Source organism: Macrobrachium rosenbergii, chromosome 12 (assembly GCF_040412425.1).
Source record: "Macrobrachium rosenbergii isolate ZJJX-2024 chromosome 12, ASM4041242v1, whole genome shotgun sequence".
Taxonomy (NCBI): Eukaryota; Metazoa; Arthropoda; class Malacostraca; order Decapoda; family Palaemonidae; genus Macrobrachium; species Macrobrachium rosenbergii.
The window spans coordinates 51,045,266-51,117,354 of NC_089752.1; the positions used below are offsets into that span (position 1 = coordinate 51,045,266).

The window sequence follows — 72,089 nt, forward strand, 5'->3', positions numbered from 1 at the left end:
AAAACCGCACTTCCGACATTTCAGTCGCTTCCTCTTAGGTGATCCACGGTGAATCCTTCTCGGTTAGTACTCCTGCTTCTACCACGCTGCTTGAATCTGGCTGCATTAATGGCACTTTCTGTACTGAGACGCTTTTGTCTTCTCTCTGCTAACTCGTTACGCAAAGAGAAATAGTGCCGCAAGGCTAAGAGTGGTTTTTACTTAAAAGCCTTGTCTCGCTTCCTCGTTCCACACCAGATACAATGAGGGTAGTGATCCACCATCAGAAGTCATATCTGCAAGGTTGGAAGGCCCTCTGCTCGCCACGAAGATCAACCTAAAAGTCATCAAAAGACTCACCAGCATCTTGCTTTTTCTGACTAATTTGTATTCTGTCCACTGTAACATTCCGCTGGTCCTTGAGATGCTTTTAATTTGCTCATTACCTCATTCAGCGACAAAGCCGCGTCTAAAGGAATTTCAACCGCATGACGAACCGCACAGGAAATCAGGCTTTGCAAAACGACCAAAAGGTGGCTATTTGATCCTCCCCTAGGTTTTCACCAGCTTTGCAACTTGAGCCAGTTCTTCTTCCAACTGGCTTCCCACCTTTTTAAATGATTTTAAGGTAACACCATCCTCAAGCAACTGAGGCCGAGAAATTTTCGTGAGAATATTTCGAATGGGGTCCCAGGAGTATCTTTCTGCCCCACTAGGGGTAGTAGATCCAAATCGGTTAAGAAGAGCAGTAAGTTCACGATCACGACGTTCCTGTTCACGATCCCGACGTTCCTGTTCACGATCCCGGACGCTGCTCGCCAAAAATCGATCCTCCTGAAGCCTCATCTGCTTGCTGCAGCATTTGCACCATGATCATCATTGAATCACTTGAACCTGTATTTGCGCCCTCGTGTTTCATGCTTCCGTCATCCGTTTCAGTCCTTTAGCATTTCTAATAGCACCTTGAGGAGGCTGTTCAGTCCACTGTACTGTCCTTAGCTGAAAGGCACATCCAAAACACGGAGATAATTCACAATCTCACACGCAGTAAGCTGCTGAATGTCCTTCGTTAAAAGGAGTGCTTCTTCACTGAGTTCCAATGCAGCCATTGCAAAAGTCTTCCTTCCACGGTATTTCTGCCACGTAGACCTCGAGACTCACTGCGCCATGTAATATATTATCCCAGGTTCAAATAAACGTTGGGGTATATTTTAAGCGTAGTTTATTCCCCAGACAAGGATCCATGGTGATATCAACAATTCAGTTACAGAAACTAGACTCGCTGTTATACAGAAGGCATCAGAAAACGTTTAACAGTACAAAACCATAAATACAATAAAACCTTAACAGCAGTTCTCCATAATAACATAAACAACCATTACTTACATTGAACGGACATACATAATTATACAACAAACGACTAAGTATACAACACCTCCCCTGCTCCCTTTCCTCTTCCATCCATCCCCCTTCCACCTTCCCTCCTCCCCTCTCCATTCACCTTTCCCTACCTTCACTCTTCCCTTCCTCCTACTCACCCTTCCCCCTTCCTCTTCCCCTCACCTCCCCATCCTCCCCTCCCTTCACCCATAAACAGCTTGGAAAGCCAGTAGACTTTGCTGACTGTTATTAGTAGGGTTAATTAATTTAGCTGTGGGTATGGGTATGGTACTGATATGGGTAGTCCTTTGTTGGCCGACTCGGTTGAGCTTCAGACTGTCACTGATGTACCGGAGTTCACCCCGCCGCCGGTTGATGAAGAGTTAGAGAATTTATTTCGGTGATAGAAATTCATTTCTTCGCTATAATGTGGTCGGATACACAATAAGTTGTAGGTTCCGTTGTTGGCTAACCAATTGGTTCTAGCCACGCAAAATAAGTCTAATCCTTCGCCAGCTCAGGAGAGCTGTTAATCAGCTCAGTGGCCTGGTAAAACCAAGGTATACTAACTTTTAACTGATAAGTGGGTATGGGTATGGTATGAGCAGGTATGGGAATGGTATGGCATGGTATGGTATGGATAGGGAATGGTATGGTATGGATATGGTACAGATATGGGTAAGCGGTAAGGGTATGGTATGGTATGGATATAGTATGGGAATGGTATGGTATGGTATGGATATGGGTATGGGAATGGTATGGTATGATATGTGTATGAGCATGGTAGCACAGTGGGATGGGTATGGGTATGGGCATTGGTATGGGTATGGTACAGTGTGTATGGATAGGGAAATGGTATGATATGATTATGGGTATGGAATGGATTTTGGTATGGGTATGGTATAGATATGGGTTTGCATGGCTATGGGTATGAGTATGGTATTGGTATGGGTATGGGTATAGGTACAGTATAGATATGGGTATGGATATGGAATGGATATGGGTATAGGTGTATAAGTATGGTACACAGATATGGGTGTTGGTACAGTATGGATATGGGTATATTACAGATATGGGTATGGGCATGGAACAGATATGGGTATAGGTATGGTATGGTATGGACATGGGTATGGTATGGGCATGGATATGGGTATGATATAGATGTGGGTATGGTATGGATATGGGTATGGACCTTTTGTTAAAATGCAGTAAATAAAAAAGTGATGTAATGGGTTATGGATGGTCTAGTATATCACTAAACTCTGAAATGTCTGTTTGTTTGTTAGTTAGTTTGTTTGTCTGCACACCGGAAAGTAATAGGGGCTGGTGCTGCCTGTACACTTTTGCTGACTATTATTAGTACAGTTAATTTACCTGTGGGTATGGTATGGATAGGGTATGGGCATTGGTATGGGTATGGTATGGCATATTGTATGGGCATGGGTACTATTATGGGTATGGTATGGGTATGGGTACAGGTATAAGTATGGGTATGGTACAGATATGGTATGGGTATGTGTATGGTATGGATATGGGTATAAGTATTGGTACAGATATGGGTATGGGTATAGGTATGGAATTGGGTATGGTTATAGCTATGGTACAGGTATGGATATTGGTACGGGTTTGGGTATGGGTCTTTCATTGAAGATGTAGTAACCAAAAAGTGGTCCAACGGGTCACAGGTCTAGTCTTAATTAAAAATTATCACACGTTGAATCTGTCTCACGCTGGTTTTGGTTTATGATCGTTGACCTACTCTAGTTTTCACACACACACACATACATATATATATATATATATATATATATATATATATATATATATATATATATATATATATATATATACATATATATTATGTTACAAGTCGCTGCACAGCCAACCCTTAATTTGCCCTTAGTTATCGAGAGTAGAATCGTTGCTGCACAGCCGATCCCAGCTGACCCAGATATCAAAACAATTAAAGTTATCAACAGTTCAATCTGTCCCTTTCCTTTTTTACCTGAAACATTTCGGGAGGGCACAGTCGAAAAGTATGAGGATGAGACTGAGTGCCACTCCTCAAGCAGCTTAAAACTCTAAAGGCAGATTGCTTGCCTGAATTGTCTTTCTGCAGGATACCTGGGAAGATACAGGTGGCCGGGACACCCGGAAAATGACACATCTCTGCACAAGGTCAACAGACTTCAACAGATCTCTGCACACGGTCCATACTTGGCAGAGGTCTAAAAGGGACAGGACAGGAGAAATCTTTTGCAGTTAGCCAGAGCAACTGATGGGGTGAGAGGTGCTGAGAGACCCTTCCCCGCTGTCCACACCGACCCAGTGAAGACTTTTCAGTCACATAGTCGCCATTAGAAGTGTTTATTGAGTGCCAGCATTCACCTGGTACCATCAGTGCAGCCTGAGTCATTGTATGTGTATGTTATATTTTCATTTTACTGGTGTGTAGTGTTTATTTCTATTGCAGAGGGCCTTGCTGTGGACTCATCTTGGATTGTGCCCTGCCGTCATTCAAGACTTCAGTAGAAAGATATTCAGGAGTTGGAAAGCCTCCTAATTCATTTAACCATTTTCCTTTTGATTCCTTTGTAAATATAATTACTAATTTAACCAAAGTGTTTTAAGTAACATTCCTCATGAAGTAGATCCCTAAGCTCATTGAATCATCCTCGTTTTTCTTTTCTTTTTATGATTTCTTAGCGTGAAAGTCAGATCTCCAAGGCCAACTTGAAGAGAGATCCGTTGCTGGCCTGTAAACCATTCTATTTAATCTAGAAATCCAGGAAATACATAAAATTGACGACTTTCCCATAGATTTCGTTTAGCAGTTGCATTTTCCCTCTATGTTGCTTTGTTGCATTTGCAACTCGCCAAGTCAGCGATTAGCAAAGCTGTTAAAAGTAGACAAACCCGAATCTGGAAGAGCACAGACCAAGGGAGTTCCACGTATAATGTGTTTATCTTAGCAAATTTTTTTTATTTACAATCGTGACTATTCTTATGGAATTAGGAATAGGATGCATGTACCTACCGAGAGAAGAGAACCAACGATTAGATCTGTTACAGTTAATGCATGCCTTTTTCAGGATAGGTAGGAAAATAACCAGTGCCAACCAATTTTGTTTCGAGGAACAGTGCGAAAGAAATTCTTCTGTGTTAAAATTCTTTGCCATTTTCGTTTCGATGAATAGTGTAAAGAAATTCCTCTCATGCTAAATTTTACTCACAGTTCGAATAGCTTAATTATTTAGGCGTGGACTTAACTCCCCCGTGGGATAAGATCAGCTTGCATTGCTGAAAGACTCTCAGTTTAGCTAAACTCGAATTAGGTGTTAGGAAAGCGAAATTTGATTCCACTCTAGGGAAAACTACGAGGTCATTTTTACTATTATCTGCTCATCCCGAAACTTCCTCCCAGTCAGGAGACCAGATGGTGTTTGTAAACAGAAGGGTTCATTCAACCAGGTCTAAAATAACCCACAGCGGTGTGAGTCAGACAACCTTCACCCACCCGCCCCTCCCTCCCCACGCACCTACATTCATCGCCTCCGAGTAGTGTCCTTATAAAGATTGTTTACTGGACCACTCTCATAAAAAATTTTTGGGGGGGTTTTTCCGTTAGTAACTTCCAAGTCCCACGGACAAATCCTATTTTCAAGTCTTACGAGACCAATTCAGTTTCTCAGTCCTACGGACGGATCCCAATTCCAAGTCTTACAAGACTCACTAAATTCCACGCTTCGACCAGGCGAGAATTTCAAGTCCGACTGGCAAACCAAATTCCAAGTCTTACGAGACTCCACTAAATTCTAAATCATTACGAGGAGAATTCCCAAGTCCTATGGGCAAACCCCACCAAGTGTTACGAGACTCCACTAAATTCCACGTCATACAAGGCGGAATTTCAAGTCCTACGAGCAAATCCAACCCCAAGTCTTACAAGACTCCACCAAATTCCATGTCTTACAAGGCGAGAATTCCAAGTCCCTGGGCAAATCCAATTCCAAGGCTTTACGAGACCCATCCAAAATTGACGCCCCACGAGACGCCCCCGTCCCACGATGCCCATCCAAATTGACGTCCCACGACGTCCACGCCCTATGTGACGCCCATCTAAACCACATCCTACGAGATGCCCATCTCCCGGTTCCCAATCCCATTTAATTTTTTCTAACTTTTAGAAGGACCTGCCAACAAAGTTTGACAAAATGGCTACTGTCAAAGCCCAGTGCAATGAGGACTTTAAGTTATTCATGCAGGCAGGAAAAGATATGGGAATGTCGGGCAAGAGTTACAGGACTGGGTCCAGGGACAACTAGATGCTGCAACGAGAGAAAGAGAGGCAGAAAGAATCGCCCAGGGAGAAGAGAGGCAAGAGAGAGTGAAAAGAGAGGAGATAGAAAGAGCAAGAGAGAGAGAGAGAGAGAGAGAGAGAGAGAGAGAGAGAGAATCGCCTGTGAGAAGAGAGAGGAGATGGAGCGGCAAGAGAGTGAGAAGGAGAGGCAGGAGAAGGCGAAAGAGAGGGAGCGAGAAATCTTGCAGTGCCCATGACCTCCAGATGTTAGAATGGCAGAACACCACCGCCCCTCCTGCGGGGAATGAGCGCCTCAGCCAAGCTCTCACTCTGTTTATGCCAAAATGGACAGAGGCAGAACCTGAAGTATGGCTTGAGAGGGCTGAAAGAGTCCTGAGTGCTGCACCTCCCCCCCGTGGAACTCTCCCTTGTTCCTCACTAAATTCTGGAGGAAAGGCACCGTTGGCTACCATGCCCTTTTCGGTAGAGGATGGGGGAAACCAGCCATACGCTGCGGTTACCAGGTGTATGATTACCCCGAAAGTGGTGGAAGAGGCGTAGAGAGAGCAGACAAACAGAAGCAGGCGCACCATCTCGAGAGGGCGTTAACAAATGGCTCGAGTCTTAAGTGGGCCACTTATACCACGAGGTACTGAGGAATTTAAATTTGACCATTTATGCTACGTCCTCCTGCCCTACACGCATGGTAGAAAAAGCCCAAAGCTTAATGAGTGTTGCCGAATAGCAGACATGTGGGAGACTCATCACCCTCAGGGGGGATCCATGTGGTCAAGATATATCCCCTGCCCTTCCTCGGAGGATCAGCTCCCTCAAGGTTGGACCCACTGGCAAGCCCCTATCTTGCCATTATTGCAAAAAAAGACGGGCATTCAATGACCAGTGCCGCAGCTGGCCCAATGCTCCTCTCATCCGCCCCAAGACATCACAGCTGCCTCTACTACTGCCCCGATCACCACCTGGAGCAGATCGCCACCCTGGCAGTGATTTCTGCCATGAGACACAGCCGCACTGCGAAAATGGGGACATTATTCCTCCACCTACAAGCATTGCCTCGTTACAACCAGCCGAAGACAGTAGGCACCGTGATCTACTCCTAAACAGCCCCACCGGGTGGATTGGGTCCAGTCCTCCCCGGAATCTAGAAACATGATAGACACTGGGTTGGAAGTTAGCCTAATAGTGTGTAGAGAAGTCCCCCCCGTGGAGCCGTCATTCGGGAAGATGAACGGATGATGATCCTCTGGGTGAATGGGGATAGGAAGGACCTTCCAACAGTCTGCTTAAGGGTCACCGCAGGCGATGACTCTTGAGAGAGGGAACACATTTTCGGTGTAGCCAAGATGCTCACCACCGGGAAGCCCCTGCTTCTGGGACAAGATCTTATCCAATGGAGGGATCCCTCCATTGCGCTCCTCTGCCTAAAGCCCTCCGACGACAGGAGGATCTGCTTCCCCCGGGACTGTCTCTAGGATCGATCCCGTGGCTCCAGGAACCAACCCTGCCCCTAAGGAAGCCGAAAATTCTCTGGTCCCTGCCACTCCTCATTACCAGAGCCGCAGCTGCCCTGCCCTCGCTCACAAGGGAGAGGTTAATCGGTAGAAGCAAAAGGCGGACACCTCAATCAGCCGCCTCCGCAGTGAGGCCGCCACCAGCAAGGATGCCCTCACTGATTTGATGAAAGATGCTCCTGCTGGAAGACAATCTGCTGTACACCAAAAGTAACCTGGGGGCTGAGCGAGCCATCCCAGGTGCGCCATAAACTCGTGGTAGTCCCCTGGACTCTGCAGAAGGATGTGCTGTTTGGCACATGACAGCATCAGCGGCACTTCAGTGTCGCCGCACCGCCAGCCGGCCAAAAGTCAGTTCCACTGGTCCGCATCCGAAAAGCGAAAGCAATTCGTTGCCCTCCTGCCCTACATGCCAAGTGGCAGGAAACCCAAACGAGGTAGTCCCCAGGCCACCTCAGAATATCCCCTCCGCTGGTGTCCCTTCAAGGACGTTGTCATTGACTATTTCACCCGCAGGGGCGGATGAAAAGTAACCTGGGAACGCCCATTGCCTTACCATCATTGACTACTTCACGTGATACCTGGAGGCAATTCTGGTCAGGAGCGAAAGCTCGAAAAGCTGGTAAGGGCCCTGGTAAAATTCTTTTGTAGATTCGGGTTCCCTGCCACTATACAAACCGATCTGGGTCGACACTTCATGTCGAAAGAATTCCGTGACGGCATGGCCAGCCACAGAATCAAGCATTTTCACTCAACGCCCTATCACCCCGAGTCAGGGAATCATCGAGTAATTCCACCAATCACTCTCCACGGCGCGCAAAAAATTGGAGCACGAGGGAAGTGGCTCGTGGGAGGACAACCTTCTGTACACCCTTTTTGCCACCCGCCACGCTCCCTCTGAAACCACCGGGTATAGCCCCTTCGAGCTATTGTATGCCCATTCCACCTGGGCGCCGAGATTATATGACACATGGCTGACCTCACTCAGCGCGGATTGGGCGGAAGAATTGCCAACCATCCAGAAAAACCTTTGGGTAGCTTGAGAGAGGCAGCCCAGGCCAGAGGCAGCCACCCAAGAAGGGGTAAAGATAAAATTTGACAAGACAGCCCGCTCCTGCTCTTTCAAGACGGGAGATCAGGTCCTTGTACTGACAGGCGCCACAAGGCCCTCAAAACCCACTTCCTGGCCCCCTACAAAATCTTGGGAAAGTTGTGGGGACCTGAACTATTTAGTGGATTGGTGGGAAACAGAGGGCCAAGTGGCTCCATATAAATCTCCTGAAACCGTACGAGACCCATGGCGAGGAGACACCCGAAGATGATACATCCACCCCTGAGGCAGTAGTTGGCACTGCTGCCCTGGCCTATACGCCCACCACTAACTTTGAAATCCTCGAGAATCTGAAATCATCACCTCAGGTCTTGCTGTCTCCCCACAGGAAGATATCCGCTGGTTATTAGACCAAAACTCCGCAAGTCATCGAGACACCCTTGGGTGTATGGATGTAATACAGCATTCCATAAATATCAAGGAGGGCGGAAACCCATAGCCCAGGGGATACCTCACCTGGTCAACCCGGATAAGGCCTGTAGGATCTAGAACAGGTCCAGTTTCAGCTCAACTCGACCTTATAGAACAAAAGCCACAGCCCTGGGCCTCCTCAGTACTAGTACCTAAGGAGTGGACGTGGAGATCGACTTTTGTGTTTCATTTCAGGAAGTTGAATGAAGCTTGACGGAGTCAGAACCTTACCTTTCCCCGGATTGAGGTTTGTTTAGACAGCCTAGGGAGTGGCCCCTATCTAACCAAGATTGATTTGGAGAAGGGCTATTGGGAAGTCCAGCTGTCAGAGGAGTCGCCTCGGACAGCGTTCATAACTCCCAGCGGAATCTACCAATGCAAGGTTATGTCATTCCGGTTAAAAAATGCTCCCAGCTGTTTCCAACGTTTGATGAACAAGGTACTGGCGGGCATAAAGAACTGCGTGGTATACTTGGACGACATTGTCACCAATGCCAGCACCTGGGAAGAGCACTTAACAATCCTAGAACAAATTTTAACTGTCCTGGGAAACGCCAATTTGATGATAAATTTAAAAAAGTGCCAATTCGGAGTCGGGGAAGTTACTTACTTGGGCCATCAGGTTTGAAATGGACAGTTAGCACCAAAGGAGGCAAACATAGAAGCCATCAGGAATACAGCCTATCCGCTTGAACAAATGGGATGCCCAACATTTCCTCGGATGGTACACACTTCGCAGGTTCATCCCAAACTTCACGGATGCTGCTGCCCCCATCACAAACCTCTTCTGGGGAAAACAGCCCTTCAGGTGCATGGAAGAATGCAAAAGGGCATGATGACTTAAAGCCGTATGAATGACAAAACCGGTCCTACATACCACTACGAACGGCCTTTTGCTCAGCCATGATGCCAGCGACATCGATCGGAGCAGTGACGCCCAAGAGAAAAAGAGGAAGTTAGGCACCAGTGGCATATTATGCTAAGAATTGAAGCCAGCTGAAACTCGTTATAGCACAATCGAGTAGGGAACTGCTAGGAATGGTGTTGGCGATGAAACATTTCGAGTCGTACCATGCTGACCACACTTTCCCGCTGACGGTGTATACAGATCATAACCCCCTACGGTACTTGACTACATTTAGGAACCAGAATAAATGCTTAATGTGGTGGTGCCTCGCTCTCCAGGACTATAACTGGAGAATTGAGCACATCAAAGAAACGGATAACAAAATAGCTAGTCTTATCCAGACAGCATAGCGAGTAACACCCTGGGGCCTTACTAGCGCCCAAAAACTCCATCTGAGGGCAAGAAAACCTAAAGCGGTTCTGAACCAATACTTTTATTCCAGGGTGGCGTGGCCCACCCGCCTGATGGTGGTGGTACGTTCCCCTGACTTCTTGTAACTCAAGGAACTTCATTCCACCCCGCCTTCTCTTGTCATTGTATTAATGTTAGAAGCCCTTGATACCCTTGCCTGAATTTAAGATATCAGGTGGAAACATGTCACATCCCCTGATCATCCTTTAGGCACTCAGTGCCACCAAGGCAGTGCCATGTTAGACACCACCCATCAGTACTCGAAAGGAAATAACACGAGAGATGTATCGTAATGATAAGAAGGCTCTTATAGGCAAACTAACTGCATGCTGCTACTTATTTAGAAGTAAGGAACTTATATGTAATTAATTCTTAAATTTTGTCACCTGCCTCAAAATTATCTTGTCCTCATAGTCCTAAAAGTAACGTATACCATAAATTGGAAGAAAATTAATGTGCCACGTTAAAGTAATTAATATTAATGTGTGTGGGAAATAAAATAAAGTAAAACTTCTTTCCATTTTGTGTTGTGGATAAAAGTAAAGTAAAAGCTTTTCCATTTTGTGTTGGGAGAAGAGTAACGTAAAGCATCTGTGCCAACTTCTTGAATATCAACATGTGCACCCGAATGAAGGTGCGTATGTTTCTTCAGTGGGGAGCTATTATAAGTTACAAGAAGTCGCTACACAGCCGACCCTTAATTTGCCCTTAGTTATCGAGAGTAGAATCGTTGCTGCATAGCCAATCCCAGTTGACCTAGATATCAAAACAATTAAAGTTATCAACAGTTCGATCTGTCCCTTTTCTTTACCTGAAACAGACATTTCGAGGGCATGGTCGAAAAGTATAATGATGAGAGGCTGAGTGCCACTCCCTTAAGCAGCTTAGCCCAACTAAGCTGCTTAAAACAACCTTTCTAAAGGCAGATTAAGCTGCCTGAATTGTCTTTCTGCAGGATACCTGGGAAGATACAAGCAGATGGCCGGGACACCTGGAAAATGACACTTCTCTGCACAAGGTCACCAGACTTGACAGATTTCTGCACACAGTCCATACTCGGCAGAGGTCTTAAAAAGGACAGGACAGAGAAATTTTTGCAGTTAGCCAGAGCAGGTGACAGCCAGAGGTGCTGAGAGGCCCTTCCCCGTACATTTCCTGACGCCAGGCTCGTTACCATCTCTACAGTCATCCCCGAGTGGATCCTCAAGGGATAGTGTGTGTGCATACATGTGATTGTCCTCGTCATTCTTTTTGCCAGAGACCCACTTCCTAAGGTAAAGTACAGTGAAGACTTTTCAGTCACGATAGTTTCATTAGAAGTGTTTAATTGAGTGCCAGTATTCTACCTTATCCTAGTGCCATTTTATCCAGTGCCCTTTGCCAATGTTCTGTGTTCCAGTGTAAAAAGTGTTTATTCATTCTCGAGTCCAGATGGCACCATCAGTCGCAGCCTCAAGTCATTGTCATGTATGTTATATTTTCCCCTTTTACTGGCGTGTAATGTTTACTCTCTATTGCAGAGGGCCTTTGCTGTGGACTCATCTTGACTGTGCCTTGCCATCATTCAAGACTTCAGTAGAAAGATCTTCAGGAGTTGCAAGCCTCATAATAATTCATTTAACCATTTTCCTTTTGATTCCTTTTGTAAATATAATTGCTTAATTCTAACAAAGTGTTTTACGTAATCTTGGTTCCTGTGAAGTAGATCCTAAGCTCACTGAATCATCCTCATTTCAATTTTCTTTTTATGTTTAATTAATCTAAAGTCAGATCTCCAAGACCAACTTGAAGAAAAATCCACTGCTGGCCTGTAAACCATTCTATGAATCTAGAAATCCAGGGAAATACATAAGAAAAAAAATATATGTATGTTATACAAGGTCAAATAAGGTCATAACCTCTTACCACATCTGTTGTAAGGTCAATGACGTAACTAACTTACATCCCGAAAGGAATCACGGTAGCACTGGCCAGCGTGAGACTGAGCTAAGCACAATTCTTTATCTCTCACAGTCCCTCTCGCTCAACCCCTCCCTCTCTCTATACATATCCAAATCACTAACTGAACCAAGGAAGAACAGCAAAAACATGTCTACAAAAATATACCTGTTTATTCCATAGTCAACATAGCAAATGGCTTTGGAAGGTGGTAAAAATAACCTCTCGGGGATATTCATATCCTAGAATCAATGGCAAAATAAGTCCAATTAATACATAACATGGTGCTATCAAACTGGAGCTAATTGTTGTCTCTACATCCTAAGAGTCAAAATAAATTGAAATAGGACTGAAGTCATGATAAGTCATGATTCCTTCAATTATTTGACTCCTCATTCCAATACATCTGAGTGAAACAAAGAGAAACAAAACTGATAAAAACAGACACAGAGAAAAATAAATAAGAATATCTCCCACTGACTAACAGGAAAAATACCTAAATACCATGGCAAAATAAAAATTCAAGAAAAATCACTTAACAATAAACTGGACATGGAAAATAACAATCAATGTGGGAAAAGATACTGAAAGTCATGCAAAACTGCAAAGAAGACATGTTAAAATGAAGCTATTAAAAACATCTTTTTTGAAAACAAAGGCTAAGCTCATCTCAGACAGGTAATACACAAAGTCTTCAGCAAATTGCGGGAATCAAGACCGACTTAGTCTAGCCTGCTCAAATGGAAAATTTACACATCCTATGACATGTCATTGAGTGAAGTTCGAGAACGAACGCTCTTTCCGAACTCTGACAACTTCCGAATCGGAACATTACCTGAGGAGCAGAACATCACCCAAGGAGCACTGAGTGCTCAGATCTGTATCCACTAGTTCTGTCAGAACGATGACGGACCAACTGTCAGCACTGACTCGATGATCCAGTCACCATTTCGGCATTTATTGCCACCTCTACCCACAATATCTGGAACAATTGGGTTTAAAAAAACAGCAAATATATATTATTATTATTCCTAATGACTTTTCTGCTCTGAAATTCCAGAACTTGTGCTCATCTCTGCACGAGAGGCAACGTAAAGTTCTTCCCCTGACTCATGCACCAGCTCAATCATCAACACATGAAGCTGGCAGTTCCTCATTGCTGAGTGTTTATTTTGAAATCTTCTTGATCATCAGTCACGGTTTGACCCCACATTTCACACAGCATGTGACTAAACTGCTGTGCCTCCAATAAAATGGATGAAAGTAGGGATGGTTGAACAAAGAAGTCGTCTTCAGGCAGTGGGGAAAGTGGAGGAAATGTGGTTATGTCCCTGCTAGGAGAAGGCACAGGAGGTAACACCGTGCTCCACATGAAAGTGACGCATGAAGATATGAATGCTTGAGTTGTACACCATCCTGCCGAGTACTTGGAAATTTCGGCGTGACGAGCCAACAAGCTGTATCAAAGAGGAGGGATCCTTTCAGCCAGAAGGTATCCGATGTATTATGACATCGGATGGAGATCCGGCAGCTTGCACAAAAAACTGCCCGTGAGAGTCTTCGTAGAGGTCACGTGGTATTCCAACAGGAATGTTGTAAAGTCACAGTTTGGAGGTGTCTGATTATGAACAAGTGACAGTTCACATTTTAACAAGTCGACGTTCTTAAGAACAAAAATCCTACTGTCACAAACGTATCTGTTGTGAACAAAAGTAAAAGATATGATATATTTTTTTAAAACAGATTCCAGAGCCCCAGTGGCAAAATATCCCCAGGAATACGCCCCTTAGAAGCAGCTATAACTACTTGAACCCGAGTTTTAATTACCGTTAATAAAGACTGCTTCTTTCTCAACATTAAGTAAGGTAGTTTGACAAGAGGTAAAAAATAATCGAAACATCTAAGTCAACCAGTAACCCATTCAAAGATGTCCTCAAGTTCTCAAAACCCCCTCGTAATTTATCATTACTGCTCGTAATGCCATCAAAGTTTTACCCTGTATAGCTAATTCCGCCGCCACCTGTTCAACCCTCGCTAAGCTTTCAGCTGACACACTAGCTAACGTCCATATAAGTACTAAAACCCGCCATTACCCAAAAACCCAAAGATATTATATAACTATAAAACCATTACAACGACTCTAACACCCCAAGAAGACCAGAAAACCAAAAACACACCTGCGAAATGTAATCTCACAAAGCCATAAAACCATACACAAACCATAACGCCCCTTATGAAAGAAATTAACCATAGCACCCTTGCTTTGGCATAGACAGCCACCCTTAAGGCTACGAGCAAACAGAACAGCATCCAAAAGAAAACAGAGAAAAGATACCTATAAATAACCAGACCCTGAAACGAAACAAAAAGATACGACTACAACCCTAATCACAGAACCCACCAACGGATCAATACAACAATATCATAACACCTCTGATATGCCCACAGAACTCTATGGTCTCCCTGCACCTCATTTAATATAGATGACCTCAGCATCGGCCAAAATGCAAACAGTTACGCCGAACCGCCGCACTTGCGCAGAAAGAAAGAAAAACAGCAAAACAGACTAAAATTAGACAACCAAAATCCATAAAACTCTACAGACAAGCGTCCTCCAATGTTCAAAACCCCCAAATTACGAACCTGGAACACCAGCAAATAAAAATAAAAAGAGAATAAAAGTACATAAGCAAAAGGAGAGAGAAAAAAAGAAATTAACCCATAAATTCCCCTTTAAGCTGTCCTCTTGATCTTAGATACATGTGTCAACCTGGACAATCCCGTTTTTTCAACTCGAACAACAAACCTATTTCCTTTCTTTATTTCCACAACCCGAAATGGACCCTCAAACTTAGGCCCAATTTATAATTCAACTGATTCCTGAAATTTATTTTCACAAACACCCTATCGCCACAGCAACTTTAACATTATCTGACTTAGAATTGCTTCTGTCAGCCATTTCCTGCATCTTCAACTCAAGACTCCTAGCAAGGCGCGCATATCTCTCTTTAGCGGAAGAGACCAATGATCTAACCGTATCATTACAACGAGACGGAATAGATAACAAATCGAAAGCACCTTGAGCTGGATAACCCAACATCGCCGCAGCAGGAGACATCGCAATAGTATCGCTAACCATAGTATTAATGCTATGCAATATACCGATACCAATTCACATCATTACCCCCTACAGTGATTCTGAGAGCCTCAAGTACTTTCCTATTGGCCCGTTCATATAACCCACTGGCTTCTGGTCTATACGGAATAATAGTTACTTTCTGAATTCCCACAACCTCCGCAAGACAATATAACGTCTTGTTCACAAATTCTCTCTCATTATCTGTAATAAGTACCTCAGGAACCCTATAATGATAAATATACCCATCGAAAAACGCAACCGCTACCTCCTTCGCTTTCTTATGCTTCAAAGGGAAAATCTTTACAAACCTAGTTAATTCATCCACAGTAACCAACAAATGTCTATGGCCATAATTAGACTCACAGAAATTGGACAGAACGTCCATATGGATGCACTGGAAAGGTCTACTAGGGATAGGAAACGAACCTAACTTACACGAAGTAACCCTCGCTGGCTTGCATGCACTGCAAACTGAACATCCCCTCACAAAATTCTCCACTGATGCGAGCAAGTTCTTCCAAAAAATTTTCCCCGATACATTTTGATACGTCTTCTCAATATCCAAATGTGGACTACCAAACCTACAATGAACAATATCCAAAACTGTATGTACTAGGCTATTTGGGACAACTATCTGTGTTGTATCTCCTTTATCCTCACTACTCAGCTTATACTTTATTTTCCTAACTAACAAATTACCCTCTAACTCTAGGTCCCCAAAAGGCAACCTATAACCCTTTCTAACCAATTCCCCTCTAAGAAACGCCTTTGCGTCTACCAAAATTTCATCCTCATCCTGTTTAGCCTCCACTAAACTAATATCACAGTGTATGCAATCATCAGATACATAAACACGAGAACCATCCGAATCATAAAAACTCCAACTAGGGCATCAGCTACAACATTATGTCTACCTTCTATATAACTAAGCTTGGCGTCAAAATCCCTAATTGTCAAAAACACCTGGCTCTCTTAGGAGAAAGATCCGGCTTATCAAAAAGATCCAACAAGGGCTTAATGATCTGTAAGAACCTCAACTTTGTTACCCAACAATAACATCCTACCGTTGTGCACATACACACCTCATTACTCCCCCATGTATAAAATTTCCTACTGTAGAATGCGATAGGATGCAATTTACACTCAAATTTCTGCATAAGGCAAGTTCCTATGCCATCGTGACTGGCATTGTCACCAACGTGAAAGGTCGCTCGAAATCTGGAAACCTCAGCACCAGGGGACTCATTAAAGCCTCTTTAATTTTCTGAAATGCCAACTGTTGCCCCTCACCCCACACAACAAACTGCACGTCATCCCTCAACACGTCTGTCAAAGGAGACGACAGGGTGGAAAAACATTTCACAGACCTACGGAAAAATCCCGCCATGCCCAAGAAAGAACGAATCTGCTTCTTATTTTTAGAAGTAGGAAAGTCTACGATCGCCCTAACATTGTCCCCACTTACCCTGAAACCTTCCTTAGAAATAACAAGACCCAAATATGCTATCTGCTTCTTCAAGAAATCACACTTGGCTAATTTAATTTTCAAACCCGCAAACCTAAGCCTCCTAAGAACCTCCCTAAATACCTCTAAATGTTCCTCTACAGTATCATTGGCAATCAACATACCATCCATATAAACGTAAATGGACTTCCCTAACAATCCATGCAAAACTATATTTATTAATCTCGTAAAAGTCATAGGACTACCCAACAACCCCAACGGCATCCACGTAAACTTACAATGCCTCTTCAGCAAAGAAAAAGCAGCATACATGCGCCTCTCCTCACTAAGAGGAACTTGCAAAAACCCCTGCATCAGATCAAATGAAGAATAAATATTTTTACCCTTGATTTCCACAAACGAATCTGACAAACACGCCACCGGATAGTCGTCTGGGATTGACTTATCATTCAACTTACGAAAATACGAAAATTCACACACCCACACATACTGAGCCATCCTTCTTAGGCACTGCTAACAATGGAAAATTAAAGGGTGAGGAACTGGGCCTAATTAGACCTTCCTCTTCCCACTTATTGACCTCTTACTCTACCTGTTTCCTAATCTTAAAAGGAATCCTATGAGAGGGACAAAAATAGGCTTAGTCTTATCCTCCAAATGAACCTTGTATTCTAACACATCATTTAACCCCAACTTATCCGCTTCGAGAGCAACAATATCTGCACACTCTGCCAGAACATCTTCCACCCCCTCTATATGCTCATTATAATCAGCATTAGCTAAATGATCTCTAAAAACCTTAGCTAAATGATCTCTAAAAACCTGTCTCCTAACCTGTAATTCTGCCTCTGGAAATTCATTGTTGTGTCTACAATAGCAACCGAATTATTTTCATCAACCCAGTCTTCAAAATCTACCATATGTATCCTTTTGATATCTCTAAACTGGATCGTTACAGTTTAGTAATTCTCAAGAACCTCTGTATTGGACATTAATTATAGAAACCTATCCATATATATATATATATATATATATATATATATATATATATATATATATATATATATATATATATATAATACGGTTTCTATAAGATAATGTGTTAAAGGTTACTTGGGTAGAATTACTAAACTGTAATGATTAATATATATATATATATAGATATATGGTATATATATATATATATATATATATATATACTATATATATATATAATTATAGTTTGAAGTGATCAAGCACCTGGTTATTACACGAATAATGTACCAAAAGTTACCTCACATAGACCAGATACTTGAAACCTGCAACAAAGAGTTACTCAATCTCTAAAGGTATAATGATCCCATAAACTTACTTATCACTTGAGAAAATCAATGTAACTTTACCAAGTTATGGATGAGGCATCAATTATAAAGTTATATCCAGATTAATGGAATATGGGTTTTCCTCAACCAGCACTGTAACTGTCTCTGGTTCTATTTTACCTAGATAAGTCTCAGGTGAACAAACAGATGCATCACTTACCTTGTACACACATTCATTAATGTCTCTAATTACTGGTGATCAAAATGAAAACGCTATGTTTTAAAACTTTAAACAAACAGGTTTATTTCTAAGTTCAAAAGTTATATGTAAAGTTCACAATCTCAAAAGATTTACCATTAATTGACAACAGTGTAAGATTTAAGTATTTCTTAATCAAGTTTAATTCACAAAACTCTAATTTATCACTGAAAACAATTTGGTTAGGTAAAGAATCGATTATTGTTAACTATCACTGATGCCAAGTATATACCTGATCAACCATTACAAACAGTAACCAAAATATTACTGACTGGAATCTACATAACATTCTCCAAAATCTCAATAACAGGTAAGCACTAACAAACTGCTAAGAAATCACCAGCAACACAGTAATAATAAAATCATAATAATGTGATAGCACAGACAAATAAGAATGATATGCAAAAATGGAAATACACCAATCACCAAAAATGTAATTAAAGATTATATCAATCTTTAGAAAATACTCGTCTAAGGCACTAAGACTTATTCAAAATAACAATTCTCTTTTACCAAGAACATCACTTTACAAAACTCAGTAATCACCACATTACCTTTTGTAATTTTTACACTATTACACATCTCCTCAACACTTGCACAAAATAATATTCCTGATCACCTTCTACAAAATTAACACACTCCTGGGGTGAGTTTAACAGAGCTTTTACAACCAGAGACCTTTCAAATTTTTTCCCTTATATGCAATGGGATTAGAGAGAGAGAGAGAGAGAGAGAGAGAGAGAGAGAGAGAGAGAGAGAGAGAGAGAGAGAGAGAGAGAGATGTTTCTCTCAGGGACACTTCTGGCAGACTGAGGGACTCTGGAAAAGCACTGTGCTTATAACTCTCCAAAAGGCCCTTTCAGAATACTCAAGAATACACATAGGGTATTCATAGAATACCTAATTCCTTATTCTACAGAATAAACAAGTATACACGTATATGAATACACACTGCTTAGTTTCAAGTGCCTTATCTCTTATCTACATGATGGACATTTCCTGTTCAGGCTAAGCAGAAAAACATTTTTACCAAATTCTTGGGAGACCTACGCAGCTGAGCAAACAATGGAAAGCATTTTTAGATCCAAAGCAGCTCCACTTATCTACTGTTCCTCTTTCTTTCTTTCTCAGATTACAAACAGAATAGGCATAGACACAGCTAATAATGATATGTTAAGCATAGAGAACAGACATATAATAGAGAACTCGCCGATTGGGTGACAGCTCATCACGATAACATAAGAGAATTCTTTTTCCCCAGTGTAAGTTACAAGACACCTGTGCAAATATGGAAGCGATAAACTCTTTACCCTCTCTCTCGGCAAACAGGATGTGGTGACCTGATAAGAATTTCACAATACAACTTCAAGCATTGAACAAAGGGAAAAAATATTCCATAGTAATAAAAGCTTACATGATATATAACTTATCTGCAAGAAAAAGACTTAAAATCACATCTTCACAACAAATGACGAATCTGCAAGCAAAACATCAAAATTTTCACAGAGACATAAAATTGTTATACATATTATAACATTTATATATATATATATATATATATATATATATATATATATATATATATATATATATATATATATATATATATATATATATATATACACATACATATTTTTATAAATATTACTGCTGTTTGCCCTCGTAACTTTTGATTGTAAATAATATCAGCCTGACCAAGACCAGTAAAAGATGTTGTCTACATTAGGAGCGTCTTCAGTTCAAACTTTAATGTCCGTTGGAAAGGATAGGTAGCATTTAGGCATTTCCCCCTATAGGAAAATTTCCATATCAGCCTTAAAAATAGGTGGTCCTAAGGTCCCTTTTCCTTTCTACCTGTCTCTTGGCGAATGTTTTTAACACAGAACGGACATCTAGGGCATGACTGTTTTGACCTAGGCCGGTCAGGGAACAGGCAGAGAGAACCAAGCTTTCGGGAGACAACACGGAGGTTGGACCTCTTCCCCCTTTTGTCTATTATTCTATTAGTGAAGTCAAGAAAGCAACACACAGGACTTCCCACGTCCGTTGACGCGTAACAACGTTCGTCCTAAAGGTAAAGTCTCTTTTGTTCAAAACTTCGCCCATTCTTTTATCCTCTTTCTGTATTTCCCAAATCTTTCTTTGTTTCATTCTCCAGCCACCACTTACGGGATATGCTATTACGAAGTCTAGATTAAGCCAAATTATTATATTGTTAGCGTTAGCCGAATTGTCCCAGTAAGTCCCAGGATTTAGGCCAGCAAGTCATTTTTTAATACTCTGGTATTCGTTATGCCTAGTGTTCACTGTTTGGAGGAACTGTTGCGTTGTATTTAAAACCATCTTAACGAGTAGAGATTCTTTGTATGCGTCCACAGTTGGTGACGTCTATCATAAAGTCTTTATTCCTTGAATATTCTTTGTTAAGGTTAATTACCCTTAACTGGTGACCTTTGGCTAATTAACAACTGTCTTTGAGGTTAACTCTTGGTTTCAAGTGACAGGTTACGTGTATTCTTGGTTTGCAGGGCCGTGAAAATTACGTAAATTGAACAATAAATGATCAGCCAAGACCCACACGTAACATTGGCGACTGCTATGTAGAATCTAAAAAGTAAATTTTAGAGAAAGAATCTGGGGAGAAGGGAAATTAATTACATTAATTCCAAAGATAAAAGTCAGATATTGAATTCCATTTCACTCTTCCAAACAAGGAACCAGGCATAATAATAAGCAGTAAAAAGAATAGTTATAATAACAGGTGTAGTGAGAATTAGCTTAGGTAGGAAGGGTGCAAAAGCAGAGCGAGTCATAATTTATAATGTTGGGAGAAAGGGCATTTTTACAATTCGACCGTTGAGTTATCGTTCACTAATTAATCCTAAGACCGAATGCTCGGAGCCCATTTCATGTACACAAAGTAATTTAGAAATCGCGTCGGCAATTCCAATCATTATAGTTTTCATATCACGGAATCATTAAACCGTGTCAGTGAAATAGCAAACGAACTGAAATAGTAATTTACAATAAAATGTACCGTTCAACGTAAATTTACGCAGGTCGGCCAGCATTTTTCTTTTTCATTCTTTGTTTAATGTCGAGGTGAGAAGTACGATAACAAAGACACAAACTTGTTTGGTAATTTCTGTTTTCCATCCTTAATATAAAACGCTATGCATGATTGGTATATTTGAGTAAAATCTGGATACCTGCATTTGTTTCGTTCGTTGTTTTGAATTTTGTGCCAAAAAGGAAAATACCCACCATCTTGATTCCTCCGCTGAGCGGTTATTCAGAATTGTTTAGAACTGTTTGTGAGAGACCCGCCATTTGGGGTTCAATTTTCTGCCCAAAGTTTTGAATTTAGGCCTAACGGGACTTGGCCGCCATCTTAAGACCTTGTTGTTGTGACTCGACTGTTTCCAGCCACTTTGGGTTATTTTTTTGGCGTAGTAAACCCACCTCGCAATATCTTAGCTAGACAGACTTCGATAGACAAAACCAAGATATAATTTAGTCAGGAAAGATAGGCCTTAGTTAGGATTAATACAATAACAAGTTCTATACAAATACCTATGGAAAAAATATAAAAAGAATTTAAAATTTTACGATAAAATCTGGTGGCGCTGTCGGCTCCTGTGAATATTCAGATAAAGCAATCGCTCAGGAAGCTAAGACGAAAATATCTGAGTTTTATTTAGAACCATGCCATTGTACAATTATAAAATCTTTGCTTAACATGTTCTCAAGCAGCAAGAAATTAGCTGATTGAAAATCTCTCTCTCTCTCTCTTCATTCAAATGTACCTCATAACTCTAAAGTGTGTGTGACCCTCTTCAAAAGAAGGGCCGACACGAGACAAATTAATTTAATTAAGCCAAATAAAAGTAACACCTCTGTCCACAAGTAGATGAGTTGAAGTTAAAGTTTTACAGTGGTAAATTGTTGGTCAAAGTGAGGCCTGCTAAATACTGAAGCAAAACAGTAGTTTTTCACCTCTGAAAGAAGAAGGGTTAGCACTGGGTACTGGGACCAGCCACACGAGGATCTTTAAAGAAAAAAAAAAATTACAATTCCTTTATTCCAGTGCCAATAATTTGCTGCACTGTCATCACTTGAATAGCTTACTTCTCTCTCTCTCTCTCTATCTTTGATTACAGTCCGTTAGTCCAAGGCCCGATAGTCAAACTCCCGATAGTCAGGTCCGATAGTCATAGGTCTAAGCGCGCATTCCCTGAGTACAAAGCGGACCAGCCTCGCCTCCATGGATCTTCGGGGCAAAATTAACCAGTAAACCCAAGGTGCGTTATGTTGGTATTTTTATGGGTGTTTACTGTTACAATTTTCCCATATTAGCTATGGAGGGGTGGATTTAGGCTGATTACAGTCCGTCGGACTATCGGGCCCTTCTGACTTTCTCTCTCTTCGGACTATCGGGCCTTCGGACTATAGAGGCGGTCACCCTCTCTTTACCTTCCCTTTCTCTCTCATTCAATTGTTACACTCTGCAGGGGTGTAGAGTGCCTTTCCTCCCATATAGCTAGTTGGACTCAGTAGGGTCCTAAGACACATTGGCACCATAAACATGCCACCAAGCAAGCATATAGAAAATAAATAAAACCAAACAAAAGGAACACAGAAGAGAAAGTTCTTCTGGAACCTAACCTGCACCAGTGCTTAGAGATACTGAGTGCCACCAGTTGACCTGTACACGGCACACCCAACTACAGTGCCACCTTTTGAAAGGGTGCCACGTCACTGAAAGACACTTCCTCGCTGCCCCAAATACGCCCAGTCGAAAATGGTTAGATACCCTTCCCCACCAGAACCATGGCAGCAGAGCATTATAAAACCTGCCTGGGGCTGGGGACGGCAGGTCTCACCGGCTCGGAACTTACCACCTGGGTTCAGAGCAAGTGGATGACTTGGGCCAAGAGGAAGAAGGAAGAAAGACTCGAGCAGAGGAAGTATGAGAAAGAGCAGAGGAAGTATCAAGTCAAGCAGAGGAAGTATGAAGCCAGCAGAGAAGTATGAAGAAGAACAAAGGGGTGTATGAGCAGAGCAACTAGAAGAGGAAGAGAAGAAAGAAGAAGACAGCATGAGTTAGCCTGCAAGGAAAGTGAGCTAACCTTCAAGGAGAAAGAGCTCGAGCTGGAAAGAGCGAAAATGGAGAATGCCAGGTTATGGCTAGACAGCAAGCCTCCAGTCCTACACCTGCTGCATCAAACGCTCCAATTTCGAGCATCAATTCCCTAGTCCCAAAGTGGACTGAGGACGAGCCAGGGAAGCATGGCTGGAGGAGATCGAGGCTCTTTTCGATAACTGGCAGCACCACGGAGACGGAGAGAGCCTTAATACTAGCTAAGCATATGAAGGGAAAATTATGTAAACTCAGCGCTCTTCGCTCACTGGAGAAGAGCCAGAGATGCAACATGGCGGAAGTTCGTAGAGAGTCATTACAAAGGCCTATGAAATAACCCCAGAAAAATGGAGACAACGGTTCCGAGGTCTTGCCAAGGAAGTCGGCTGGTTTTGGATAGAATGGGCATGTCACAAAACCCAGTCCGGTACGTGCTGGTTTGACTCCTTGGCCTGCACGACGTTTGAGGATCTTTTCAATCGGACCATACTAGAAGACCTTTACCAATGTGCACCTGGGCCCCTTGCTGTATATCTTAACGATAAGCAGCCCACCACACTTATGAAGCTTGTCGCATGGCTGATTTGTGGAAACTTTCAATCAGTCGCATAGCACCTAAAGGAAGCGAATCATTCCTCTGGCCTAAAGGCCTCTCGAACTCCACTCGCCGAAGAATGGACTGCCGAGCAAGACCATATGCAACTATTGCAGAAGTATACTGGGGACACGCTGAAGCTGAGTGCCGATACAAACTCGGCACTAATAAGCAACCTACCCCTACCAACCAGAACTCTTCTCCCGATTCATCTGCTCAGCCTCTCCTCCAACAGTTACTGCAGGCCCTGAGCCCATCCAAAAGGCCCATGCAAATCCTGTGGGGCTGCCAGCCACTACAATGCTGGATCTCCGGCCTGACATCATGTCCCCACCACAAAATTTGTCAACCTAATTAGCACTTCATTTCTCTGCAGCCGGTCCGCACCGGATCCGCTTACCCGAGAGACTGGAAACCCAGTTCATCTCGGTGGCCCCTCTTCAGAGCACTAGCCTGCCAGACCCTTCCGGTCACAGTAGAGTTGTGGCAGACATTAGCCTGATCACTAAGGCCCAAAGCCAGCCGGTGCCATGGTTGACCGAAGAAACCCGGTGGGAAATGAAGTGGATAGAAGCTCCCACCCATTACCGTTAACACAATAATGGGTCCAACTCCAGGTTACGACACCTTGGGGCACGATACTCCCACTGCCTTGGAAGGGGTAGGTGGACCACTCCACCAATTTCGGCCCGGAGTGGCCTTCTTGTTGGGATAGGATCTTCTCTCAAAACCCGTTACCAACGCCACTTCGCAGCCACGTTACCTCCTCCACGGAGGCCCCATTGCCGGGTCTAAATCATGTGGCGAATCCTCCTCCGGGAGATTTAGGATTCCCCATGCAGTTGATCATCACAACTGAGAACCTCCAGCACCCAAGACTTCTTCTTTGCCAAATCTGACTCAGGGGATGAACCCTGGAGGATTTAAATGGTACCCGTCTCTGGAAGACCAGGAACTGGTATCCTCGGACGCAGGGTCTCAAGATTGCTCTCGCTCCGGTTGTCACAGCAGCCGGAACAGGGAGCCCTCCTGTAGCTTTTGAATGCCCCTGACATTCGCGCCCAAGCCCTTCTGGCCTGTCCCCGAGTCGGTGCTCATCCCCTCCTAAGCCAGCTACTGATAGGCCTTGGAGGAACCCGAATGAAGAAGAGGAAGGGGCAGAAGAGAGCCCAGTAGTTGCGAGCCATAAGCTCATCCAGGCACTAGTGCCCTCTCGGCACAGTGCCCTACCATCTTATGAGTGGCCCCTTGCCCAGAGAGGTAGCCAGTGTGATCTCTGTTCTTATACATAGCCTAGGCCGCCTTAAATAATCGGTACATCAATTTAGTAGCCTTGTTCCTTCCATCTACCATTTGAAAATTCTGGATTGGTAATCACGTAGTAGCATAACTAATTTCAATAATCTTAACTATTGTGACCCTCAGCCACGATGCTCGACACGTGGCCTAAGACCTCAGTGAGGCACCCATTTATCATGAGGCACCACTCATGAATTAACTAGTAATTATTAATTGTATTAAACATAAAACCAAGTTGTAATTAGTTAGAACATTAATTTATGTATTGCTCTGACGGCAGGTTAAAATAGGTTAGGCTAGGAATACCATAGAATGTACCACTAGGCTAGGTCTAAAAACATCGTGATTGAAGGAGGTAGCCTATAATAACCGTAAGCACCTTCTAGTACTATTAAAATTAGTGTTTAATTAGAAAGTAGTGATTATAACTCATATCCTATCTAGGTTAGGTAGTTCTGTAGCTAGGTAGGCTATTTCCAGGACTAATCTGCTCAGAGGGAAGAAGAGTAACCTAATAGAGGAGAGTAACAGCTTGTTTAGTACAAACCTTCAAGCCCGAAAGGAGTGAAGGCCCTCTTAAGGGGGGGAGCTTTTATAAATATTACTGCTGTTTGCCCTCGTAACTTTTGATTGTAAATAATATCAGCCTGACCAAGACCAGTAAAAGATGTTGTCTACATTAGGAGCGTCTTCAGTTCAAACTTTAATGTCCGTTTGGAAAGGATAGGTAGCATTTAGGCATTTCCCCTATAGGAAAAATTTCCATATCAGCCTTAAAAATAGGTGGTCCTAAGGTCCTTTTTTCCTTTCTACCTGTCTCTTGGCGAATGTTTTATAACAGAAACGGAGCATCTAGGGCATGACTGTTTTGACCTAGGCCGGTCAGGAACAGGCAGAGAGAACCAAGCTTTGGGAGACAACACGTCTGGGAGTTGACCTCTTCCCCTTTGTCTATTATTCTATTAGTGAAGTCAAGAAGCAATTGCAAGGACTTCAGTCGTCCGTTGACGCGCAACAACGTTCGTCCTAAGGTAAAGTCTCTTTTGTTCAAAACTTAGCCCATTCTTTTATCCTCTTTTCTGTACTTCCCAAATCTTTCTTTGTTTCATTCTCCAGCCACCACTTACAGGATATGCTCAACATCGAAGTCTAGATTAAGTCAGAATTATTATATTGTTGAACTCCCGTAATTGTCCCAGTAAGTCCAGGGTTTAGGCAAGCAAGTCATTTTTAATACTCTACTATTCGTTATGCCTAATTCACTGTTTGGAAGGAATTGTTGCGTTTGAAATTTAAAACCATCTTAATGAGTAGAGATTCTTTGTATGCGCCCGCAGTTGGTGACGTCTATCATAAAGTCTTTATTCCTTGAATATTCTTTGTTAAGGTTAATTATTTTTAACTGGCGACCTTTGGCTATGCTGACTGTCTTTGAGGTTAACTCTTGATTTCAAGTGACAGGTTATGTGTATTTTGGTTTGCAGGGCGAAAATTTACGTAAATTGAACAATAAATGATCAATAAGACTCCATTTTACTGATATATATATATATATATATATATATATATATATATATATATATATATATATATATATATATATATATATATATATATATATATATATATATATATATATATATATATAGTTACACGTGAGACTTGGCTGATGAGGTTATTACTTGATTTTCGTAGTTTTTATAAGGCCTTGCCTGATAGGGGATAATTTAATCTGTCAATGAAGCTACAAATTAACCTCAAAGACAGTCGATTCTCAAGGTCGCCAGCCAAAACTATTCTCGGCTCAAAAAAAAATATTCAGTGAATTAGGAATTTACTTAACAAGCCCAACATGCAGTCAATTTCACTCACAAGATGGATATTGAAAACAAACGGCTCTTCCAAAACAAATAGATCGATACACAAGGCGGCATAAAGAATAAAATGACACTTAACCTTCCTACTTCTAGTTAATTCACTAGAATAACTGGATGACGCTAAACAATAAAACTTAGGCTTAATCTAGACCTCGTAAAACAAAATGCTTGGGTGGATAGGGTGGTGAAAGACTGAAACAAAGAAACGGGAAATACAGAAAAAGACTAGTAAATTGACAAAGTTTTGAACTAAAATCAGACTTACCGCTGGACGATTAGGCTATTTCAACATACAACGGACACATCGAAGTCTTGATGCTAGCAGTCTTCTAATTCACTAATTTATAAAGACGATAGGCAGAAGCATAGGTTGGAGGACCGGTACAAGTGCACTCTCTGTGAAGGCCTGATTCTCTGTTTTTTGTCTGACCATTGCTGGGTCAAAACAGGGCATTCGTTCATGCCCTCGGGGGTCTGAAATTTGTCAAAACATCCGCCAAAAGAACAAGTACAGAGCTTAAGGCCACCTATCATAAGGTTGATTATGGAAATTTTCCTATGGGGGTTAAATCCCTAATGCGCCGAGTTCTTTGCTACAAATTAACGATTAAAGTGTTGAACTGTCTAGCGGACCCTCAGGGACAAAGACTTTTCCCTGTCTTGGTCAGTATGATTAATACTTCTACAAATAAATACATTGAAGGCGAACAGCAGAAATATTTATAAATATATATATAGGACAGGAGTTGTTGGCGCAAGCAGGCCACAGCATATATCAGGACAGGGTGACAAGTAGACAGTTGGTCATCTGTAGGTGATATTCATTTGCCAACACATTTTGTAGCACATAGTTACATCATCAAGGCTAAAAGAGGAAATACACAAATTATAATACAAGAAATAAAACTAACAACTTCAAGAGTCTCAGCATGCTATATAAATATACATTAAAACAAGACAATTCAGAAAAAGCACCTGCTAGACTAAAAGTTGAAGACTGAATGACTAAAAGGGATATGGAAAGCAGCAAAGAAAACTGGCTCAAGCCAGATACAACTGTACAGAGGTGGTGCGTGAGTTCAACTAGGGCACTAGCTGCTTAATAAATAACTATTCTAAAATGAGCAGGTCGTCTGGATGAATTGTTTGGCCCAAAACAGAGAAGTTAGAATAATTAATACTGGTATTACATATATTTGAATGATTTCTAATATTAGAAAATTCTGGATTGGACAATCTGCAGCCAGTACAATGACTAACACCTTTATGTGAATCTGCTCTGATTGTCCAACGTGTGCTGAAAGGTGTCCTCTGCTGCAGCTCAAGGATCTGGGGGATCTGGGATGACTGAGAAAAACACCAGAAACTTCCTGTTGTGCTGTGCTGTAAAGAGATCTATCACTGTTCGTCCCCACAGATTGAAAAATCTTCCCACAATGTCTGAGTATAGAGACCTTTCTGTCCCTATTACTTGATCCTGACAGCTGAGTTTGTTTGCTACTACATTCTTTTTTTCTGGAATGTATCTGGCTGACAGCTCCACTGTGTGTGCTATTGCCCACTTGTGCACTTGCACCGTCAACTGGTGAAGTTGGAGAGACACTAGTCCCCCTTGTTTGTTGACGCAAGCCACTACTGCAGTATTGTCACTCATGAGTTCCACAGAGTGCCCCTCTACTCGATCCTGGAACTCCTGGAGAGCCAGAAAGGCTGCCTTGAGCTCCAGGATGTTATGAGAAAGAGCTTTTTGTTCTGATTCCACACACCTGAGATTAATAACTCCTCCAGGTGTGCAACGCATCCTTCCCCCGAGGCGTCCGAAAACAGAAGCATCTCGGGAGGGGGAGTGTGAAGTTGGACTCCTATTATGAGGTTCCTGTTGTCTAGCCACCAGGCTAGGTCCTGTCTCACTTCTCTTGAGAGAGGAATGGGAAGGGACGGCAGATCCCGTGCTTGAGACCAGAACTCCTTCATTCTCCATTGGGGGGATCGAAGGTGAAGTCACCCACGAGGGACCAGCTTCTCCAAAGACAACAGGTAATCAAGAACAACTTGCCACATTCGAGCTGATTGTTCCTGTTGGGACAGGAATAACTGTGCTGTCTCCTTGAACTTGCTGATATGGGAGTCTGATGGAAAGACTCTCACTGCTACCGTATCTATCAGCAAGCCCAGATACTTTATCCTCTGCTTGGGTACGAGGTCTGACATCTCGAGATTTATCACAATGCCTAAGCAGTGACAAAATTCGAGGAGACTATCTCTGTCCTGGAGCAACTGCAAATGAGAGTTTGCCAGGGCTAGCCAATCATCAAGATACTTCAGGAGACATATCCTGTGAGAATGGGCCCAAGTTGAAACAAAGGTGAACACTCTCGTGAACACCTGTGGAGCAGTTGATAGCCCGAAGTAAAGTGCCCTGAATTGATACACTGTCCCGTTGAGAACAAAGCAGAGGTACTTGTGAGAGGACTGATGGATGGTTATCTGGAAAAGCGCATCTTGCAGATCCACCATAAGCATGAAGTCAGACTCCCTGACGGCTGCTAAAACTGACTGAGTCATTTCCATTTTGAATCGAGTCTGTCGAACAAATCGATTCAAAGCTGAGAGGTCTATGACTGGTCTCCATCCCCCCTGATGCTTTCTCCATGAGAAAGATCCTGCTGTAAAAGCCTGGAGATGGGTCTGTCACAAGTACTTAATAGCCCGCCCAAAGGACATTCACTATCCAGGCCTCCGCTCTGTGTCACTGCCATGTTGCCCAATGGCTTGACAGCACCCTACACCATTGGCAGCATATGGAGGGGAATGCCACCCCTAGTGTCCTCCTCCCTTCTTCTTCTCCCTGCCTCCTTTCTCTGGCTGAGTAGAGGAACGAAAGGGGTGCTGTCTTGCACCCTTCCTGACAGGGGCCCGAAGAAGGCTGGGTATTCTTGCGAGGGGCCTTAGGGTTTTGTGGTTTCCTAGGACCTGCAGAAGAAGGGCCAGCCTGACTTGAGGGTTGGGCTGCAGTGGCGCACAAAGGCCCTGAGGTATTTGCCACTGCACTGTGGACAAGGCGGTCATTGTCATCCGCCCTTCAGTGATCCACTGCAGTGTCCACTTGTTTTCTGTCAAAGAGAAAAGTGGAACCCGGCAAAGGTCCGTTCCTTAAGGTTAAGACCGACTCGGGACTTACAAACTTTAGAATTCGGCAGAGAGCTGCATCTCACCTCTCAAGTGTCAAGTTTGCCCATAGGTTAGCTGTCTGGTGGGCAGGTAAGAAATGGTCTTACCTCCATACAGGAAGAGTCTGTTAAAGTTATCTATTTCCTCGCAAGGGAGTGACGAAGAGGAAGTGATAACCTTGGCTACTGTTGTAGACCAGTGGTTGATCGAAGTGACCGCTTGAAACGCTGCCATGGCAGTTGTTTCCAATGTGGCTGACTCCTGATGTGAGAGGGAGATGTTTTCCATTCAGAAATACTATAATGACAGACCTGGACCGAGATGAACTATGTCTGGGTCGGTCTGTGCAATCAGGATTGCTCTCTTTGATGGTTTGTAAAACTTCTTCTGAACGAGGGAGTGGTGGAGGAAGCAGCTTAAATGGCGGCTGGCTCGAAGTGAGTTCTCCCTTCCGGAGACGAGAGAATTCGCCTGATCCAGGACTGATTCTGCAAGTTTTGACCATGGCAGCTCTATTCATGGTAAGGATTTCAAGCAGGTCCCAACCAGAGCTTTGAGGCCCAAAGGAACAACTCCCTCGTCAGCCAGGGTCTCGTCGCTGAGTTTGTTGTACTGATGGATCAATTTAACAATCTCAATGTAGGAGCTCTGCAGCTCAGGAGTATCTGCGTCCTTGGGGAGAGGACCTTCCGACTCTTCTGAGTTACGGTCCTCCAGAGATGTTCTTTCTGTGGGTGAGAAACCTTCATCAGATACATATGAAGTGCTGCGATGGGAGGCCAAATCCTTATCACCAACCCGAGTCCTGTGTGTTCCGCAGCTTCCTGTATAGCTCCAGGAGGTTGAAGGAACTGGTGAGAGGGGCCTAGCACCGTTTGTTGATCTTCTGCAGGCCAAAGCCCCAGTAGGAGAGGAAGGCCGTGAACGACTGTCAACCCGCAGGAACGATCAGTGTACAGGTCTGGGAGAACTCCCATCATGCGAAGGTGAATGGGGGTTGTCCCTGGGAGATCACACATGCCCTCATGAACGCACACAGGAGCTATCTCGGGGAGAGCAGGCTTGCTCATGCAAACGTGAGAAGAACTGCCCCCGGAAGAATGATTGTGCCTTGTCGTGCGAGAGCATGGTCTGTCCCAACAACATGCAGGACTTTTCTTCGAGGCCGAGGCCAAGGCCTCTACTGGTCTATCTAGTGTGTGAACCCTAGGGTCAGCATCACTACCTCGGGACCTGATCCTCCGATCATCCAAGGCGCGGCTCAATGAAGCCGTGTCCTGGGTCGAGGACTCGGGGGTGGGGGCGACTGCTGCATGTTGCTCACCCCCCCTCTCTCTTTGTAGACCGCGTCTCGGTCCGGGGACTTTGAACGCTTATTGTAGCAGCAAGGGTCCATTGGAGCCCGGAGGTAAGAACCTTTGGGGCAATGGGTCGAGGAGACCCATGAGTGCGGATTGACCGGGGCACAGGAGTGTTCCCTAGACAACGTTGCTACCGTGATGGGAATGAGCCTCCAGGTGGGAACCTTGGAGCTCTGTATGGAAGAATCTTTACTGGGCATCAGATGGTGTCTGGTACTGGTGCCCTGGGCATCAGCCACGTCGTGGCTGGTCCAAGGGCACACTGCTTGCGCGCCTTGGATGTCCAGGGCCACCAGAGGCACCGGTCCCCTGTCCCGAGACAGGGGATAGGCACATTCCGTGCCTTGGACGTCCGGAGACACCTGAGATGCGGGTCCCCGGCCTTGGACACGGGAGAGTTGTACTTCATGCCCCGAATGTCCAAGAACATCCAAGATGCGGGTTCCCCGTCCTGGGATGGGGGATAGTTGTAGAGATCTTTGTGCTTGTTCTGGAGAACAAGATACATTGTGACAGGGCCCACAGGCCTTTTCATAGTCTAGAGCTGCCACCCTTCCCCTCTTCGGGTCTGTCCGCCTAACGGGACCCCTCAGACGGGGAAGAGGTCTTCTTGTGGTCTAGAGCCACCACCTTCTTCCTCTTCGGGTCTGTCCGCCTAATGGGATCCTCAGAAGAAGAAGGGCGGAGGTGCAAGCCAGTGGAGAAGATACCACTTCATCAATTCATCCAGGAGAAGATCCTTAACGTCAGGAGACATCGGGGGTGCATTGATGTTGATGGAACTGGATGAAAGACCGAGGGAGCCATGACAGTTGTCATGGTGGCCTTAGATCCCATAACTGAAACTGTAGTCCCAGTTACTGACACCGTAGAGACAGGAGGCTGGTTGGATGCACTAAGATGTGCAATCAAACCCCACACTAATGGTTCCCCTGGAAGACCTAGGGATGGCCAGAGGCTCCTAAGATCTTGAAAGGTCTTCCTGATCTCTCCCAGACCTGGAAAAGATGGAATATCAGAGGCTTCCCCCCCTTGCCCAGGGGGAGAATGCTCGCCCACCCCACCTGGAGTAACTGGAGGAAGCCTTCAAGAGATTGTGAGAGGGCCCCGCTCCCCATACCAACACCCCCACTGTCGAAGCACCAGGGAAATGTGGAGGAGTGATTTCTCCCCTAGATGAAGAAGCAGTAGAACGGAATCACATGGGAAGAGACAAGAAACTACCTGGTATCCTTGGAGGAGAATACCCCTCCAAAGACAGATGAGCAGCCTTCTTGGATTTCCTCTTCCCAGTGAACCTCTTCCACTACTCCGGGGACCAATCACAACACTTGGGACAAGTATTAGTCACTGAACACACTTGCTTGCAGCATCTGGTGCAAAAGGTGTGGGGTCTATCTTGAAGGGTGAGAGAAAGCAATTGCCCACACCTGGGCAAAAGCGAGGTTTAGGCTTAGTAGATGATTCTTGGGTTTGTATTATATCCAAGAATAAGAATAGATATATCACAATCATGCTTCAAGCACAACAAAAGTAAGGAAAAAACGAAGATGAAGTACAGGTAGAACAGCCAGGAAACGTTCAGGCAGAGGAAGACAGTATTGCATCCATTCTTGATGAAGGGTATAGGGCAAGTGGTTACATGACTTGGAGAAGGGAGATGGTGAGGGAACCCCTTGCCTCTCCCACCGGTAGTGCAACTACCAAACAACCTTGTTGTGTAGAATAGCCTGCTCCAGCTTGCGCTGGAGGTAATTCATATGCAAAGACAGATAGTCTGTATTTGTGTAGGAACAATTAACAAAGAACCAATGAACCATGAGGTCCACAACAAAGTACACAATTCAAATACAAGAAAATTTTGCGACATCGACCCAAAAAGACTACAATTATATATTTACGTTACTTCTAGATCATTAAGCAATACCTTTTATAATTGATCAAAAATTACATCTGAATCACTGAAAAGAGAGCCCTTCTAATACTCAAGATACTGCTTAAACTGTATAGGCAATCTGCCTGACACTAATATACTTCTCGAACACATTTAGAGACAAATGAGAACCATGAACTCGGCCGCCTGCTTCTCCCTTCTGTTCACATATCCAGAACGTTGTGAGGGATTGTCGGGAAAAAACGGATCCAATTTTTTCACGACAAGGGTACTGTCCCTACTCTCAATCTACTGACATTATGCAGCATAAAATTTGAACAGAATTTTTTTTATCCTTTTTTTATGTTGAGTGATGTGGGTTGCTGGTAATAGTTAAGACTGTCATTATAATTTTTGATCAATTAACCAACGTAAATAATTTGACTAGCAATACGAGGTGTCGAGGGACCATGCAGAGGTGCGTTCCTTGTCTTTTATTGGGGGAACTACTGTAAGCAGGTAGGAGTCTAGTACACCTCACAGTTTCTCAACCAACTTGTATCTTTGCAGTAAAAAGCCGGTTCATGTAGTGTGCTTATGTAATCTCTTTCTATTTTTGTCGTCCACATCTTAACGTGGTTAAAGTTTATAAAAGTTAATGCTTAATGATCTAGAAGTAACGAAAATATATAAATGTAGTGTTTTTGGGTTGATGTCGCAAAATTTTCTTGTATTTGAATTGTGTACTTTGTTGTGGACCTCATGGTCCATTGGTTCTTTGTTAATTGTTCCTACACAAATGCAAACTATCGGTCTTTACGTATGAATTACCTCCAGCGTAAGCTGGAGCAGGCTATTCTACACAACAAGGCTGTTCGGTAGTTGCACTACCGGTGGGAGAGGCAAGGGGTTCCCTCACCATCTCCCTTCTCTGAGTTGTGTAACCACTTGCCTTATACCCTTCATCGAGAGTGGACGCAATACTGTCTTCCTCTGCCTGAACATTTCCTGGCTGTTCTACCTGTACTTCATCTTTGTTTTTTCCTTACTTTTGTTGTGCTTGGAGTATGATTGTATTATATCTGTTCTTATTCTTGGATATAATGCAAACCCAAGAATCATCTACTAAGCCTAAACCTCGCTTTTGCCCAGGTGTGTGTGTGTGTGTGTTAACGAAAGAACTGGAAGAAATAAAAAACATATGATATTCATAACTATATTAACCTTAGGAGACCCACCTTGTTCGAATTTACATGGGTAGGCCTACTGCATTAGCCAAATGGCAATAAAAAGACATATGGAGGGTTATTCAGTCCTTTCATTTTTAAGAGGTGCAAAAGAAACGAGCAGGTAGAAGTGAACTGCTGATTTATTCATGATCCAGGAGGTTTATAAAGCGGCAGACTGCCGTCGCGCCGCGAAACACAATGAGGGCATAGGTGACCTGAGGTCGATAACAATTAACAATAAATACAGCGAGCGAGAGTACAATTTACAATGTGAAAATAGACAGAATTAAAGTTGAATACAATCTTGATGCCTGTGAAAAGAAAATACACGGTACATAAATTGAGGACAGATAAATAATTACATACACAGTTTAAATAATTGAATTTATGTGACCTGCCCCGTCAGGTGTGACGAATTGCAGATACAAAGAAAATGGGCCATCGCCAAAGAAAACTTGCTCAGCAGGGACTTTACAAATACTCCCCCCCCCAACACGTAGGCAACGTCTGATTAGTCAGTGTATCTGCTGGGGCGTTGAAGGGTGCCCCGGCTGCGTGAGGACAACGGAGGGGCGTCCTGTGTGTGAGGGTGGCTGATTGCGGGTGTGGGCGACCTTTTCCAGGGGCGGCCACGTGTCCACTTCTTACAAGGGCCCGGCTGCGGCGGTGGCTGCACTGGCGGAGGGTGCGGTGTGCTGACAGCTGTGTTCTCCTCCAGGAGGGCGGGCTTGACTCGGTCGATTGACACCCAATCGTTCCTCCCATGAAGTGCGAGCAGGAACGCCTTGCTGTTCCGTTCCAGCACGTGGAAGGCCTGGTCACTGGCGGGCGGACGGTGTCATCCCTGACGAAGATGTGGGTAGTGGAGGCCAGCCCGGGCGGTGTGAAGGTGGCCGACCTGTCGGTATATGTCCTCTTGCAGGAGGCGAACTTGCCGACGATTTCGCGAAGCCTCTGGACCAATGGGTTGTGGCGATCCTCTGTCACTAGCTCGCCTGGGACCACAAGGGGCTCACCGTAGGTTTTCTCGGCTGCAGACGGGGTGCCATCGGCCCTGGGGGCGGTCCTCAACCTGAGGAGGACCCACAGCAGCTGGTACTTCCAGTCCTCTGCGGTACAGCGGGCCATAAGGGACGCCTTCAGGGACCTGTGAAAGCGCTCAACCAAGCCGTTGGCGGCCGGGTTGTAGGCTGTGGTGGTGTGATGAGCTGTCCCCAGCAGCTGGGCCAGGGCGGACCACAATTCGGACAGGATGGCGGGGCATGCACTGGCAGTGGCTTCTTGCATTGGCTGTGGGAACTCGCCTACCCCGGATTCGGTGTGCTGCCCCACCTTGCTGGTTTGGCAATGCAGGCACTGCCTCGCCCAGGTCCTCGCGTCCTTCTGCACTCCGTGCCAGACGAACTTCTCTGACAGCAGCTTGGCGTGCGTCCTGCGGAGGGGATGTGACAGGCCGTGGATGATGTCGAATACCTGGCGGTGGCGGGAAGCTGGCATTAGGGGGCGGGGCTGGCCGGTGCTGACGTCGCAGAGGAGATTTGGGCCCCCGGGGGTGAGGGGCATGTCCCTCCACTTTAGGGACATGATGGCGGTGCAGTAGGCTGGGGTCTCTGGGTCGGTGGCCTGCTCCCTGGCGAGGTCTTTGAAGTTGATCCCCAGCTGCACCGGCGTTCAGCTCGACTCTGAGAGGGCGTCCGCCACAGGGGTTCTTCCTGCCGGGAGGTACTTCTCACGGAGCAGGTGAACTGGCGATGGCCGAGAGATGCTGCTGCTTCCTGGAAGACCACGCGTCCCCTTGCTTGATGAAGCGTGTGGACCAGCGGCTGGTGGTCCATATAGATTGTGGGGCGTGCCCTCCAGGGAAACTAAAGTGCCGGACTGCACAGTACACTGGGATCCCTGGTGGGCCAAGGTGGTTGCCCTCGGCGATGGCTGACCTTCGCCGGGAAGGCCTGCTGCTGGCTGGGTCCCCACAACAAGGATTTTGGTAGGCCTTTCAGGGTCTCCGTCAGGGCCGTGGTGTGTCGCGATCCCGAGGATGAACCTCCTGTAGTAGTTCACCATCCCGAAATTCTTGGGCGGCCTTGACGGAGGTGGGGACGGGAACTTGGTGACGGCTGCGACTTTGGATGTGGCGGATGGGCGCCATCTGGGGATACCTCGTGGCCCAGGAAGTCGGCTTTCTGTGCGCGGTGCATTTGTCGAAACGCACGACGAGGCCATTCTCCTGCAGGCGCTGCAGGACTGCCGGATGTGTTTCTGGTGCTCCTTGTGGGGCCTGGAAAAATATAAGGATGTCATCTACATAGTAGGCGCAGAACTTTAGGTCCCCAGGATGCTGTCCCATGAGCCGCTGGAAATTAGCCCCAGCGTTCCTCAGGCCAAGCGTAGAGAAGGCGAACACATTAGGACCGAAGGCGTGATGATGGCAGTCTTTGGTATGTCCTCTGGCGCGACGGTACCTGAAAATAGGATTTCAAAGAGATCCAACTTAATAAATATTTTGGCCCTGTGGAAGGAAGGCTGTGAGGTCCTGCATGTTCGGCAGGGGATAATGGTCAGGTTCTGTTGCGAGGTTGAGCTGCCTGTAGTTGCCGCAGGGTCTCCAGGAGCCGTCGGTTTCTGCACCATGTGGAGGGAGGCCCACGGGCTGGAGGCCTTATTACAGATTCCCATCCGTTCCATTTCGGCAAACGCGTCTCTGGCTCCTGAAGGCAAGCGAGAAGCCTCGAACTTGCGTGCAGGGGGCCTTTGTTTTTATGTGGTGATATATGCCATGTTTGGCTGGGGCCCCAGACTTTGGCGGAACTCGGGCCTGAACACCAGGGAACTCCGTCAGCAGCTGCGAGTACTGGTGGGGCGGTGGAGCAGATGGTGGGGCGCCTTTGGGTCCTGTTCGCCGCGGGAGGGACTGGCAGGAGTCTGTCGAGGCGCTTCCGGCTCAACGTCGACTGCCAGCCCGAAGTGCGTGAAATCTGCACCCAGGAGCCGGGTCCTAATGTCCGGCGACAAAGTCCCAGGAGTACCTCCGGCCAAGGATGAGTCGACAGGGCCTTGTTCCATAGGAGAGGATGGGGGGACCCGTTGGTGGCTGTCAGGGAGGCAGCTGGGTCCAGTTCTCGCTTGCGGTCCTCTCTAGATGCCAGGAAGATTGATCTAACGGCCCCCGTGTCGACCAGCATCATCCTGCCAGACGGTGTCGCGGACGTAGAAGCCTACTGGTTCTGGGCACCTGGGTTCTTCTGCTGCCATGGCGGCTTGTCCTGCTGGCTGCCGCCTCCCCCTTTTTTTGAACGGGCTAATGAACAGGGCGGCAGGCAGTTCTGGGCACCCTTGCCAAACCACCTGTGGTAGTGGCAAAGACGCGGGGAACTCCTGGTGACGACATTCACCTCTTGCTCTGTGCCCTCCTGCTGGATGGTGTTGACTGGGATTGTGGGCGCTGGTACCTGCTTCGTTGCCTTCACAGAGTCCGTCAAGTGTTGTGCTGTGCAAATCAGGGTTTTCGAGGGGGCATCGCGTAGGGAGGCTCAGGGATTTGTGCGGACCTCCGGGAGGAGCTGGAGGAGGAGGAGCTCCCGCTGACAGGCTTATTTTCGCGCTTCTTTTTTACTGCCGTCGGTGTCTGGGAGGAGGAGGTCTTGGATCATGCCCCATGACTCCATGACACTCTGATCCTGCTGCGGGTCGATGGCGAGGTCAAGGGCGCGGGCGGCCCGCTCGGCAACTGGCAGGGAGCATGTCTCGAGGAGGGTTTTCTTCAGGAGGTGGTGGGTAAGGGGGCATGGGTCAGACACTCATGGGACGAGCTTCCCGTAGATCTCCTCCGGAAGGGCGTTGAGTACTATACCTGCCTGCAGCACCTCGTCATTAAGATCCGCAATCCTGAACTGGCTCTCGACCCTGTAGAGCCACGCCCGACGGATTCCCCTGCGTGAACGGGCAGCAGTTTTATGGACAGGGCTGCCCTGATTGTCCCTCGGGCTGGGGAAATGCGGGCGCAGGCAGGGGTGTGGAGGCGTGAGCATCGGCGCGGGGACTGACGCGAGGTGATATGGGAGAGGTAGACCTCCGGTCAGCGAGGTCAGCGGTTAACTGAACAAGGGAAGGGATGTCCGGCGTCCATATTAGCTCTTTGTCCTCGCAAATGGAGTAAGGTACTCGCATCTGCGCGCAGGAGCACGCCCGTGTGAGGTCTGCTAATGGCAGCTGGTGATTTTGCCGACAAAGTCCCAACACGCTTAAGCGCTGGTTCAGCGCCCGTGATTAGCCCGTAAGAGGCGGAAGTAAGCTCCTGAAGCCAAGACTGAGTCGCTGTGCGAGTCCGCTAATGGCCGGGAATCACTCGGTCACCACTTTAAGAGTGCAAAAGAAAGAGCAGGTAAAGTGAACTGCTGATTTATTCATGATCCAGGCAGTTTATATAGCGGCAGACTGCCGTCGTGCTGCGAAACACAATGAGGGCATGGGTGACCTGAGGTCGATAACAATTAACAATAAAATACAGCGAACAAGTACAATTTACAATGTGAAAATAGACAGAATTAAAGTTGAATACAATCTTGATGCCTGTGAAAGAAGAAATACACGGTACATAAATTGAGGAAAGATAAATAATTACATACACAGTTTAAATGACTGAATTTAAGTGACCTGGCCCGTCAGGTGTGACGAATTGCAGATACAAAGAAAATGGGCCGTCACCAAAGAAAACTTGCTCAGCAGGGACTTTACAAATTCAGCAGCACCTAGAGATTAACGGGGACTTCTCTCACCTAAGGTTGTGAAAGAGAGAGAGAGAGAATGTGCGTGGGCAAACATTTCCCACAGTGACCCTTATTTCCTTGTTTTCTTCCCTGGTCGCCTACCAGTGACATCAGAAAAATGCGCAGTAACACAGGGACGGGCTAACCCTGTACTCTACATTAGTAATCCTGAACTGCACCAGTAGGAGTCAGACTCGGAAGAAGGTCGACTAACCCCATCTGACGTCATGATGAGCAGAAAGTATGACTTGGAATCAGAATGGGTCTAAGGAAAAGTACGCAGTTAGTCGTAAAACGCCACATGCCGGGACCTCTGGTCACCGTAGATATACCTAAATGTATTCAGATGGAATACAACATATGACACACTACAGTACATCGCAATGATAGGGCACAAGGGAGAGAATTTGAATGCGAAGTGCAATTGCAAACTGGTAGGACTAATTTTGCTAGCAGGGACAACAGATAGCTCATGAGGAGTCTGGCGAAAATGTTGTTATTTCTCACAACAAGCTGCAACTGTGAGATGTGGTCCTTTCTTTCCTTCCTAAAGAAGCATCAACCGATATATTCTCCACTGGTTTCTCTGATGAAGAAGAACGTGAAAATTACTCCAACGACGCAAGAACAAGAGTACATTGCAAAGACGCCAGCCCCAGTCATCACTTCGAGCACTGGGGTGTAAAACTGGAGAAGTACGAATCCCGAGAGAGTGAAAACGGAGTAGCAAATGCTTATAGCCTGTAAGAGGGAAAGAACACGGATTGCATGGAGCACGTAACCTTCAAGGTCAGCCATACTTCAAAAAGGTTATAACAGCAATGTCTAAACAGTTCCTATAATTATAGCAGATCAAATTATTTATCAAAGTTTATCTATCGGGCACTGCATATTTAATGCAGAGGCGAGATCAAATTGCAATGAAAACTAAATCATTTGACAAAGTACCTTTAATGGTTTAAATGACTCAGAACACCTTATGAGTAGTATATATTTTGGTTGTTTACAATCCTACAAAAATATAGCTATCAAGAAATTATTTCAGGCTTAGAGCTTTTACGATAAAAAAAGAAAGACTTTGCATAACAAAATACCTGAGGACGAAGAAAAGTGGGGAAATATTCACTGCTGAGAATATAAGGAACTGGGACAACTCCTACAACCATGGCTGCCTGGGAAATCACCAAGCAGACAACGGGGATCCAACCGTATGGGTTAGTCTCCTCTTGCGTACCGTCACTGACAATGCCGGAGTAAACAGCCATTACTGCCAAGGGAACACTCATGATGCCGAAGGACATCATCAGGCTGTTTCTTCTTCCTAGTTTATCTACTAGGGTGCTTGCAAATAAAATCGCCACAAACTGCAAGAAATACGATCTTGAGGGTTATCTGGATTAGAACTTTAATGTTATTTTTTTGCACTGAATGGAGATACATACGAGTATCTTGTTCATGTTTATCAGTGCTGAAGAACTAATTTTTAAGGGTCATAGTGCATAAATTTCAATCTGCCGTGATTACATTTTTTCCAAAAGATATAAAGGTTTCATGTCTAAATAATATGTTACGCTTAAATCTCACCTGGACAATTGTAACTATGTCAGAAGCTATGTGGCTGTCAACGCTTGATCCCGACTCCTTAAATACCCTCAAAATATTGAACAATATGAGGTAACATCCTGCAATAAGGAGAAGAAATAGTAGGGGATACTGAAAATATTTTGTACAGAGAAAGAATTATTTATCTCTCTCTCTCTCTCTCTCTATAACAGTGATTAAAGTGGCCAGCTTAACATAAGAACAAGTGCTTTATTCATGACTTTACTATCGTGTTCTTTTACTACTATGTACTAATAAATGGTTACTGGAGTTGCTGGAAGCTACAGATCGGCCTTTATTTAATGTTGATAGACTGGATTTTACTTGCCCAAGACAGGGCTCAGTTCTAGAAAATTCTTAGTGGAAAAATTTGCCGTGAAATCTACTTGAAGGAATTTCGCCTCAGAAATTTCGCGGAATAGGAAAAATGCAAGAACATTTTTGCCCTAAAACAATTATTTGTGATAAAAAGTGTGGTTTCTGAAATTGCCTTTCCTTTCAAACTAACCAAGTTTGGCTTTCTAAGTTGCTGATAAGTAAACAACCAATAAGGAAATCAAATAATTATTTTTACTATGATCAAATGAAAATACGTAGACCATTTATAAAATACTTTGTGTTAAGAAAATATCCTTTAAAAAGATTCGTTATTTAAGAACATACATAAAATAAAACAGAAAAAATGTAATAATTCAAAAGTGTGCAGATTCATGCAATACTACGTATATAGTCTCTTTTCTGCACTTGGTGTACCCAATTACTTGTCGTTGCAGTCTTGTGTTGATATCACTATATGCACCTTTTAGATTTCCTTCTCGTCTCTCGATCTAAGTCACACTTTTTCTTTCTTACTAAAATCTCTTCCTTTTTAGATACGAAAATAAGTTTCCAAGATTTGGATGCATATTTGTCATTGAGCTTTGCAGTGCATTATGGTAGCCTTCTATGCTGTTGTTCGTTCTGCTTCTATTAAACTTTCGTTCGAAAACATTCCATAATGCAATAGGAAAAATGAGCTCCACTCTTCGACGTGGCTCTACTCTATCCCGTTTCTCCTCTATATAGTGCATTTCGAAATAAGATACTAATTCTTGGGGCAAATCGTCATCATCTGATAACTCGATAAATCCGTCAATAACATCTTGCACAGGAAAGAAAAGCTAATGCGGTCAAACATTTGATTTAGTTGTTGAATTCTGTGTCTGTTTGATATAGCGACTTTAAACAAGATCCACAATGTGCCTATAAATGTGTTTGCCATATGAAATAAGCAACCTGTTAACTTTGTTGTTGAAAATACAGCAGAAAGGTGTTAATACTAGCTTTCAAATCGACCATCAAGGTTGTAATGATGGGCGTAAAGTCCTTCAAAGGCACTGAAAAGTCTCTGTAAGTTACTTGAGATTTGTCAGGTACCAAGACAAAAAATCATAGTATACTAATATTCTTTATAACAATATGTAATGTGAACAATTGGTAATATCTCTGGGCTGCATTTAAGCGTGCGTCCGCCCAGTCCTTGTTTTTCTCAGGTCATCTAGCCCAGCTTTGTGCAAAAACTAAAATTCTGTCTGAACAATCTTCCCCCACTATCGTATAATAAAAACTGATCACCATTTTCAAGAAATCTATATTCTCCTGGTATAATATACCCACTTCTTCCGGTTGGGATCGGAGCTTGATTTTCCTTTTCCAGCCTCTAATACCATGACAAATGTGCTTTAGTGGTAGCAAGCCACATTTTGAATCTAAACTAGATGCAACTTCGGCAATTAAGGACCGTGAAGAGGTTTGTGAATTGGTGGCTGCTGATTCATTTTTTCTTTTTGTAGTAAACTTTAGGCTTAAAAGGATGGGCAGGATGGCAATGCTCGCCGACTGTTTTGCATATAGATACACTATCATCTTCCAACCCAGTATGAACTCTTGCTTTACATCCCATAGAATCACACTTCAATATGTTTTCTCACCGTATTTTCGATCCCTAATCGGTAAATATAGTTAAGATCTTCAACTAATTTCAGTCCTCCTCTACTGGCTTCCATTTGATAGACCATGCGTCTTGGGTTGGCTGCCTACAAAAACTGTAACCGATATATAAAGAACTTTAAAGTAAAAAAAATAATTACTTGGTTGTTTGAAAGCGATAAATGGTACTTCAGAAACCACACTTTTAAAGTAAAAAAATAATAATTACTTGGTTGTTTTTGGCGATAAAAATGGTACTTCAGAAACCACACTGTTTTTATGCAAATACATGTTTTTACGGCAAAAATTGCCTTGCCTTGCGGCGATTTTTCTATTAAATAAATTTCCCTATTCGGCAAAATTTCTGAGGCGAAAATTCCTGTAGTGATATTTCCTCGGCAAATTTTCCTCGAATTTCCCGGACACGACAGAACTTATTCTTATGGGTTTCCATGAAATTTTCGAGACATTCAGGCATGATTCTGCCACTCTCAGCCTTTAATATACACAATTATTTTTCCCGTGGAAAAACTGCAAATTTAGAAATAGATATTAATTGGACATCTGCATCAGTTATTAAAAAATATATAAATCCGATATATCATTAATTTAGGTATAAATACTTGTATTCAATAAAGTTCAGTATTTCCTGTTTCTGACGGGAAGATGCTCTTCACTCTAGACGGGAAGAAACCTGAGCAAAATAGTGGCCTCCCCACGCTAACGTTCAGGTGTGCCGGTACAGGTTGTTTCGACGCAGGCATATTGACTGAGATTAACTATTTGCTCAGGCCACATGTGCAAGCATAAAAAACTGTGCAAAGTTGTTCACATTAACATTCAGGTGTGCCTGCACAAGTCGACTGAGCAGGCAGACCTGCTCAGGTATACCTGAACATTAGTGGTGGCAGGTATACCTGAATATTTGATGTTTGATCAGTTTTCCCTCAAGTCTTTCAATCACACAAACCTGTAAAATGCAACAGGACGAATAAAGTGCAGACTTGAGCCAGGTCTGTGATCACCTCACGGGCGAACAGCTCCCTCCAGAGTGAACGATTTTCTTTGGTTATTTGATTCATGTCTTTGTAGACTTGCATTTCAGCATCGATGTCTGCGTGTTTCCCCCGAAGTCTGACCAGTGTTGTGCGAGCATCTTCCTCTCGACCTGAAAATTGTGAGTTGAAAATAAGAGATTTACATCCATCGTGGATTAGCTGGAAATGAAAGCAATATTACAAACAAAAACCTCAGATGTTATGGTAGTATGTTAATGATATAGCTTAAAACTGTCGCAAAATTAAAGTTGAGTTTAGTACAGCTCCATTAAAGAATATTCAGCAATTTGTTCAATGAGCCATTGCAAAGGCTTATCCACTACTCACATTGGTCTAATATTTATCTCGAACACAGCTAAAGTACTGGAAATACAGGATTTACCTTCGATAATTAAAACACTTGGGCTCTTGGGCAGCCAGACTATGGCTACAAGAGATAGGACCTGGAAAATCACAAGCAAAAGCCCAATCGTGTAGTACCTGAAGGCGAGGCTAAGAACCAGTGTCACCACCTGACCTGGAGCGATAGAATAAAAAAAATGAGAGCAAAAAGATGAATTTAAAATGGCTGGATTATCTCAAAATGATTGTTTGTTATGGTAATGAAAGGTTTTTTTAATATAATTCTGTGATAGCACATCATAACTTTGAATGTAAATGGCTCCTTTGTCATCTAGGCGGTACTACGTTTAAAGCAATTCAAGGAGTTAGCTTGTGTTAAACCTTTATCCTTTTTAGATGTACAATATAATTAACTAAACTTGTATTAATTCTAGTGAATATGTTCGTTTCCATTCTTTAAATGTTTACTCTTCTTATAAACTATTAATGTTGTATCTTCTTGTTGACATGTTGCAGGAAAGGAGGTCCTAATGGAAGATGGAGAGCCTACCTGCATTTGAGAAGACTTGATAGACAGAGGAGCAAACGAAAGTAAGGCACAAGATATAAACACCTGGATGAGGCTTATGAAAAACAGCGTCATCGACCAGGAATTAAACTGAGAAGAAGATGAAGGAGCTGATTTTTTTCTTGCTTTCTCCCTAGTTACAAAAAAAAAAAAAAAAAAAACTGAATAAAACTCTTGGCAACTAACTATTTCCATGAAAGATAGGGCAGAGTGTCGACAAAATCTTCTGCAGGGATTTTGCCAACAAAACCTCCTATCTAGTCAGTTTAGAAATCAGTGGAAATTGCAAACGAGTGTGATGATTTGGATGGTGATTCATCAGTGATGTGGAAGGCTTATGCGATGGTTCTGATTTGAAATGACATTGTTATTTCCTTTGTTATATGTCCTTTGTTGTTGGGGAGTGCGCTGTATGTTGCCCTTTGGTTAATTAGAATTCTGGAACTAAGAAATTTGCTTACAGTAACGTAGTTGAAAACTTGAGATTTTTGAAGAAGACGCCCTTGGTGAAGCCAAGCTTTGTCGCTCGCCACTCATCTTCTAGATGCAAAGTAGACAAGACATGTTTTGTGTATGTGTGTTCTGGACGACTGTCCTTGCTAGATTGACTATGCCTTTGGTAATTATAGTGTTTTAATCCAAGTTAATCAACGCCCATTTTAGCTTTGTATTGATGTGCAACATATCATGAAACAACACAATATTAGCAAACCCGAATGGTAAAATTCAGGCTCGATTATACTTCGATTTCAATGATTTTGTAACAAAATTAACGTAACTTTTGCCCCATGAATTCATCCCCACATGTTCCGGAATTCGTCCTTTGTTAGTTCAGCGTTCTTGGTTGTAAACCCAGTGTGAGGTTCAAGACAACAGGTCTGGGTATGACTGATTTATTTCTCAGAAACCAGGTATACATTGAGGAATGCGGACGGAAAGGAAGTGACCGACCTGTGGATTCCCATGTCACGCATTTGGACAAGAACTTGCGTTTGTTAGGTGACATATAAATAAGAATAATTTGCGTTACAATAAACGTACAAAGTAGTTACATACATTGGCAGAAAGGCCGGACAATAATGCGTATGGAGAGATACATAAAAAAAAATATGAAATAATAACAGGTAATATACATGGCGTGATTAATGCAGAAATGAAGAGGCGTTTGACACCTTTACTAGTACTCCCCCCGAAAGACAATGATTACAGAGATAACTATTGGATGACATGAACATTAATCGCAGAGGCGCTGGGGGAACAGGAGGCGACCCCTTCTCTTCGAGAACAGTGGACGGGGGACAATGTCAACTGCTGGATCTGCCACAGCGCTGCCTATGGAGCACCCACGACCCCTCCTTGGCGGGGCAGCGGGTATGTCTGAGGGCGTGTTTTGAGGGGGGACCCTGGGATGTCTGCCTGCCTCCTCCTGGATTTCGCTGTCCAAAAGGAATGCTGTCGATGGAAACTCAATCCTCTCTGTCGAAGGTGCTGTAGCGGGTCTCTGCCGGCGACAACTTGTGACTGAAGAAGGCTAGAGGCCAGGGGCCACTGTTGACTACTTGCTCAAGCACTGCTCCGCAGGTGATGTTGCTGGCATTGGTGGTGAGTCTCAGGGAAGCGGTGGGGTTATGATGCGTTAAGGTGGCGGCACTTGTGAGGGCTGTCTTTGTCTCCTTGAATGCTTGCTGTTGCGGAGCGCCCCACGTCAGTGCTTTTGGCTTGCCCTTCAGGACTCCGGTCAGAGGATACATGATGCAGGCGATACCTGGGATGAATCAGCGATAGTAGTTTACCATGCTGAAGAACTCTTGAAGGGCCTTGATTGTCTGCGGTGTTGGGAACTTTTTCATTGCTTTCACCTTGGAGGCCATGGGGCATACTCCTGCTGGGGAGATCTTGTGTCCAAGGAAGTCTATTTTTTTCCCACCCCGAATGTGCATTTGTCAAACCTGATAACTAATCCATTCTCCTGCAGGCACTTCAGGACGGTGCGGACGTGGCAAAGGTGTTCCTCTGGGGACCTGGAGAAGATAAGGATGTCGTCTATGTAACAGACGCAGAAGGTCAGTTCCCCAAGGAGGGTGTCCATCAGGTGTTGGAATGTGGCCTCTGCATTCCTGAGGCCAAAGGTGGAGTAGGAGAAGGTGTACGTCCCAAACGGCGTGATGATGGCTGTCTTCAGGACATCGTTAGGATGCACAGGAACCTGAAAGTATGATTTTAGCAAGTCCATCTTTTTGAAGACCTTGGCCCTGTGAAGGGCGCTTGTTAGGTCTTGCATGTTTGGCAGTGGGTAGTGGTCTGGCGTGGTGACTAAGTTCAGGCGATGGTAGTCTCCACAGGGCCTCCAGGAACCATCAGACTTCTTTACCATACACAGGGGAGATGCCCACAGGCATGATGCTTTGGTACAGACGCCTATCTGTTACATTTCAGCGAAGGCCCGTTTGGTGTCTTGTAGTTTTTGAGGGGGCAGGCGTTGGAACTTGGCATAAGTTGGGGGGCCTGTTGTAGTGATGTGGTGGTAGATGCTGTGCTTGGCACTGGCCCTCGGCAACTGGCGGAGCTCTGGTTTAAAAACCTCCAGAACTCCTGGAGGAGGGTGGTGTAATTGTTCGAGGCTGTGAAGCAGACGGCGGGCATCCCCGGTCCGGTGGAGAGTGGTCAGGAGTGGCAGGTTCCTGAGTCGAGGAGGCATTGCCTGCCAATGTCGACCAGGAGTCCGTGGTGTCCCAGGAAATTGGCGCCCAGGAGAGGGAACTTGACCTCTGCGATTACAAAAGGCCAGTGATACCTGTGTCCCAAGATGGAGATTGTGCGTGTCTTTGTTCCATAGCAGTGGATGGGGGTTCCGTTCACGGCTACCAGGGAGGTCATGGAGTCAGCTGTCCAGGCATAGTCCTCCTCCGATGGCAGGAACACCAACTGCATTGCACCCGTGTCAACCAGCAGGCACCGCTCTGATATATCATCTCTGATGAAGAAACCTGCTGGTCGCAAGTCATTGTATTTGGCGGCCATTGCTGTTACTTGTGGCCACCCTTCTCGTTTTTTGTGAAAACAGGGGGTTCTGCAGTTCCTGGCACTGGGGTCAAATCTTCTGTGGAAATAGCACCACACCGGGTTCGTCCACGGCCTCTGCTCCCTTGGCGGTGCTCTCCTCCTGTAGTTTGTGTTTGTGTTCTCTGGGTTGTCATCCTCCGACGTCAGGATACAGGCTGCAAGGACGGCGGCTGCTAGGGCGGCAGCGCGCTTGGAGGCCTTAGTGGCTTCGTAGATTTTCTGGGCGACGTCGACCAGCTCGTCCATGGGAAGGGCATCTGCATCAGTAATTTGGCCCCTCACCTCCTGTGGAAGGCGCCACAGGAATATTGCTCTTGTCAGGCTGATTTCCTTCCTGAGCCCATTTGCATCGATGCCCGGCAGTGTTACTAGACCCTGCAGTTCGTCCAAGGTGTCCCTGGGTGATGTTTCCCCCAGGGGCTGGGTTAATAGGTCTAGGGCGAGCTGCACTCTCTTGGGTACGGGTGTGGAATACGTTTGTAACAGCTTATCTCGCAAGGCTGTGTACGTGACCTTGTCTGGCTGTGAGTCAAGCCATGGGGTGATCTTGTTGAAGACCTCTTCAGGTAGCGTCGTCATGGTAACATCTACCTTGCTGTTCTCATCTGTGAAGCACACCTTGTGGAAGTGAGCATCTGCACGCAGAAACCAAGATGCTGTATTCTGGCGCAAAAACAGAGGGGGAGCTTTACCGCATCTGGCTTTGTGGGCGAAAGTGGCATGCAGACAAGTTCTGTGTTTTCGGATTGCGACTGTAATTCAGACTCTGCCATCTTTACTTTCACACACCAAAACGCGAGTACGCGCAGTATTTAGTCCGCTAATGGTGTTAGAATTCGAGTGGTCGACGTGAGTTGTGAAAGGCGAGGGCCAAACCGTTCGAAATGCCAAAATGTACCCTTGTGGGGACGCCGTTATTAGTCTGTTAATGGGATGCGATTCCTCCAAGGAAGGAGCTTTCAGAGGCCTAGACTGTGTTGCCGTTTTGAGTCTGTTAAAGGCTCTCTGAAGGTAAATGCGTCCGTATTTAGTCCATTAATGGCGGGGCCAAGCCCGCATGGTTACCTGTCGCTCCTCGGGTCACCAGTTGTGAGGTTCAAGAAGACAGGTCTGGGTATGACTGATTTATTTCTTGGAAACCAGGTATACATTGAGGAATGCGGACGGAAAGAAGTGACCGACCTGTGGATTCCCATGTCACACATTTGGACGAGAATTTGCGTTTGTTAGATGACATATAAATAAGAATAATTTGCGTTACCATAAACGTACAAAGTAGTTACATACATCAGTGGAAAGGCCGGACAATAGTGCGTATGGAGAGATACATAGAAAATATGAAATAATAACGGGTAATATACATGGCATCATTAATGCAGAAATGAAGTGGCGTTTGACGCCTTTACACCAGCTATAGTTTGGATTAACGTATATTTATTGTATATTTGCATGTAATTTTCCTATTAACGTAGTATTATATAGCTTGGTGTGTTGTTTTTGTAAATTTATTTTTTAATGAGAAAATTTCAGCGTTTTTGTTTTACCACCCTGTTGTACTGGCGGAATAGCCATAGTCAATGGGGAATATCTTTCCTTGTCGGGTGTCGAACGATATAAAAATCGAGGAAAATTCTTGACACAGAGAAATCATATTCCAAATCTTAACGTACAAGCACGGGATATTCAAGCAAATTGCAGTTTCATTTGATGGATAAAATAAACCTCGTCCCTAATCTGGGACCACACAGCAATTCATTTTTGGTCCTGTGTTGATTTTTCATTGTACAGTATCAGCTAACATGGGTGACATCTTTGCTTTTCACTACGGAGTAAAATAAACATCAACACTGGCCTTTCTAGGAAGTCTCACAGTTTTCCTTCAACAAGTCCATTTTCATTTATGGATTATATCAAACTGAAAACAAGCCTGATTCTTGTACAAGCGATGTTCGTGTGTCTGATCTTATGAATGATATATCTATAAAACATATAATTTACTTGGATGTTAGGCCTAGTATTTTGTAAATTCATTTTTTACTGACATCGGTGTAAATTTCAATATGCAGAAATAACCTACAGCAAATTATTCACCATGCAAGACGTTAATAAGATAAGACTAACTCTTCCGTGGAGGGATTCGTCAAGTTTCTCCAGCCTTCCTACTTAGAAAAGACCTTACCTGCATAGATGCCACTGTTGGCGATGTTAGTGATTAGCTAGATCAACAATTTCGACCACGTACGTGTTGTTGGCAGAATGATAGGCCACAGGCCAGCCCGGATATAACCCTGTTATAAAGATATCATCATCATCATCAACATGAGAATTTATCTCACCATCCATTCCCTCCTTAGTTCCATCTACTAATATCATTTGGTATTTTTTATAGCCTGATTAACTATAAAGGTTGTGCCATAACTGTTTGAAGATAGACTTTTCTTTAAATTCCTTCTTAGATATCCAAGTTTTCGCATATTCGTTTTTTGGGTCCTCGATGCCAAAGAGGCATAGATATTTATAACATTAGGCAAAAAATATGACCATTCAAGTCGAATAGATCCCCGCAAAAGGCAATGTTACTATGAAGAGCTAGAGGGGCCGTTCAAAAATTACGTAACTCCTTATGGGGGAGGTGGGTATGGTGAAATGTTATGAGTGTAAAAGTGACATTACAAAATAACAAAGCATAAGATATGCATTTTCAGATTTTTTCCTTTGTTTCTTTTGAAAAGATTACTGTAAATGTAGTGGACAAAGAATGACACCTCCAGTTTCTTTGTTAATTTTAGTAATACTAGAATGGGTATTTAATTTTTTTGCATAATTATATGTTTCAAAATATCACAAACTCAACCCTTGTTTGTACTGCAACATTTTTTTCTGTTGATTAATGACACAGAATAATATCTATCCCAGGACTCGATATTCTCTATTTTATGCATAAATATGACTTACAAAATATCACAAATTAAATTAATCATCTTCTAAATATGGCATGAAGTACATTTTCATTTCAGAAAATTTATCTGCATCTTACTTTAATATACAATATAAATATTAAGAAAAACCTTAGTAATAATTTCCAGGCATTAAGCTAGACTTTAATATATTATTGCATCAAAAAAAAACACTAATTTGAAAGTTACTAGCTGATGTTATACTTTTCTAGGGAGATCTGGGCATGTGTTATGAGGCTTTAAAGGGGATCCATAAAATTATCCAAAAAACAGTGTTACTTTAATGTTTCAACGGCCCCAGAGAGGTAAGAATAAATAATGAACCATTCCTCCTGAGGCTGGCGAAGAGCTGCCATTTCAGTCTTGTTGGGTCGGGAAAGGTAAGGTTATCAAGTGAATTTAAAGCCACAAAGCTATTGAAATAAAAATTAAAAGTTTTTGCGAAACATTCTTTATAAAACGTCCAAAGGAGAGTAATGTCTTAATAAATAAAGAAGCAAAATTCGTCATGCAAAAGGAAACAAATACATTTTAACGTTTACATTACACATCCACAATTATTATGTTCTCGGGAATATATCATAAGAGAGAGAGAGAGGGGGAGGGGCCGAGGTTCACGTGACCTTCAAATTTCATTCCTTACCTGAAAACGAGCATTACATTCCGTCATGTACAAAGGCAGTTCCGATCCAGCCCACTATTGATACCAGCCCAGATATAGCCATACATGAACGACGTCCCAAGTGGTTCACCATTACAGCCGCCAGACACGCACCGGGTAATGATGCTAAAGTCTTCAGGCTATCTGGAAATAGCCATAGGCCAATATATCACAAGCTGAGGAGGAGCAAAACGAGGACTGCCCTTCAAGTTAAGGAAAAGTAAATAGTGATACACAAAAAACTCTTATTTCAACATTAAACCTCTACCCCTTAACAGATGGTGGCTCCAAAGAGAGTAAAATAAGATAATAGTCACAACCATATCAGCCTCGTCCGTCACTTCAAGTGGAAACAAACATAGTTGTAAGTATGTTAAAGTCACCATTCGGCGCCAGGATAGTGTTTGGGCGCCATTACTCAAGTCTCCGCTGAGCTTGTTTTCTTTGGTGACTTCCCGTTCTCTTCAAGCTCAATTAGTCACGCCTAAAACGTGCCAGGTCACGCATTTTAATCATTTTTACTTTATGGTATTTATACGAATGTCACACATTGTGTATCACATGTTTCTTCATTCACAGGCATCAAGACTGTATCTATATTGTAGCTCTGTGTGTTTTGTATTGTAATTTGTACTCGTTCACTGTATTATTATTGTTTATTGTTTCGACCTCAGGTCACAGTCAATTCCATTGTCTCACGGCCCGGCGTCAGTGGCCGCAATATAAACTGCCTGGATCTATAATAAAGCAGCAATAACCTTTACCTGCTCGTTTCTTTGACACCTTACAGTGGTGACCCCGGAGTATCCTCGAGCCATTACGGACTCACACGGCGACTCAGTCTTGGCTCCAGGATTTCTCCAAAACGCTCTTAGCGGCCTAAACACGGCGCTGTAACCAGCGTTTGAGCGTGCTGACTCGTCGGCGTACCCACCAGCATCACTAGCGGAACCACGGCGCCGCAAAAGTGCGTACTGGAAATGCCCCCACTGGGGGTCAAAGGAGGCGAGCATGGACGCGGATATCCCTCCTTCATGCAGTTAATGCGGACCCCGCTGACTCCGGTTTACCTACTCCCCATCACAGCGCCCGCCCCGCAGCCGAGGCCCTCCCGCAACTCCACACCAGCGCCCAGAACACACAACGGCCGGGCAACACAATACGCGGGCCGCCCTCACGGATAAAGCTGCCGCCGTTTACGGGGGAACCCATCGATATGGCTGCGCGGGTGGAGGAGCCACTTCAGAGTCGCAGGACCTCACGGGGACGAAATCCTACAGGCCGACACAGTGCTCAACGCCCTTCCGAGGAGTGGTACAACAAACTCATCTCCGGTGACCAACAAACACCCTCACATACAGCACCACAAAAAGTTCCTCCTAAGCTTGCTCCCCTGCCCCATCGCCGAGCGGGCCGCCGGTGCTATCGACCTTGCCAATAATCCACGCCACGACCTCAATCCAAGAGACGCAGGGCATGGTCGTGAGATCTCTGTCAATACCAGTCTTGGGTGGCACAAACAAGCGGCAGGAGATAAGCTTCATCGGAAATCTTCCTTCGCCAACTCCTCCCGGAAGTACGCAACCAGATCGCTCACCCCTACACCATGCCTGTCGAGGACCTCAGAGGCGGCACAACACCTCACAGACTCCGTCAAGGCTTCGGTCAGCTTGGCTAAAACCGGCCATCACAGCCCGGTCAGCTCCAACCACCAGCCTGAAGAGGGCGTGCCGAGCAAGCCCCGTCGCTCAACCGCCAAAATCGCCAAGGCCGCCATGGGCGTCCACTGAACCACAGCAGGCGATGTGGTCCCGGGCTTTTGTCGCTACCACAAGTGGTTGCAACCAGACACCAGAGGGACGCCACGAAACTGCCTGCCAGGCCCTGCTCGTTCAACCGTTCAAAACGGGGTGGCGGCGGCCAGCAGGACGGGAGACCGACGCCCTGGCGGCGAAGACTCCACCCAGGGCCTCAAAGTCGGATAGGTTTTACGTCCGGGCGACACCGTCACCGGCAGGATGATGCTGGTCGACACAGGGAGCGCTGGGAGTCAGATGGGTCTTCCCAGCATCCAGTCCATGGGCCTCCCTCCACATGGTGCAGAAACCCGGCCTGCCTTCCTGGCGGCTCAACATTGCAACGGAGCCCGACCACTACCCTCTGCCCAATATGCAGACCACGGCCTCCTTTCACGGGCCAAAATATTCACTAAATTGGACCTTCTTAAATCTTATTTCCAGGTACCTGTTGCCAGAGGACATACCAAAGACAGCCATCATCACTCCTTAGGGTCCTATGTGGCGCCTTCTCCACCTTCGGGCTGAGGAGCGCGGGCCACCTTCCAGCGGCTCATGGACAGCATCCTGGGGACCTAAAATTCTGCGTCTGCTACGTCGGCGACATTCTCATATTTTCCAGGTCTCACAGCGAACACCAGAGGCACATCAAGCAGTCCTCCAGCGCCTCCAAAGAAAACGACCCGTCAGTCCGTTTTGACAAGTGTACCTTCGGCGTCCAGAAAGCAGAATTCCTGGGTCACGAGGTGTCTCGACAGGCGTCCGCCCTCTTACATCGAAAGTGGCCGTGGCCAAGTTCCCGACACCCACCTCCATCAAGGCCGTCCAGGGTTCCTTGGGATGGTAAACTTCTGAGCGGTTCATCCCGGGATCGCGCACACCACGGCCCCTGACGGAAGTCCTAAAAAGGTCAGCAGAAGTCCCTGTCTTGGGGACCCAGCCAGCAGCAGGCCTTTTCCTGACGAAGGCCGCCCTCACCAAGGCAACCGCCTTGGCACCAGGATCCCAGGCTCCCCCTCCAGCTGACGACAGACGCCAGTAACGTTGCCTGCCGGTGCTGTTCTGGAGCAAATCATCAACGGGCGCCCCCAGCCCATCGCCTTCTTCAGCAAGAAGTTCAGTCCCGCAGAGTCCCGCCAGCACCTTCGACCTTAGGGAACTCTGCACGAGCAATACGCTGCAGCGAGTTCGGCACTTCAAGTTCCTCCCTGGAGGGGACACCCTTCACAATCTTCACAGACCACCAGCCACTGGTTCACGCCTTCATGAAGCAGGGGACATGGTCTTCCAGACAGCAGCGCCACCTCAGCCATAGCCGTTTTGCCTGTTCCGTCAGGTACCTCCCCGGCAAGAAAATCCCGTAGCAGGCGCCCTCTCCAGAGTCGGGTTGAACGAGTGCAGCTTGGTGATTACCAGGACTTGCCAGAGAACAGGCCGCTGACCCAGAAACCCCAGCCACCGCAGACCGCCATCACATCCCCTCAAGTGGCGGGACGTGACCTACGCCCGAGGCCCCAGCCTGCTCTGTGACATCAGCACAGGCCAGCCCCCCCGCCAGTTTCCAGCCTCACGCCGCCGCCAGGTATTCGACATCATTCACGACCTCTCACCTCCGGCGGGGACCACGGCCAAACTGCTTTTTCAAAAAAGTTCGTCGCGCGGGTGCAAAAAGGAACGCCACAGCCTGGGCAAAACAGTGCCTGCAGTGCCAGACCAGTAAAGTGGGTCGTCACCGATGATCGGGGTATGAGTTCCCACAGCCAGGCGCCGCTTGACCACATCCACATCGACGTCGTGAGCCTTCCCCATCAGGCGGATCAGATACCCCTCCTCCGACGTGGTAGACCGTTCGACCAGGTGGCCCGGCCACGCCCATGCAAGAAGCCACCGCCAGCGCCAACGCGCCGAGGCCCTGCTCCAGTTGGGTTAGCCGGCCGGGCGTCCCAGACCACATCACAACCGACAGGGGCCCCTCCCTCTCCGAGTTGTGGTCTGCCCTGGCTCAACTGCTGGGAACCACGCACACCACCACAGCGCATAACCCAGCGGCCAACGGCCTGGTTGAAACGGTTCCACAGGGTCCTTAAAGTCATCCTCATGGCCGGCTGCCGCCGAGGACTGGAAACATCAGCTGCCGTGGGTCCTCCTCGGGTTGAGGACCGCCCCTCAGAGCGACGGCACCCCATCCGCAGCTGAACAAACCTATGGGGAACCCCTCGTGGTGCCGGGAGCTCGTGACAGATGATCGCCACTCCCCATCTCTGCAGAGGCTCGCCGGCGTGGCAGCAAATTAACCCTTGCAGGCGCTCATATCGACAGAGCAACCACCTTCATGCCGCCACAGCTATCATCCGCCACCGCGTCTTCGTCGAGTCGGCGCCCGTCCGTCCACCACTGCCAAGCCTACAGGGGACCCTTCGTGCTGGGAGGCGGAACAGCAAAGCGTTCGCTGGCACTCCCCAGGCAGAACGACTGGGTTTCCATAGACGGCTAAACCCGCTTCCTGTCGGAGAGTCCCGGCAGCTGACGCCTTTGCTTCCGCCCAAACGCACTCCAGCACCCTCACCCCGCAGGCGCCGAGCCGCCCAGGAAGGGACGCCCAAACAGCAGCCCTCACAGGCGGAGGCCCCTCAGTTATCTTCAGGGCCGCGGCACCCTTCAGCGTCCACCAGGTACAGGGGGATTAATCAGACGGCGTCCCCTCGTCTTCAGGGGAGTATTTGTAAAGTCACCAGTCCGCGCCAGGATAGTGTTTCGGCGCCATTGATTAAGTCTCCGCTGAGCTTGTTTTCTTTGGTGACTTCCCGTTTTCTTCAAGCTCAATTAGTCACGCCTAAAACGTGCCAGGTCACATATATTTAATCATTTTTACTTTATGGTATTTATACGAATGTCACACATTGTGTATCACATGTTTCTTCATTCACAGGCATCAAGACTGTATCTATATTGTAGCTCTGTGTGTTTTGTATTGTAATTTGTACTCACGTTCACTGCATATTATTGTTTTTATTGTTTCGACCTCAGGTCACAGTCAATTCCATTGTCTCTCACGGCCCGGCGTCAGTCGGCCGCAATATAAGCTGCCTGGATCTGTAATAAAGTAGCAGTAACCTTTACCTGCTCGTTTCTTTGACACCTTACAAGTACTACTTGCAATACTACCTGTACACTATCAAGGGCTAATGGCTTTGATTCAAGAAGGAGCCTGCAATCCCGTTTTTTGGGCAGAGGGGTGACACCTGAAGATAACGGTTGGGAACCCTTTGTGAGGCTTCTAAATGGTGGCCACCTGCAACTACATATTTAAATAGTTTATTTAGCAACTGTGGTGGTAGCAAGCAGTACGATCTATACAGGAAATTGCTGTTCTGAAAAATCATAATCTTTTAGGATATAATTATAATGAACGGAACGGCTAGACAGCGCAGCACGCGGAAGGCTCTGGATCCTCAGTGGTGGACGGATATGGCTAAAAATTTTTATATACATATGAAGGTGGTTGCTATGTGTGTATGAGCAATTAGGCGAACTCATATCAACACTTCATCTTCAGGAAGTTAAAGTAATTCAAATATTGGAAGCAGAATAAGATTCAGGTATGAACTGGGAAATGAGAACCTAATATTTTGAGCTTTACTTTTATCGCAGTGTAAAGTACACAGAGAAAATTCAAAATCTTTATTTATATTTAACCTACATAATGAACAAAAGGAAGAACAATATGATGAGGTGAAATTTTCTCCGTTGAGGAAAATAGGTAGATAAGACAAAAGAGTTCAGCTTGAAGCTACGGGCATGAAAAACCTGTCTGGAGAAGGCCTTTGGCGCAGACTAATGATCTTCGTCATGGTGTGGCTTCGCCAATAAGACTTATGTTCTGTGAACTTCAAGTTACTAATAAGAGCTGAGCCCGACATTTGCTTCCTGTTAGCGTAAAGGAAACAACTGGGTCATTGTGCGTATTTTACATTTACTGGACTTCACTGAGGCACTAGATTTGCCCAGACATCTTTAAATTTGCTTTGCACCCCGTATTCTGACGAAATTTTTGATACAAAGTGGCTCTGGAAACTGTGTGGATTTGCACCAAATTCAGAAGATATCTTGTTCTAGTTTCTCCCATAAGTTTTATTTGAAACTATTATAGCTATCTTCACAGTTGAGAATTAGCCTTTAGCTCCCTAACAGCCAAAAGTACAGAAGTATCTCCATGTAATAAAAATAAACTGAATTTTAATTTTCTGGCGCTGAAAATCCGGATATTTACTTTCGCTACTTATGGTTCAAATATGTGTGTTTCTTCCCCCCTAAAACGTTAAGGAAATTATCAGCGATCAACATTAGAAAATTGGTGCTGTCTATATTGTTTTGTGACAAATGATATGCCATTCTCACAGATGAGAATTCGAAAGTAAACACTACCTATAAGTTCAAAAAGCCCGTAATTCCTAAAATGATAAATTCAACCATAATCATTCCTAAAATGATAAATTCAACCCTAGTCATTCCTAAAATGATAAACTCAAGCTTAGTCATTCCTAAAATGATAAATTCGACTCTAGTTATTTCTAAAATGATAAATTCACTGGCTCATTCCCCAAAATGATAAATTCAGTTAGCCCTTTGTTGGCCGAGGGGGGTTGAGCTCCCATGAACCGTCATTCGATGGGCTGGACGGTTGATTTGCCGAACCATACGGCTGATGCTTTCGATTAGAGGAATTTATTTCTGGTGACAGAAATTCATTTCTCGCTATAATGTGCGTTCGGATTCCACAATAAGCTGAGGTCCCGTTGCTAAGTAACCGATGTGGTTCTTAGCCAGAGACCGGAAAATAAGTGTAATCGCGATTGGGCCAGATGCAGAGCTGTTAATCAGCTCAGTGGTCCATGAGTAAACTGGAAGCTGGCCTCAACCCTATTCATTACTAGAAATGAACAAAATCTAATGTTATAATTTCGAAACTAAACATTTACGAAACACACACACACACAGACACACTCACACACCAAATGAGACCCCAATTCCTCCAAAACTGGAACGAGAATAAAAGGCCGTTAACTCATGTCGAACTAGAAAGCGGTGGGAAAGCAATCGGGAGCCGTGTAGTGCGTGTTCCAGGCGTTTTCTAGATCATGTAGGGGGATGACTGAGAGAAGGAGTTGAGATGCCCATACTCCACATCCCCACACTGACATTCAAAGCCAGCATGGTCTGGAATGTTTGTCAGAATTTGTAATAATAATAATTATTATTATTATTGTTTCATAACTGATGTTCCTGCTGTTGTTCTTTAAAATGTGATCATAAGTACGAAGAATGAAGGCCCCTAATCCGAGCTTTGAGACAGTACAGCATGTCCCTTGGTAAGGCTTGGCTTTTGTGGGCTTGTTCCATATGAATAGGGTTCATCTGAATAATAATAATAATAATAATAATAATATCATAATTATTATTACTATTAAGATGAATCCTATTCATATGGAACAAGCTCACAGAGGCCACTAACTTGAAATTCAAGCTTCCAGAGAAGATGGTGTTCTTTTGAAAGAAGTAACAGAAGGTAAAATGAGATACTGAAAGAAGAGATTAGTCTTTAGAAAAAAACCAACAAATTAATAAATAAATAGATGAAAATGTAAATCATTAAAATACAAGAACTGTTTTAGTAATATAAACGAGCAGGGCGGGTATCAGTTTCAACAACAATAGTATATTATGTTCCAAGGCTGTTCTATATCTTTTTGGAGGGAGTGACGCAAGCATACAGCGAAAGGACAATTGTGGGATTAAGATAATGGTTCATGAATAGTCTATGGCAATAATGACGTTTGCAGATGATACAGGTCTCACTGAGGACACCGAGGAGAATCTATAGGAACCAGTGGAAGTCTGGATGTCTTTGCAAAAAAGAAACTGTAGAGTGAATGTGACCAAGAGTAAGATCACGAGGGTTAATGGAAACCAAGAGGATGGAGCAATGAAGGGTGACCTGAATGATGGAAAGACGGAAGTACTTGATTAATACAAGTATTTGGGGATGAATATAACGGATAGGATAGGATGAGATACTATGCGGGTTACAGAATAGGTGAGGCAAGAAAGACTGCAGGCTGTGTACAGAAGACTAGGAAAAGACTTAGAATGTTTATGTAAGCAAAGGTGGGAATGTATGAACGATGTGCATATGCAGTTCGGATATTGTGTATACTACCTTTGGCGGGGCTATTGGGTTATCAATAAACAAACAAGAGTCCACAAACACAAACAGAGAGAGAAAGAGAGAGAGCCCATGCTCGCCTTTGACCCCTTACTGAGAGTGGGGAGAAATCTACGCACATGGAAACTAAATGATAGCTTCCAGAACGAGGACGCATCTTTCGTAATTTATACCCATTGATAAGGTCAAGTTCAATGACAGAAATAGCCATTTGAATAATAATCAAATGGCTGCACCTGTATGTAGTATATCAGGGCTCCGATTCCACCACTGTAAGGTGTCGCAAAGCAGAAGCAAAAGTTAGCTATTAATGCAAACCCATGTTGCAACTGACGTTCCTTTAATTCGACTTCCTATTGATTACAAGTCGTAAACAATAAACACTAAAGTGGTGAATGCATTTTTTCAAATGAGTATTAAAGTACAGCTCAATATACTACACTCCTCCACGCCTCAAGATGATACAGTAATGCAAAAATAAGTCCATAATTCTTTAACCATTCATAATGCAAAAATAAGTCCATAATTCTTTAACCATTCATAAGTAAAAATCAATATACCTTGTGAGTTTAACACATACAAGTTAAAGATTAAGATGGCGCCGATGGTGACTTTTACAAACGAACACCTTGCAAGGAATTTGCAGGACTTGGAAGCCCACACACGCTAGCTCCCAAATCAGGGTACCAAAAATCATTCTCATTTCTTAAAAGCTCTCTATTACTGTTATAACAACATTAGAAGTAACCTCATTTCACAGAAGAACTGTTCACAATATCAGAACTTTTGCTACACTAGTCTGAAACAATTGTTGATCAATAACATTTTCATTCAAAACATCAGAAACATAATTGTACATTCAGGTTCAATTTGTTTAAAGATTTTGGTCATAATGTCTGTGTACAACTGAACCATCATTACTAGCACACTTCTACATGAAATTGGTCAGTACATGCATCTACTACTCCAGGAATATTTGGTGGTACATACCTAGAATAGTTTTGACATAAAACGATCACCTCCTCACAGCCAGACTTTCCTACAAACATTAGGTTTATTTCCAATAATTTTTATCTGGTCACTTCTTGCTTCCTTATAACATGACTATCTACATTAGGCTTAGTGGTAAATCAAATTTGGTTTTACAACCCCTTGTCATTAACAACTCACATGGTGATTACAGTAATGTGGGGTGATGCGATAATTAAATAAAAATCTATGCAATAGGCCTACTTCCTCTGTGGTACCAATGCATTTCTTTAAAACACGTTTAAAAGTTTTGACTGCATTCTCAGCCAAACCATTTGTTGATGGATGGTATGGTTCACCAGTGATATGTCGTATGCCATTCATACTAACAAAATGGCTAAACTCTTCACTAGTAAAATAACTACCATTATCACTTACAAGTATGTCAGGAAGACCATGGGTACTGAAAACATGTCTTAACTTAGAAATATCACAATTTTTAAAAGTAAATTGTATTTTTCCTATCTATACAAACCCGAGGTCCTTTACATTAGGGATTACTTTCAGGTGTAGGCTGGAAACGGCCGCTGAACTTCAAACAAGGTGGTTAGGCAGTTAACTACCGTCCGGGAGGCGGGAGTACTGCCCGCCTGGATGTAAACATTCCAATTTGCCTTTCGGCCCAGGTATCAGATTGGGGGGTGGCATGAGGTGGACATAAAATGTAAAGGACCTCGGGTTTGAATAGTTAGGAAAAATACAATTTACTTTTAAAAATTGTGATTTGTTCCGACACAATATACAAACCCTTGGTCCTTTACATTAGGAGACTTACTGGTTGGAGGGAGGAATCTGAGTGAGTCTCCTGAACTGACTGGAGGGATGAATAAATTTGTTTGTATTTAGCATTTCCCAACGTTTTTGTGAGAGAGAGAGAGAGAGAGAGAGAGAAGAGAGAGAGAGAGAGAGAAGGTAAGTGTAATTGTCATTAGTGAGTGCCGGTTGTTGGAAGAGGATAATGGGTCTTTAGTTGAGTTTGTTTATGGTGTTGTCTGTCTGTGCAAATGTAAAATGGAGTTTTTCTGTTTTGAGTGAGTCTTGAGCTGGAGTTCTGTGCAAGGCGGAATTGATGGAAAAAAATTGTATGCTTCATGAGTCGTGTGTTTTCCGTTGGATGTCATTGTTGTCTGTGCATGTGTCTCTTCCTTTTGCTCGTTTTTTTGGGTTGAAGTCTGTTTTTTGGTTTTGTTTGTGTAATTTTGTCTACTGTGTTGAGTTTTGATCGTGGACACGTCATCCATCTCCCAGCAACCGAGGATCAAGTGAGTATTGTATGTGGTTATATGTTCTGTGTATCTGTGTTGTGTATTGTTTTTGTGTTTTTAAAACCAAAATCACACATAATATTTGGCGCCCAACGTGGGGCTGCTGGTACTGCAGCTGCAATTGAGATTGGTGGCTGGTAGTGTGACTGAAGAGAAGGATGGAAGAGGAACTGGTGAGGTTGAGAGAGGAGAATAGGCCTACGTGGTTGAGGGTGAGAATGAGAGATTGAGAGTCAGTTGGAGGAGATGGGAATGCTAAGAAGTGCAAAAAGAAGAAATGAAAGGGGAGATGATCTAAAGAGTCAGAAGAGAGAATGGAAGAGAGGGTGGATAAATGTTGGAGGGAATGATGAAAAGTGTGGAAGAAATGATGAAAGGTATGTTCAAGGGTGTTTTTGGAGAAGGGCTGTTGGAGGCAGGTCCTCTGGAACGTATGAAGGGTAAGAGAAGAAAGAAAAGGAGTTAAGAAGTGAATGATCCTCAGCGAAGTGATGAAAGTGATGTGGGAATGTTGTAGAAACGAGAGAATTCTCCAGACAGGGTAAGGAAAAGGGGAATGAAAAGCAGGGGGAGCCAAGGAACAGAGGGAAAGTAAGGATAAGTCAAATCTTCAAAAAAAAGGAAGAAGGGAAAAGGTTAAGGAAACTGGTTAGAAGGGTAAGGAAGTGGGAAAGGCAGGAAAGAAGGGAGAGGAAGTAAAGGCAGTAGTGATAGTGAGGTGGATGGAGGTGAGTGGATAAAAGTGGATAAAAGAGGGGGAAGAAGAGTGTAATGAGTAAGATGAATGTAAGTGCCCCATCAGTGGACTCTTTGTATTCGGACCATGTTGCTTGTATGAAAGGACAGAGTGAAAGTAGCTTTAGTGAGTGAAAGTGAGAAAGAAAGTGAAAGAAGCTATGTATGTGAGGGAGGTAGCTGAGTGTGAAAGGTATAATGAGTATTTAAGTAGGGTGTGCATGATTTCTTTAGGAGTATGAAAGGTTTTGTCAGGATAAGTATGGGAAAGTAAGAGAGTGTGGGCACGAGTAGTTAGGAGAATGTTGACTGAAGTTTTTGCTTGATATGTATAGGAGGAGCTCCATGAGTGTGGGGATGTTGTAGTATGACAAGGTGAAAGCTAGACTAGTTGAGCAAGCGAGGCGTATGAAGCCCAGTGTTAAGTATAAGAGGAAGAATGAATTTGATGAGGCAAGAATGAAAGCTGGGGAAAACCTTGTCACTGTATGCTTGTAGGCTGGAGACGTTGGCAAGGGAAGAAGTTTGGGGATGATGGGATAGATGAATGTAAGGAGTGCTTTTGCAGTTGTTAGGGACAGTGCCAGATGGAGTTAGAGAATTTGTGAACTTGAAGCGGAAGGAAAAGAAAAGATGGACGAATGAAAGGTTGACTTGGGGGAGAATTTTGGAAATTAGAAGATTATGAGCTTGACAGGGTTATAAAAGAGAGCAGAAGTGTAAGTGTAATGGCTGGGGTAGATGAGAGAGTGCCAGAGTTTGGAAGCTTTAGGGATGCAGTGTTGAGGGACCCAATGAGAATGGCCGATAGTGTAATAGATAGGAGTGTAAGAGCAAGTAATATGGAGGTGCCAGTGAGGATGAATGGTGGGTTTGTAAAGGAACAACAGGTTGGACGGGTTAGGGATAGTAGTAGTGTACAAAGGGGAAGGTCCGGTGAGTGGAAGTCGGCTGGTTTTAGATGTGGAAAGGAAGGACATACAAAGAATGAGTGTGCAGTGGGCTTTAGGAGCGTGTTTCGGTTGTGGGCATATCTGGACATTTGGTAAGGAGTGTCGAAAGATAGGGGTTAAATGCTACAGGTGTGGACAGGTGGGTCATATTGCTAAGGTTGTAGGGGTACCCTAGTGAATGTAATATGTGGCAACTGTGGTAAGAATGGGCATTATACAGGAGAATGTGTTTTCAGAACCGAGGCGAAGTGTGACGAATGTGGAATGGAAGGGCATGTATCAAGTGTATGTGAGACGAAAGAGGGTGACTGTGACAGTGGGAAACTGAGTGTGAAGGGGTTCACATGGGTGGATCCTCTAGGATGCAAGCGGTGCGTGTGATGCATGTGCGTGATGGGGTTGTTGCATGAGGGAGGTTTTGCTGGAAAAGACTGGCGAGTGCATGAGTAAATGACAAGAAAAGTAAAATGTTGTAAGGGAGTAAGATTGATTGCCTTAGTAGATACGGATGTAGTATGAATGTCATATTTAAGAATGGATGAGAAATTGAGGAATACGTGTGAGATTAGGAATTGTCAGGGGAAGTAGAGAGGATTGGAAATTTAGGGGTAGCAGTGGTTGGAAGAGTGTGTGAACGGTTAGAAATTGGGGGTGTAGTGATGGATGAAAGTGATTTTTGTGTGATTGAGAGTAGTCAGAATGATAAATATGATATTTTATTGGGATGTGAGTTTTTTGAAAAAATGTGGGATGGTGGTCCGTCCTAGTATGAAATAATTGAATTACGTATGAAAGGGGATGTGTTTGAGGATTTGTATTTGGGAAGGATGGTAGGGTTGAGCAAAAATTGTGGAAGAGAGTGCCTGTAATTGCGACAGAGGGTAAAAAGTGCCACATGAGATTGGAGAAGTTGTGAGTGTGAAAGTGGCATGGCCGGATAGCCAACAATGATAGGTGTGAGTATGTGGTTGAGGAATAGACATAAATAAATTAGTCAGGGCAAATGTGTGTGTATATGATGGGGTTTTTGAACATGGGGAGATCCGAGGGTATATATAACGTCATTGCGAGTGTCAGGAAGAAGCGAGTCCGAGGAATATGTGAGGGAGATTGCGTGGGAATATTATGTACGTTGGTGAATGTGGATGATGAGAGGTACGTGAAGGTACGGCAGGTGATGACAGGTGATTTGAAAGGAGCTAATGATTGGACGTATGAGGAGTTGAAAGAAAGAGTAAAGGTAGATGAAAATGTAAGTAATAACGTAAGAGAACGATTGAGGAGAATGTTGTGGGATAGGCAGGGGGCGTTGAGTCGTGGAGACGAGGATTTTGGGGGATCGAAGCTTCCGGAATTTAAAATAGTTCTGGAAGACGAGACCCCCATATATCAGCATCCCTGACATTTTTCTCCGGCTATCAATCATGAGATAGAGGAGCAGTGTGAGGAGCTTGAGAGGGTGGGAGTGATTGAAAGGAGTACGAGCGCCTGGAATAGCCCCATAGTACCGGTACGTTAGCCAGATGGAAGTTTGCGAATGTGTGTGGATTATCGGAAGGTGAATGAAGTAACTGTGAAAGAGCGATTCCCGATGAATGTGGTGTCTGATTGTGTGTACAAGATGAATGGAATGAAAGTGTTTACAAAAATTAGATCTGGTAGGGAGCTATTACCAGATGCCTCTGGAGGAAGGAGCAGGCATATTACGGCCTTTTCACGTAGTTCCTGCCACTACCAGTTCCGGAGATTAAGTTTCGGACTGGCTAATGCGCCTGCTACCTTCCAAAGGGCAATGAATGTGGTTCTGGCTGGGTTTGATCGCAAGAAGGTAACTGTTTTTATAGATGATATTTTGATTGCGAGTGAGACTATAGAAGAGAATATGGAACTGCTTGAACGAGTGTTAGAAAGGTTGGAAGACGTAGGAATAAAAGTAAAACTTGGAAAGTGTGCTTGGTTGGCTGGGGAGGTGGAATTCCTAGGGCATATGGTGAGTGGAAGAGGTGTAAGGAAGAGTGATAAGTTCGTGAACAAGGTAAGGGAATTTCCACGTCCCTGGACCGTGCATGAGTTGAAAGGATTTTTAGGTTTAATTGAGTTTGGAAGGAAGTTTATAAAAGATTGTTCAGGGATCGGGAAACCACTTACTGAATGGACAGGAAGAGAAATTGTGCAAGATTGAAATGGGATGAGCGAATGATCGAAGCGTTCGAGAGATTGAAAGGAGGCTGCAAGAGGTGACGTTGGCTTTCCCTGACTATAGTGAGAATGCGAATAAACTAGAACTGTATACGGATGCAAGTAAATATAGTATGGGAGGATGCTTGGTACAAATGCAGAAAGCGAATGGGGAGAACAATTGAGAGTAATTGCGTATGTGAGCAAGGCGTTTGGAAGGGGCAGAGTTGAAATATTCGGTGATTGAAAAGGAATTGGCTGCTACAAGGTTTTGTGTGAAAGCGTTGAAAGTATTTTGTATGGGGTAGATTTTGTGATCGGACGGACCATCGACCGCTAGTATATATGGTTAAAGGAGAGTGTGAATGCTAGAATTTGCGAGAACGATAGAGGATTTGAATGAGTTTAGTTTTAAGGTAGAGTATGTACAAGGTAGACAGAATATTGTTGCAGATGCTATGTCGCGTATGTGGACTGAACGAGATGATAGGGTTAGGAGCGGTGGGACCTGGACCAAGTACCTGTAGGATTTGTGGTAAAGCAACAGTATGTAGGGGAGAATCGAGTGTGGGAATGTCTGTTTGGGGTTGAGTAATTTGAAACAGATGGGTTGACGGGTACTTGCAAGCATGAACGAGTTGCGTGAAAAGGTGATGAATGAGATGCCGGAAGGAGGAGGTCGCGAGGAAGGAAGGGAATTAGATGAGAGGAAAAGTTAGTGAAAGTGTTGTTGGTAGTGGCTGAAATGTTTAAAAATTACAGTATGATTGTTCTTTGGATGGAATAAATGGTGGAGTATAAAGGAAGGGTGAATGAAAATGGTACGAATGTGATTTTTAAATGTTCACTGTGGAAAGGATAATTGTAGCTGGCTGGTTAAGAAAGGTGATTGTGGGGGAAACATGAGGGAATAAGGGGTAGGGTTGAGGATATCATTGAAGATGAATGCGATGAGGATGGTTGTGAGGAAGCTAAGCAGGTGAATGTAGCCGTGAGAGCGTGTATGCATGGAAGCGAAAGGTAAATTAGTAACGAATGTAGTGGTGAATCAGAGTGAATATTGTAGTTTGGTAGATGAAGGAGCACAAGTGTCGTTAGTGAGTAGTACAGTAGTTAGTGAATTGGAAAGGTGCGATTGGGATATAAAAGAAAATCAACGAGTGTAAGGATACATGGTTTGGGACAAGGGAGTGTGTTAGTATGGGAGGAGGTACAATTAAAAATTCAGTTAGGGGATTTGAAATAATACATAATTTTTGTAGTCATGGATGAGAATGATATGCCAACATGTTTTTTTATTAGGAATTGATTTTATGAGAATGCATGATATAAGTGTGGATGTCGGGAGGGAATTTTAGGAAAGGGCGGCAGGGAAATAACGAAGGTTAAAGGAGGGGATGTGTCTAAAACTAGTTTTGTAGGTATGGTAGATATTGCAAGGAGTGAAAATGATTTGTTGAGTGAAGAGGAAATTAAGCAGATGCAAAATCAGTGCATGAAAATAAATATTTTAAGAGAGTGTGTGTTAGAGGGTGTAGAGTAGGAAGTTGGCCGTCTGAGTTAGAAATGTATAAGCGAAGTGCTAAGAGATTTGTTGTATGTAAAGGTATAGTTTATTTTTGCATCAGGAAGAAATGGGATGGGAAGTGTATGTGTGCCAGTGTTTTGGAAGACGCAGCCGTGGGTATGTGTTTATTAGTGCATGATAGGTTTGGGCATCTGGGGAAAAATAAATTATGGGAATGTATGAGAGATTGTATGTGCCTGGATTGAGTAAATTTGTGCGGATGCAGCAAGTACGTGTGCGGACTGTCAGAAGGGTAAGTATCAAAGTGTGCATGCGAATCCACCTGTGTTGCGATTGCAGATGAAAGAGTTATTTGAGATGGTGGTGATTGATTGTGTGTCGTTGCCTGTGACTGCTAGAGGACATGTGGGAATGGTTGTAATGGTAGATCATTTGAGTAAGTTTGCATATGCGAAGGCGATTCGGAACAAAAAGAGTGAGACTGTAGCGAGAATGGTGGGTCAAGTGATGTTGCCAATGTGTGTGTGCAAGCCGACGCAAATGTTGAGTGACAATGGGCCTGAATTTGTTGGATGGGAGTTTGAGCAAATGTTGCGTGATTGGGGCATAGAGCATGTGTACTCTACGCCGTATATGCCCAGTGCGAATGGATTGGCGGAACGAAGCGGTGAGAACGTTGACAGAGATATTATTATGATGAGTGAATGTGATAATGATTGGGATGTAAGCGTTGGGCGAGCGTTGTGGGTATACAACGCCACCGTAGCACATGGTATTGGTATGTCTCCGTGTAAATATGTGTTAAATTTTGAAAAGATAGTGAGACCGAGATGGGTATATCTGAGAATGATAGGGAGGTATGGAAGAAGGCGCATGAGAGGTTTGAAAGTTACAAGGTGGGCGAGAAAGTGTTGAAAGAAGTAATCGAGAAAGGGCAGTTGAATGTAAATAAAGTGCGTGAAAAATTTGAGGGTCTGTATGAAGTGTTGGAAGTTGGTCCCAGTGGGCTTAGTTATGTTGTAGGGGAAGCATGTGTAGATGGTAGTGTGAGAGAAAAACGAGCGCATCACAACCAATTGCGTAGATGGAAGGATGTACCGGAATATGAGAGAGAAGAGAATGGGGTGTATAAATGGTTGAAATCGATGTGGGTGAACCAAGTATGCATGAGAGCTTGTGTATGGAGGATCAGCAATTTGTTTTGATAGAGTATGGTAGGAGACGTAAGAAAGGGAAGAACGTAAGTAAACTGAATGGTCGTAAGTTGTGTGATAGGGGTGTGAGTGCCAAAGTGAAAATGAGTGATAAACCATGTCTGGATGAATGGGATGGTATGAATAGAAAGTATAGCACATGCGGGTTTGATATAACTGAGTTGACTGAACGTGTAGGGGTAAGTGAACGGTTGGAGGTGAGCGAAAGTGTAAGAGTAAGAGAGCGTAGCAGTGAAGACGAGTGATTGAAAGCATGAATGAATCGTTGCAAGAATTGGAAAGGTCAATGAGCGAATGGGATGGGTTATTTGAGGAATTGGGGGAGGTATTTGGGAACGAGTTAGAGGGTATAGATGAGATTGTGGATGAAATTGAGAGTGGTAATAGTGAAGAAGATAGCGTGAATCTGAGAGAGAATGGAGGAGAAAATGTAAATCTGAATGTTGCTGGAAGAGAGAGCGAGTCTGAGAGAATGGTTGCGTGCCCGCATGAACGCGTTCTAAAGGACCTGCTAGTGAGCATCCATGGGTGTTACATAAGGCGATTTGAAAGTGTGAAAGGTGTTGGTTGGGAAATGCTAAAAGGGGGAGAATTATAGAGGGATGAATAAATTTGTTTGTATTTAGCATTTCCCAACGTTTTTGAGAGAGAGAGAGAGAGAGAGAGAGAGAGAGAGAGAATTGTCGTTAGTGAGTGCTTGGGTTGTTGGAAGAGGGATGAGGGAATTTAGTTCAAGTTTGTTTACGGTGCTGTCTGTCTGTGCAAATGTCGAGGGTTTTTTTCAGTTTTTGAGTCTTGAGCTGAGTTCTGAGCAAGGCAGACATTGATGGTGGATTTTTTGCCGTATATGCTTCATGAGTCGTGTGTTTTCCGTTTGGATGTCATTGTTGTCTGTGCATGTGTCTCTTCCTTTTTGCTCGTTTTTTGGTTGAAAGTCTGTTTTTTCGGTTTTGTTTGTGTAATTTTGTCTACTGTGTTGGCGACCGTGGACGTCATCCATCTCCAGCAACCGAGGATCAAGTGAGTATTGTATGTGGTTATGTTCTGTGTATCTGTGTTGTGTATTGTTTTTGTGTTTTTTAAATCCCGCCACAACCTTGTCTTCCCTTCCTGGTCAATAGAGCGAGGAAGGGAAAAACTGCCTCTGACAAAATGATTGGTTTGTAAGAAATGCAGGATCAGTTGTCAGACTTCTGGGTCCCTTTGCATGAAAGAGGAAACGTCAGTTCGTGCAAAGTAGGATAGGAACTTGGAGTCGTATGACATAAAGGCAATCATAAGCATAAGGTTTGTCTTAGTCATGGTCTCCCTCCGCCCTCTTGCAAGGGGAAGGGGTGGGGTTGCTTCTATCAACCTGAATGGAAAAATAGAGCAGGAGCCCCGTTGGTTACCTGCATCGACCGCCAGATCAGCATGTAACGGCACGTCCGGCTCCCTGCCCGTGCGAAAGAGAGCCAGGATGGGGAGAAAGAAAGAGAGGCCAGTCACTCTACATTCATGCTCCCAATCACAACTGTACATCTTAGGCGAGATACAACCTGTCCTGTTAGATCCAGGTAAGCTACACAACTTGTTGAGCAACCACCACAAGACCCAAGGAAAAAGTGTCCAAGGACTTGTGAGCAACATCCCTGAGGTAGAAGGAGGTGAAGGTAGTCTGTTGGGACCACACGGTTGCCTTCAGCACCTGCACAACCGACATATTCTTCTGGAATGTGAGGGACGGACCAATGCTGCGGACTTCGTTAGCGCACGGACAAAGTGTACCGGTGTCGTCTTCTGCAACAGAATACGCTCTCCTTATCATCTCACGAAGCCAGAAGGAGATGGTGTTCTTGGGCACTACTTTCTTGGTTGAGCCAGTACTAACGAAGAGTCGTCAACACTCAGGCTGGAGACGTTGAGTCTGCTTCAGATAGCACCGCAGCACTCTAACAGGACACAGTAGCATCTCGTCTGGTTCATTACCTACAAAGTCCTCTAGGGAGGGGGATCATGAAGGACTGGAACCGTGTGTCAGGGACTGAAGGATTCTGAGTCTTCGCTACGAAATCCGGGACGAGATCGAGCATAACTGATCCCCATCCCCTTGAGTATTTAACATCGAAGGAAAGTCCGTGTAGTTCACCAACTCTCTTTGCCGATGCCAGGGTCAGCAGGAAGACTGTCTTGAGGGTCAGATCCCTGTCTGACGACTCTTGTAAAGGCTCGTACAGTGCACGAGTCCAGGTTCTTAGAACGAGAGTCACCTCCCACGCAGGGGGCCTGAGATCCCTGGGTGGGCAAGACCTTTCGAAGCTTCTCATTGGTAAGGAAATTTCGAAGGAAGAAGAGATGTCTACTCCTTTCAACCGCAAGACTAGGCCAAGTGCGGCGCGGTAGCCTTTTACAGCTGAAACGGAGAGAAGCTTCTCTCGGCGAAGGAAGATGAGGAAGTCCTCGACCTGCTGAATAGTAGCTCTGACTGGAGAGATACCCCGTCGACGACACCGACCACAGAAGATGGACCACTTTCCCTGGTATACCGCTGCGGAGGATCGTCTGAGGTACCCTGTCATCTCTGTTGTTGTGCAGCATGAAAAGCCTCTTGCTCGCAAGAGATGGTGGATAACCTCCAGCCATGAAGACACAGGGACTGCACTGCCTGGTGGCACTGCTCTACGTGGGGTTGACACAGCAGGTTGGGCCAGTGGGGAATCTCTCTCGGCGCCTCAGAGAGGAGAGCTAGCAGGTCGGGATACCAAACGGCCTGTGGCCATTTGGGTGCCACCAGAATCATTCTGAGATTCAGAGTGAGCATCACTCAGCGAATCAGACAGAATGGAGGAAAGGCGTACACGTCGAGGTTGTTCCACGGGTGCTGGAACTTGTCCTCCGCAGCAGCCCATGGGTCCGGCATGACTGAACAGAAGACCTGGAGTTTTCTGTTGTGCCGGGTGGCGAACAGGTCTATGGCTGGACGCCCCCAAAGGTTGAATAGCCTTTCCATCACTTCCGAGTGAAGGGACCATTCGGTTCCTATCACTTGATTCTGACGGCTGAGCTTGTCTGCCACAACATTCCTCTTGCCTGGAAGGTACATGGCCGACAGCTCTACCGAGTGAGCCACGGCCCACTCTTGCACCTGCATTGTCAACTGGTGGAGCAGGAGGGACACTAGGGCCCCCCTACTTGTTGACGTATGCCACTACCGTGGTATTGTCGCTCAACAGTACCACGGAGTGTCCCATCACTCGATCCCAGAACTCTCGGAGAGCCAGAAAGGCTGCCTTGAGTTCCAGGATGTTCATGTGAAGGCACTTGTCATCTTGGTGCCACACTCCTGAAGTCAATAACTCCTTCAGGTGTGCGCCCCATCCCTCGGTCGACACATCCGAGAACAGCAGCATGTCCAGAGGGGTAGTAAGCAGGGATACTCCTATCAAGAGGTTCCTGTCGTCCATCCACCAGCGAAGGTCCTCCCTCACCTCCTCGGAAAGAGGATTGAGGAAGGACTGGGGGTCTCGGG

General features: G+C 44.6%; 2 protein-coding genes across 2 annotated transcripts; both read right to left on the reverse strand.

Annotated features, from left to right (window-relative positions):
* Positions 1-28,362: 28,362 nt before the first annotated feature.
* LOC136844010 (uncharacterized) lies at positions 28,363-28,842 on the reverse strand. Its single transcript, XM_067113020.1, has one exon. It carries the CDS (start codon positions 28,840-28,842, stop codon positions 28,363-28,365), a length of 480 nt encoding a protein of 159 aa, XP_066969121.1.
* An 11,017-nt stretch (positions 28,843-39,859) lies between these two features.
* LOC136843656 (facilitated trehalose transporter Tret1-2 homolog) lies at positions 39,860-51,780 on the reverse strand. Its single transcript, XM_067112207.1, has 7 exons — positions 51,643-51,780; positions 50,222-50,330; positions 44,452-44,586; positions 43,982-44,179; positions 41,026-41,123; positions 40,536-40,805; positions 39,860-40,182 (listed from the first exon to the last, which is right to left on the reverse strand). The coding sequence occupies exons 4-7, from the start codon at positions 44,109-44,111 to the stop codon at positions 40,000-40,002; spliced, it is 681 nt and encodes a 226-aa protein (XP_066968308.1). The 5' UTR covers positions 44,112-44,179; positions 44,452-44,586; positions 50,222-50,330; positions 51,643-51,780; the 3' UTR covers positions 39,860-39,999.
* Positions 51,781-72,089: the final 20,309 nt, after the last annotated feature.

Bases quoted from the DNA above. Each gene is read 5' to 3' on its own strand.
- LOC136844010 (XM_067113020.1), bottom strand. From the start codon at position 28,842: ATGCGTTGCACACCTGGAGGAGTTATTAATCTCAGGTGTGTGGAATCA.
- LOC136843656 (XM_067112207.1), bottom strand. From the start codon at position 44,111: ATGCAAGTCTACAAAGACATGAATCAAATAACCAAAGAAAATCGTTCA. The intron at 41,124-43,981 runs GTTTGTGTGATT...TCCTTATTGCAG, and splicing joins CGTCCTGTTGCATTTTACAG to GATGTTACCTCATATTGTTC. The intron at 40,806-41,025 runs GTGAGATTTAAG...TATTTCTTGCAG, and splicing joins ACATAGTTACAATTGTCCAG to TTTGTGGCGATTTTATTTGC.